This window comes from Sprattus sprattus (assembly GCF_963457725.1).
Source record: "Sprattus sprattus genome assembly, chromosome: 5".
NCBI classification, from domain to species: domain Eukaryota; kingdom Metazoa; phylum Chordata; class Actinopteri; order Clupeiformes; family Clupeidae; genus Sprattus; species Sprattus sprattus.
In genome coordinates this window covers 9,853,447-9,904,135 of record NC_137924.1, presented here as the reverse complement: position 1 = coordinate 9,904,135, position 50,689 = coordinate 9,853,447, and the positions used below count along the sequence as shown (strand labels likewise).

Here is a 50,689-nt window from a genome sequence, read left to right as displayed (position 1 = left end):
CAGCTGGTTTAGCAGAGAGGCCTGTTCTTTGCCAACTGGTCTGTTCCCTCCCGCCTAGAGAATCTGCCAAGTGCTCTTCCACTATCATCCCCTGCAATGGCTTCCCTGACCCATACGAGGGCCCTCATGAATGCATCTCACCTGAACTCAAAGGTAAAGCGCTGCTTAATATTTGAGTGCAAAATTCTATGGTAGTTTTGAGTGATTATCACCACTATCACACTCTGCTCCTCCTCACCCCACCATACTTATTTAAGCAACAACCATCTAAATAATCTAATAATTTTTAAATACATTTTTTTTATCAGAATGATTAATGCTTTATTTGATGAAAATTATTTTTTACCAAAATGATTTATATAGCAATTGTGAAGTAATGATTTTGCAGTCAATAAAGTGTAAGATGTATGACATTATTGTGTGAGATTTTGTTATTATTAAACTATCAATTACAGAAGCAAGGAACTGATGTCATGACAAAATGTCACATTTCAAATAGAAATATAAAGCAAAAGATCAAAAGACCAACAATAATGTACATTTATAATTAACTTTGAGTAAACAAATCACCTAATTGAATGCGAAAAAGACAACTGTAACTTCTCTCCCTTTAAAATTACCCTTCTTCTAAAGGGATTCATTTATTGCCATCTTGTGGATACACATGGAACTCATCTGCCACATCTTTTAATGTGTATCACATACATATACAGTGGATGACAAATATTTCAAATAGTCCAACAACCAAATACATGTTCTCCACAAATGCCTATGTGTAAAATCTTTCAATCCTAAGTCATCATTTTGAACAACTTTTACTACAATGCAACATTTTCAGTAACATATTTACTGTCATGTATTATTTAAATATTCAGAATTCAAAGGATAAAAAATGTTTTTGTTAGCAATAAAAGCTATAACATTGTCATTATTAAACAGCAGTTAGTTCTTTCCACAGCTTTGCCATTAAAAACGAAATCAATTGAAAATTGATAACATGCAAACTTGTCCTTGTCTGATAAAACAAACAATATGAAACTACTCTGTACAAATAATGAAAATTAAATTAAATTAAATACTATAGAAGTATCGTAAATACACTTGTATAGCATATCGACTCAGAATCTGTTCTTCAGGCTGATGTTTACACCTGAAGGCTGTTTTGATCTCCTGGTAGCCTTGAGGCAGCCGTAGGTAATCAGAGCAGCCGCTGCAGTAGCGATGATGGAGAGGCTGAAGAGGATGTTCAGAGCCACCTCTGCATCAGGTAGAGACACCGCCATGCCCAGGAACGACACCACTGAAGGAGGGGGGGTGGTAGGTGCACTCGTTCCTATGGGGGCAGGAAAACAAATCAATGGAAGATGATCACACAATGGATCTAAACTGGAAGGGGAGGCATCATGGTTCCTGAGTTGGCAAGGAAGTTTTAGACAAAGAGTAACCTACTTTGTATCCAACTATTTGGCATTGTGTGTTTCTTGTGTTCATGATATTTTACCTTCTGGGTCAGGGCCTAGGCAAGGATGAGGACCCTGAGATGGGTCAGGGAAGCCATTGCAGGTGATGATGGTTCCATAGTGCTTCACAGACTCCTTGGGCAGCCGGGGCAGTGAGGCATCGGAGCGGTTCACATAGAACAGGCCAAACTTCTCTTCAAAGCCAGCGAACCACTCCAGGTTGTCCATAAGAGACCAGGCAGTGTAGCCACTGATGTTAACCCCGTCAATCAAGTAAGCTGTAAAAGAACAGTAACTTTTTCAAGTATTCTCCTTAGGACCCCTTTATCACCCCTGTCTTACTTTTATTTACACTTATTAACACACTAACTTACATTTAAGTATCATTTCTTAATTTATCATACATAGATATTATATTTGAAGTGACATCATTGTATGCAGGTGTAGAGAATATGATATATCCTAAATCTTTATATTTCTCATTGTCAACAGAAAGTCACAGACATTTGAAATGGTTATTATGAACGTGTTCTAACCTTTCAGTGCTTGATTGATATAATTCTCATAGTAGTGACTTCTGTGGGCATCGTTAAGGTTCACTGGGCCGCGTTCAGAGATGCCATTCTCTGTGATGATAATGGGAGGGTCCCCATACTCCTCCTTGATAAAGTTCAAAATTTTTCTGAATCCAGGTGGATTAACCTTCAGCCAGCCAGAGCCAGAGTCCAACCATGACCGGTCTGCGATAGTCCCAACCCCTCTAGGGAAGCATACAGATAGTGTGAATGACTTTTCCGTGAACAATGCCTTTCAGTTAACTGTACAACTCAATACTGAACTGAAACGAACTATGCTGGAACTGATGAACACAGTGCAAGGTGAAGGCTCACCTGTCTGCATCATAGTGCTGAAGACCCTTGAAGTCCACTTTGAAAGCCAGGACAGTTGTATAGTGGTTGAATCCGAAATAATCATAGGTACCTTTAATTCTTTTGACTTCGTCAGGAGTGAACTCTGGGAGTCTATAACATTATACATTTAGGTAACATAACAATAAGCATTAATGTTTTTAGCTTTTCACAATGGAAGTCAAAATTTCACCTAAAATGTAGTACTAATAATGGTCAAACCTTGATTTGGGCAGGCCAGCAGCTAAACTCCTCTCTCGAATGATCGATTTCATGACATCATTGTAGTCTCCATTGAACACAGGATGAGCAAACCAGCCAATATAAAACTAAAAGGGTGAAACAAAATTAGACATCTTATTTTCTTTTCTTTTTTTTAATCGTCGAGATTGTGTCTCCTGTGTGTTTTCAGTCTTGGAGTGACACATGGCACCCAAACTCACCTGGACCACACGTCTGGCTGCATCAATGTCCTCCTGCTTGTAAGGGTTGCGGGGCTCGGCCCAGTCTGAATTGATGGTAATGGAGATGACCCCACCCTGTTTAGCACGATACTTATCATTGTAGAGATGCCAGGCTTCAGCATGGGCCTTCAGGAGGTTATGGCCCACAATATATGGTGCGGTGCCTGGTCTGAAGCTTATGCCTAAGATAAGAAGAAAAGACACCTTATTAATTACCCCACATACACAACAGACTTCATCAGCAGAGACTATTCTCACTAAACTTTTGCTCTTTATAATCATATTGATATACTGTAGTATTTGTGCATCATTCAAAAGTATCATACCCGGAGCAGCAATCCCATATCCATGACCAACAAGGGCCACATAGTAAGGCTCATTAAGGGTGATCCAAAATTTCACTTTATCTCCTAAGCTGTCAAAAATGACATCAGCATACTCTTTGAACCGCTGCACTATAGTGTCATTCTCCCAGCCACGCTTCTTCTGCAGTGCCTGCGGCAGATCCCAGTGGTACAGCGTCACCTGTAGCATTAATACATTTATTCAATAGTGTTGTCTTATTTATATCGAAAAGCTATGCAGCAACAGCAAAACTACTACCCCCCCCCCCCCCCCCCCCATGTACATTTTGGAAAGAATTGTGGTTGAAATCAAAGACTTCCATTCTTATTTATGATACCACCCTCCATCTATTTATCAACTATTTTTTTTTTTCAAATCATTCGTCTTAATAAAATGTAGGTGTTCTGATTATCATTAAATGTCAAAGTTGCTTGACCTGGGGCTTAATGTTAGCAGCCAGCAGTGCGTCCACCAGACGGTGATAGTAGTCAAGTCCGGGCTTGTTGATGAAACTGGTGGTCCCATCAGGCAGAACCCTGGGCCACGAGATGGAGAACCTGTAATGGTTCACTTTCAGTCTTTTAAGCATGTCTACGTCTTCTGCAATCTTGTTGTAGCTATCACAGGCAATATCTCCAGTGTCATCATTCCCAACCCTCAACGGTGTATGAGCAAACTGGTCCCAGATACTTAGACCCTTCCCATCTGACCTCCAGCCACCTTCAATCTAACAAGGAAAAAGGCAATATTATCTCTGGAAAGTATTCCAATCATACAAATATGCACAACAAGACATTAAACAACAAGAGAAGAACCCTCAGTCACCTGATATGATGCTGTTGCCGTGCTCCAGGCAAAGCCTTCACGGAAATGACCATAGATCATTTTCTCCTCATCGGGTAGTGGGAAGCCATTATCTTTGATGATCTGGTAATAGTAGTGAGCCGATCGCTTTGGCGTCCTTGGAAGGAAGGGTTGTTCGAAGTCAACGTGATGAAGTCCGAATCCCACTTGATAGCCATTCAGCCACTCAAAGGAATCCATGAGTGAATAGGCTGCGTATCCTTTCACTTTCACTCCATCCAGGTTGTGTGCTGAAACCCCCCACATCAAAAGCATACATTCACACTAGTGCAACTAACTCAATTTAAGACAAAATGTGTATTTCATGACAAATTTAAGTTAATAGTTGTACCTTTTAGGGCTTCATCTATATATGTCTTGTAGAAGAATATTCTGTCTGTGTCATCATCTGTGGTGCTAGAGTCTGTAGCCACTCCATTTTCTGTGATGTAAATATCAGGGTTGCCGTACTCCTCCTTTATCCAGTTAAGAAGTCTTCTTAGTCCAAACGCTACAGCCTTCTGCTCTTTCAGAACAGTTGGCTTAGAATCCTCCTCTTCCTCCTTGCCCAGGTCCTGGTCAGTTTCATATGATGGAGGAGACAGTCTGGTTGTCACATGACGAACCACTTTTGTAGTGTAAGCATTGATGCTGAAATAATCAGCCGTGCCTTGTATATATGCCTTCTCCTGATCAGTGAAAGTTGGTAGTCTGGACATTGGTAGACCCTGTAGGTCACTCTTGTTGCCAACTTGCCACTTCATGGCATCAGGATAGTCACCATTTCTAAAGATGGGATGGGCGAACCAGCCCAGTTGGAACTGGAGAGCGCGGTCAGCAGCAGCTATCTCTCGAGGTACGTTAGGGTCTTTTGGCTCAACCCAATCAGCATTCAAGCTAATAGACACCAGTCCTCCTTGGGTTTCCCTGTATTTGTCACTATAGGTGTGATATACTTTTGCGTGGGCTTTAAGAAGAGTGTGAGCAATTCTGTAAGGGGCCTCTCCTGGATCTCTTACATTGGGAGGAACCTGACCCAGTCCATAACCAGACCATGCAATAGTATAGGGTTGGTTGAATGTGATCCAGAACTTGACTCTATCCCCAAAGGTGGAAAAGCAGAAGTCACTAAATTCATTGAAGATGTCAATCATGTTGACATTGTCCCATCCACCAATATCCTGTAGAGCCTGAGGAAGGTCCCAGTAGTAGAGAGTCACCATTGGAGTGATGTTATGGGTGAGGAGACCATTGATGAGCCTGTTATAATAGTCTACTCCCATCTGATTCACAGAGGTATTCCTACCATTTGGAAATATTCTTGACCAAGACAAAGAAAATCTATAGGCCTTCACTCTCAGAGCCCTTAGCATGTTGAGATCCTCTTCCACCTTATTGTAACTGTCACATGCAATATCACCGGTATCGTTGTTTGGGATGCTTCCAGGCTTCTGAGTGAATGTATCCCACACACTTGGTCCTTTTCCATCCACGTTCCACGCACCTTCGATCTGATAGGCTGAAGATGAGACGCCCCACTGGAATCCCTCGGGGAAGGTTCCGTAGTGGTAAAGGTTTCTTTGGAAATTTGTTTGATGTGAAAAGTTTTCCCAAACCACTTTGGATCTGGAGGGGACCTCTGATGGAGACAAGGCTTGGCGCTTTGTTGTCATTGACTTTGGAAAATATGAGACTGATCTTGGCTGAAGGTTTTCAAAGCCGTTCATTTGAACTACATGGGAGTAGAAGTATGCGGATGCTTTGGGGGTTCGGGGTCTGTTCATGTCTTCAAAGTTTACATAATGCAAGCCAAACCTTTGGCTATAGCCTTGCGGACCCTCAAAACCATCCATTAGTGACTGAACAGTGTACCTCTGCACATCGACTCCATCAACAATGATAGCTGAATAGAAAAATAGATTTAGTGCTCAGTACAAAAAACTAATTTTTATTTTTTTTATCTAGAAGTTTATGAAATGGAGCAAACAAATATATCATAATTACCTTTCATTGCCTCATTTATATAACTCTTCAGGAAGTTTACGCGTTCGGTGTCATTGAAGCGTTCACCATTGTAATATGTTGGCATCCCATTTCCAGTAATGTATATGGGCACTTTGGTGACAGATGTGTACTGTGATGAGACGTAGTTGAGCAGACGGCGAAGCCCCCACGGCACTGGGCGAATCCAGTCGGAGTCTATGGTTGGCCAGTTGGGGTCAACATGAGACTGGAAGTCTCCAACACCATGAGGTCCTGGAACACAGCTTCCCTTACTCTCATTGATAAGGCGGGAGGTGTAGTGGTTGAGCCCAAAGAAATCAGCAGTTCCTTTGATCCGCTGTTTCTCAGCTTCTGTGAACACAGGGAGTCTTGCTACCTCAGCAGGCTGACATTCTTGCCTTTTCTGCTCAATCTGACTCTTGAGCTTAGCTGGATAGTCTCCATCCACAAATATGGGGTGTGCAAACCAGCCCAGCATGAAGTTCATGTAGCGCTCAGCTGCCTCAAGGTCCTGAGGACTGGAGGTGTTCAGAGGTTCTGCCCAGTCTGAGTTCAGAGCAATGCCTACTCTTCCACCCTGCTGCTTCCTGTAGTTATCACTGTAGACGTGCCAGGCCTCAGCATGGGACTTAAGGATGTTGTGGGTCACCTAGGTGAAAGGGATAATGTCATTATAATGTTGGGGATTACACCATACTACACAACCTCATTATGTGTAGTGTTTTAGTTGTTTACCTGATAAGACGCAACAACTGGGTCCTTGACTCCTGGTGCATGCTCACCAGAGCCATACCCAGAGTGGCTCACCACCCAAGGACTGCTGAAGGTGTTCCAGGTCTTTACTCTGTCTCCAAATCTGGAGAAGCAGAAGTCAGCAAAGACTTTGAATGCCTCCACAATGGTGGGATTCGTCCAGCCTCCAGTGTCCTGTAAGGCCTGAGGAAGGTCCCAGTGATAAAGGGTGACAACAGGCTCTATGCCTGACTGGAGGAGAGTGTTGATCAGATGGTCATAATAAAGGGCTCCTTTCTCTGACAGGCTCCCCCTGTGGCCAGTAGGGAAGATTCGGGCCCAAGAGATAGAAAACTGATAGTTGTTGGTGAGAAGACCTCTGAGCAGGTGCACATCATAGTCCACCTTGTTGTAGCTGTCACAAGCCAGATCAGCAGTCTGGTTATCAAACACATGGCCCTGGTGTCCAAAACGGTCCCATATTGTCTCCCCTTTGCCATGTTCAGACCAGCCCCCCTCCACTTTAAAAGACTCACTGGAGACGGACCACTGAAAGCCCTCAGGAAATGATCCAATCAGGAAGTCATCACGCTCAGACGGGGACTGAGAGCTAAAACTCCTCCAGACGTTCTCATAAGAAGACATCGATACCTTGTTGTATACCAGCGATTCTGCATTCTTAGACTGTGTAGAACTAAGGACAGGCACATGGAACATCATTAGCATTTTGTATTTTGGTAAAGAAGATAATAGAACATATGTAAAATATACTACAATAGACATTACCGAGAGTCGATATCTCCTATTCGCCCCAAAATATCTTTAATATCACATCCCAATATTTGAAGGTCTTCGTTTTTCAGTGCTGTAAAAAGTGGTAATGTTTGTGAATTAAAAATGTTAAAAACTACAACATGCTATTTTACGTCAGCTACTTTTTTTCCCCTTTCATAGTTTTTTTTGTGTGATAATTTTGGATACCTTTCAGCACTGTTGAAATTGGCAGGTAATAGTTGTTGCCCTTGTAGGCACAGTTCTTCACTTTCATGTCGTACATGAGAATTGGTAGTTTATTTCCTGGTTTCTGAAACATTGAATGGTTGTGAAAAAGCATTTAAAATATTACCCTTACGTTGCAAATATATGGTTTATAACTAAATTACATGCATATGCTCTATTGTTCTTATGGTTCATAAAAAATTAAATGGAATTGCTGAATGTATATGGTTACAGGTTATGCAAACCAGGTTATTTCAGGTTATGCATACAAGGCGCCAATAAATATCTGAAATTTTACCACCATTCCCTTTGAAGTAGTCACCTAGTGCAGTAATAAACCGCGCGCAGCACTCTGGCAATGCTTGGAACGCTTTTTGTTAACGCACTGTGAACAGGCATGTTGTCATGATGGAGCACTTAAATACCTGCACGCCACAGTTCAGGTCGTTTGCGCATCGGCAAGTTGACACTGTAACATTGTGAGGCGTCTGAGGGAGAACAGTTGGCTCAAATAAACGCAAAGGTTTTCGCAAATGGTGCTGTATATGCCTAAAGAACAAAACTTCCAAGCAGCGTTGCAAGCATGGCAGGAGTGCTGGGGGCAGTGCATCACTGGGGATGGAGACTAAATGTTTTTCACTTTTTATAAGTTCAGTCTCAGAACGTTTTGATCACACCTCGTATCTACAAAACATAGCTTAAGTCTTTTACTTTGCCATTCTCATCATTTGATATAATTATTTAATTAATAATGACTTTAATACAAGTAGTGTGAATGTTTTCTAACTTTTGAATAGATATATTAATTGTCTAAGAATCATAATAATGACAGTGTTCAAATAACTGCTTACTATTTACTTGATTCTGTGTGTAATGCAATGAATTGAATGGGTTACAATGGATTTGTTTTTCACATCACAAAAAATATATGTACAATACATTCACCACTGGTGTCTTTCAGTAGGTAGGAAATACCTCCATGCTTTGGACCTGCCTCAGTTCTTCTTCAAGTGTTGTTTGTAAAGAGCAATCATATTCAATCAGCACGGTCAGAAAGTCCACATTTCTCTGTCACACAAATAAATACAGAGGGTTTCCATTTTACAGTCACAAGCTTTTAAATATGGGAAAATGTAACTTATATTACCTCCAGTTAGTGGTTATGACACTATGCATGTGTGAATGTTTGACCACTAAAGGACGGTGATCTTACTGTGTTTATGCTTCGGCTGTGATGAAATTCTGCCCTCACTCCAAATGACACCTGGCCACCTGAGAAGATGATAAATCTGTTAACACAAGTCACTGTGAGGAAAGCGAAGACGTATTAGTGTTTATGGTTCTTTTGTTATGGTGCAAATATGGCTAAACTGTGAAACATTTACACTTATGAAAAAAATAAATATGTGGTTTGTTTAACACATTCACGTTTGAGATGACGAATAGCTGCAATGACAAACATGTGACACAATAAATATTAGGTCCCCCGTATAAACCTTTATCACCACTGCAGGTACAGTGTGCATTGCATAATGCATGCCTTTGTAATTTACCCTGAAATGAAGAAAGTATGACTGATCAGGTCTTACCTTTTACAGAGATCGTACGACGATAGAGTTGATACACCCTGTCATGAGCGTGGAGGGCACCTTGAAGGCCAGAGACCTTTTGTCCATCATCTCTCAGCTCATCTAGATGACTGAATGTGATCCAGGACCGGACCAGATCTCCAAACTCTGAGAACACAAATTCTGCATAACGCTCAAAGACCTCTGGCAGCTCAGGACTCTCCCAGTCCCCAAGTGTGGTTCTGAGGCCCTCTGGAACAGTCGAGCGGTGCAGGACCACCAGAGGCTGCAGGCCTGATTCAGTCAGCTGCTCCAGAAGGGTTCTGTAGCACCTCACGGTATCCTGATGGGGCTGGCTGTGGTCTCCTGTGGGGAGGATGTGAGACCAGGAGAGCGGCACCTTAAAGTGTGTCACCCCCCGGCTATGAAGGTACTGGAAGTGGTCTCTGATCTGTGGGGGAAGTGCGTCTCTGCAGTCAAAGACATCATGAGCCACCTCTGATGGGAATGTCTGGCTTGCAGTGGGATTGAGGTTCAAGTTATTCACTAAGGTATGGGTCAAGGGGCCCCCAAGAAGCATGAACTCCTGCGGGATATCCTCATTCCCATGGCAACCGTGAAGGCTAAGCAGACACAAAGAGAGAAGAAAAGTTGTCTCCAGCATCTCTGCAGGTACTCAACTAAATGATCTCTCTGAATGTATAGCAATGCAGGAAGCCTCTCTGTTTTACAACCTTGACCTTACACCAGTAAAGCCCACCATTTATTGTCATTGTGCTGATAATGCTCAACAAGATATCTGTACAGAGGTCACAACAGCTTATTAGAACGGTTAGTACAAACAAGCATCCATCAGGTGATTTTGTATCTGTACTTAATTTAAAAAATACCTCAGTGCTGATTCATCTCGGAATTTATGTAATTTCTTCTTCAGCAGGTGCATTTTTCCATTGCCTCTCATCAAAATCTCACATCTTTGAGTACTTGCACATTATTTGCAACTTCTTTTAAAAATACATCAACATTATTGTTCTTTTATGTGTTGTTATGCTTATTATTGATCCCTCCGTGTGTTGTTATGAAAGGTTATGAGAGGCCGACCTTGAGTAAAGGTGGATTATATATACAACATAGATGAGTTATCCAACATCGTACGATGATAAAGTTGAAAGGTGAAAGTTAATTCTTAGGTAAGTTGTTAGTTAAACAGGTGTCCATGTTGGCTCCGTCCACTCTTATCTCCAGTTCAACGATCACACTCAAAGGTGGTCATAGGACACCAATTACAGAAGTAAAACCAAACCCAATTCAAAAATTTTCCTTCCTGTGCTCTTACCACTGGCTCCGCTAATGAGCAGTTTGTGACACACTGATATGAAAGATTGACCTGGAAGGCAACCACTTATCCGTGTCTGTTTAAACTCAATATATGTGTATATCTGATTACAAACTGTTATTTTTCATTTCTTGGCAACATTTTGTCCATGCCCACGTGTATAAGTTAAAAAATATGATGATTACACTTTGGTCAATGATTATATCCTGGACTTGACTTGTTAAATCCCCAAATGTTATTCCATTTGACTAAACACAAGGGTGGTCCCAACGTAGGGCTCTAGTATGATTGACTTGCATAGTAGGCTAGTCAGTGCAAAATATATTTGTCTGTGCGCTGCATGTGAAGTAAGGGTCTCTTAGTAACTTCACTTTTTTCCAACAAAAGCCTTGAGGGTAATGTTGATTGTGAATTGATTCATTATTGATTCATCTGCTTTAAAAATAATGCAAAACCTGCAAATAATGTGATATAGTCACATGAACTTGAAATTGGCTTTTTTGCATTTGATGTGGAGTGTATTACTTATTTGCAACTACAGTACATTATTCATAATTATTGCAGTAATAATCGTACAGCTAAAATGTGGTCTAACATCTAGGCCAGTTTGTGCAGACATCCCTACAAGGAAGGCTGCAATCAAATCAGTACCTCTGCTAAACCACCACCACTATTACCACACTACTGCCGATGTTAATACGGTTCAAATATCTGAAATTAGTAAGAAATGTGCCAGCATAATGCATACTCTTAAGAAATTACATAAACCTAAGAGATGACAGTCTGCATGATACATCCACAGATCAAAATATACTTCCAATGTAAGCAGGAATAGTTCAATCAGATTACATACAAATATGATAACAGTTCTAGCCACAGTAATACTGTCAGACAACTTTAATGATAGAATGAAGCTGCTTAGAAAACAACATATTTTTATATGACAATCATCTGCCGCTATTATAATAACTGAAATATTAATATAAAAAAAAAATAGCTAACACTGCATTTAGATAGTCCACCTTTATAGACGCTTTGTTGAAATTTAAGTTCAGTCCCAAGCCCCTAACAATAACCATAAATTGTAGTTAACAGAGTTTCAACAGATCTGTAGATAGTGACTATCTAACTACTTCTAAAAGATAAAATTCAGAATTCATTGGAACACATTTAGTCACAAACTATGATTTCACTATAGTCGTCTTTGAAAATCAGATGCGCAAACAACCCGACTAAGAACTGCCAAATTGAATACACAAAGATGAAATATGTGAAATGTCTCCAACAAGTTAATTTTCATAAATAGGATAAGCTGTTCAGAAGCATTATTTTACTTGCTTGACAACACCCAAATCATCCTGCTTTGATGGATCGCAGGAGTATGCCCTGTCATGTGGAATTGGACCGGACATAATTCCCCCTTGCTTGGGACTGTATCCATCATTGTACAGGTGCCAGGCCTCAACACAGGTTATCAGCAACAGTCTAAGGACCTTTGCCTGGTTTTATCACTGATGGCTATAAAAAGAGGCACTTGATTACATTGATAATCGATTCATTACCCAATGCTTACAAAATATTACTACATGACAAGATCTGGAGTTACAACATTTGCTTTTAATGCAATAATGTTGAGGTATTTTTAAAATAATTAACAAAAAATGTGTAAATACTCAAAGATGTGAGATTTTGATGAGAGGCAGTAGAATAATGAACCAAGAAGAAATTATATCAATTCAGAGATGAATCGAGATGAGGTATTTTTGAAATTAAATACATACAAAATCTCCTGATGTGGTCCAGAGGTCCTGTTGTGACCTCTGTACAGACATTTGTCTTTTATGGGGAGACTGCCACTGCTAAATAAAAAAATACCCATATCAGCATTTATATGGACAGAGCATTATCAGCACAATGACAATAAACAGTGGGCCATACTGGTGTAAGGTCAAGGTTATAAAACAGAGAGGCTTCCTGCATTGCTATAAATTCAGTGAGATCATTTAGTTGAGTACCTGCAGAGATGCTGGAGACAACTTTTCTTCTCTCTTTGTGTCTGCTTAGCCTTCACGGTTGCCATGGGAATGAGGATATCCCACAGGAGTTCATGCTTCTTGCTGGCCCGCTGACCCATAGCTTAGTGAAGAACTTGAACCTCAATCCCTCTGCAAGCCAGACATTCCCATCAGACGTGGCTCATGATGTCTTTGACTGCAGAGACGCACTTCCCCCACAGATCAGAGACCACTTCCAGTACCTTCATAGCCGGGGGGTGACACACTTTAAGGTGCCTCTCTCCTGGTCTCACCTCCTCCCCACAGGAGACCCCAGGCAGCCCAATGAAGACACCGTGAGGTGCTACAGGACCCTTCTGGAGCAGCTGACTGAATCAGGCCTGCAGCCTCTGGTGGTCCTGCACCGCTCGACTGTTCCAGAGGGCCTCAGAACCACACTTGGGGACTGGGAGAGTCCTGAGCTGCCAGAGGTCTTTGAGCGTTATGCAGAATTTGTGTTCTCAGAGTTTGGAGGTCTGGTCCAGTCCTGGATCACATTCAGTCATCTAGATGAGCTGAGGGGTGATGGACAAGAGGCCTCTGGCCTTCAAGGTGCCCTCCACGCTCACGACAGGGTGTATCAACTTTATCATCGTACATTCTCTGTAAAAGGTAAGACCTGATCAGTCATACTTTCTTCATTTCACGGTAAATTACAAAGGCATGCATTATGCATGGCATACCTGCAGTGGTGTTAAAGGTTTATACAGGGGACCTAATATTTATTGTGTCACATGTTTGTCATTGCAGCTATTCGTCATATATAAACGTGAATGTGTTTAACAAAACATATATTTATGTAAACAATACTTGTCATAAGTGTATATGCTTTAGTGTTTAGCCACATTTGCACCATAACATTAAAAAAGAACCATAAACATTAATACGTCTTCACCTTACTCTGCACTATGTGACAGTGAATTGATAAAAGAGTGAAATCCCGACTATATCCTTGAACTTGTGTTATCATCTTCTCAGGTGGCCAGGTGTCATTTGGAGTGAGGGCAGAATTTCATCACAGCCGAAGCATAAACATAGTAAGTTCACCGTCCTTTAGTGGTCAAACATTCACACATGCATAGTGTCATAACCACTAACTGGATGTAATATAAGTTAAATATTCCCATATTTAAAAGCTTATGACTGTAAAATGGCAATCCTCTGTATTTATTTGTGTGACAGAGAAATGTGGACTTTCTGACCGTGCTGATTGAATATGATTGCTCTTTACAAACAACACTTGAAGAAGAACTGAGGCAGGTCCAAAGCATGGAGGTATTTCTTACCTACTGAAAGACACCAGTGGTGAATGTATTGTACATATATTTTTTGTGTAACCCATTCAATTAATTACATTATACACAGAATCAAGTAAATAGTAAGCAGTTATTTGAACACTGTCGTTATTATGATTCTTAAACAATTCATCTATTCAAAAGTTTGAAAACATTCACACTACCTGTGTTCAAGTAATTATTAATGAAATAATTGTATCAAATGATGAGAATGGCAAAGTAATAGACTTAAGTTATGTTCTATAGATAGGAGGTGTGATCAAAACGTTCTGAGACTGAACTTATAAAAAGTGAAAAACATTTAGTCTCCATCACCAGTGATACACTGCCCCCAGATCTCCTGCCATGCTTGCAACGCTGCCTGGCAGTTTTGTTTTTTAGGCATATACAGCACCATTGGCGAAAACCTTTGCGTTCATTTGAGCCAAATGTTCCCCCTCAGACGCCTCAGAATGTTACAGTGTCAACTTGCCGTTGCGCAAACGACCTGAACTGTGACGTGCAGGTATTTAAGTGCTCCATCATGGCAACATGCCTGCTCACAGTGCATTTAAAAAAAGCGTTCCAAGCATGACCAGAGTGCTGCAAGCGGTTTATTACAGCATTAGGTGACTAAGGGAAAAGGGAATGGCGGTGAAATTTCAGATATGGTGCTTTTTACTGGCGCAGTCTTGCAGCTTTTTAATCGCACCTTGTATGCATAACCTGAAATAACCTGGTTTGCATAACCATTCAGCAATTCCATTTAATTTTTTATGAACCATAAGAACAATAGAGCATATTCATTTCACTTAGTTATAAACCATATATTTGCAATGTAAGGGTAATATTTGAAATGCTTTTTCAAACCATTCAATGTTTCAGAAACCATGGGATAAACTACCAATTCTCATGTACGACATGAAAGTGAAGAACTGTGCCTACAAGGGCAACAACAATTACCTGCCAATTTCAAGAGTGCTGAAAGGTATCCAAAATTATCAAAACGTAAAATAGCATGTTGTAGTTTAAAACAAATGTAATTCACAAACTTTACCATTTTTACAGCACTGAAAAACGAAGACCTTCAAATATTGGGATGTGATATTAAAGATATTTTGGGACGAATAGGAGATATCGACTCTCGGTAATGTCTATTGTAGTATATTTTACAAATGATCTATTATCTTCTTTACCAAACTACCAAACGCTAATGATGTTCCATGTGCCTGTCCTTAGTTCTACACAGTCTAAGAATGCAGAATCGCTGGTAAACAACAACCTTCAGTCAAGATCAGTCTCATATTTTCCAAAGTCAATGACAACAAAGCGCATAGTCCTGTCTGGATCAGAGGTCCCCTCCAGATCCAAAGTGGTTTGGGAAAACTTTTCACATCAAACTAATTTCCAAAGAAAACTTTACTACTACGGAACCTTCCCCGAAGGATTCCAGTGGGGCGTCTCATCCTCAGCCTATCAGATCGAAGGTGCGTGGAACGTGGATGGAAAAGGACCAAGTGTGTGGGATACATTCACTCAGAAGCCTGGAAGCATCCCAAACAACGATAACGGTAATATTGCATGTGACAGTTACAATAAGGTGGAAGAGGATCTCAACATGCTAAGGGATCTGAGAGTGAAGTCCTATAGTTTTTCTTTGTCTTGGTCAAGAATATTTTCAAATGGTAGGAATACCTCTGTAAATCAGATGGGAGTTAACTATTACAACAGGCTCATCAATGGTCTCCTCACCCATAACATCACTCCAATGGTGACTCTCTACTACTGGGACCTTCCTCAGGCTCTACAGGATATTGGTGGATGGGACAATGTCAACATGATTGACATCTTCAATGACTTTTGTGACTTCTGCTTTTCCACCTTTGGGGATAGAGTCAAGTTCTGGATCACATTCAACCAACCCTATACTATTGCATGGTCTGGTTATGGACTGGGTCAGGTTCCTCCCAATGTTAAAGATCCAGGAGTCGCCCCTTACAGAATTGCACACAATCTCCTTAAAGCCCACGCGAAAGTATATCACACCTATAGTGACAAATACAGGGAAACCCAAGGAGGACTGGTGTCTATTAGCTTGAATGCTGATTGGGTTGAGCCAAAAGACCCTAACGTACCTCGAGAGATAGCAGCTGCTGACCGTGCTCTCCAGTTCCAACTGGGCTGGTTTGCTCATCCCATCTTTAGAAATGGTGACTATCCAGATGCCATGAAGTGGCAAGTTGGCAACAAGAGTGACCTACAGGGTCTACCAATGTCCAGACTACCAACTTTCACTGATCAGGAGAAGGCATATATACAAGGCACGGCTGATGTCTTTTGTATTAACTCCTACACCACAAAAATTGTACGATATATGACTACTTGGCCCACTCCTCCATCCTACGAAACTGATCAAGAACTTGGTAAAGAGGAAGAGACAAGTTCTCCAGGCACACCCATCGGGGGTCAAAGGGCTGTGTCATGGGGCATGAGAAGACTTCTCAACTGGATCAAAGAGGAATACGGAGATCCAGATATCTACATCACAGAAAACGGAATAGCTTCGGATCCTGCAATAACAGTAGATGATACTGATAGAACGTTCTTTTTCAAAATGTACATTGATGAGGCTCTGAAAGGTACAGCAAAATTCTATCACTGATTTAAGCACCCGTTATTGCCAACGGCTTCACCATTCATATGTAAGTGTTCACTATTCTGGTTATATTTATCTGGTTATATTTGTTATATTTTCCCTTAAGCACACAATCTGGATGGGGTACGTTTGAAGGGCTACTCAGTCAATTCTCTCATGGACTCGTTTGATTGGCTCACTGGTTACCAACGTTTTTTTATGGGGCTTTATCATGTTGACTTCAAGAGCCCCTCACGTCCAAGAACACCCAAACGATCCGCTAACTACTATAACCAAATCATTATGGATAATGGATTCCCTGAAACCGAAGTGGAGAAAATGTTATATGGGTATTTCCCAGATGGTTTTGCCTGGAGCTCAGCCACAGCTTCCTACCAGGTAAATGACCTACCAGATAAACCTGTGTGTACTATGATTGATTGCATTTGTTCCCTGTGTTTTTAGATTGGTATTGTATTGCTTCATTCATCCAGAGAATCATACATAATGTATTTGGTGAATGCTGACAGCAGTTATAAGGAGAGCAATCAAAGTCCACAAGCTTCACACGATTTCAAACTATAACCTAAATATTGTTCTACAGGCGTGAATGCAAACCATAGGCTTCACTAATATACAGTGTTGTGCATATGAGCAAACTGCAGTGAGTACAACCTGACAACCTGCCACTGCACTTAAAATCAGTTCAAATGTAATTTTTACCGTTTCAAATTCTCTTCAGGTAGAAGGGGGCTGGAGAGCAGATGGAAAAGGTCTCAGCATATGGGACCAGTTTTCTCATCTTCCTGGAAAGATAGCAAATGATGACAATGGAGACATCGCTTGCAACAGCTATAACAAGTTCATGGAGGATGTCTCAATGCTCAAGAGTTTAGAAGTTGGACATTATCGCCTTTCCATATCCTGGTCCAGAGTACTCCCCGACGGTACCACCAATTCCATCAATGAGGCTGGACTCAACTTCTATCACCGTCTGATTGATGCCCTGCTGGCTGCTAATATACAACCCCAGGTTAGGAGAAGGATTTATCATTTCTTTGATCATATTGAAGATTTCATTTTTGTAACATCTTAATCTTAGTTATGAAGCAGGTTGATCACTTGACATTACACAGCAATCAGCTGGAACGCAGTTTATTACAAATATTTTCTTTTGATGTATTATGTAATTGAAGCTCTTGAGTTTTCCTTTGTGACAAACGATATGTGTGGTTAATTTGTGGGGATTCTCTTAACGTATGTGTTTAAAAAATGTTCATTCGTTTATTGTCTATATTTTCAGGTGACCCTTTACCACTGGGACCTTCCCCAGGCTCTGCAGGACAAGGGGGGTTGGGAGAGCGACCTCAGTGTTCAGTGGTTCAAGGAGTACGCAGACCTCATGTTCAGTCGCCTTGGAGACAAAGTGAAATTCTGGATCACCTTTAATGAGCCATACATCGTGGCTAATTTAGGATATGGCTACGGCAACTTTGCGCCTGGTACATAAGCATATCTTATTTAGACTAATTACAATAAATGTAAACGTTAAAATTTTATCTATCTGTAAGGGTGGTAATGTTGGATTTTTATAATGCGTGGACTTTGAAATTGGCAGCTTTCCACATACCCTTTCCACATCCCCTGTTCTGTAGGTATTGGTGACAGACCAGGCACGGGGCCTTACATCGTTGCTCATAACCTAATCAAGGCCCACGCTGAGGCCTGGCACCTGTACAATGATGAATACCGGTCCAAGCAAGGGGGAATTATCTCCATAACACTCAATTCTGACTGGGCATACCCTCGCAACCCCACTAAGCAAGAGGATAACGATGCTGCCAATCGTTACATACAGGTAAGAAAGCCAGCTCTCCATTTAGGGGGGTGAGAGGGCACAGCACAGCCTTCTCACCACAAGGTGTCATTTAAATGCTTGTTCGACTCATCTTATAGAATAGATAAGTATGGAATAAGTATGGAATCTCTCTCACAGTCATAATGGGGGAAAAAATGTTTCTTTTTTTCTTTTTAGTTCTTCCTTGGATGGTTTGCTCACCCTATTTTCAAAGGTGACTACAGTGAGGTGATGAAGAAAGGGGTTAGGGATCAAAGCCTTTTAGGGAACTTTACCAAATCCAGGTGAGTTCGATAAATGAGCTGTTGTGACAAGTGGCTGTGAGTGATGTCTATATGTTGAGATTGATACATAAATTAATTGGTTTGATGTGGAGTTGAGTGTAAGTGTGGAGAACACCCGTCACATTGTGATGCCATGAAAAACATGAAAAAATATGATATACAAGTCATGAAACACCATAATCTAATTCTCTCCCAGACTTCCAGAGTTTACACCTTCAGAAATACAAAGGATCAATGGAACCCATGACTACTTTGGACTAAACCACTATACATCTGTCCTGGCCTTCATGGCAGATTACGGGAATCAACAGAACTACGATGCAGACAGGTAGGCCATGGATCACACATGACAAACTCATCCATTCACATACAAAGCAGTTTATTCAAATCCACATGCCCTTGACTTTGCATTTGTCTAGAGGGACAGCTGTGATCTCTGACTGGTCCTGGCTCGAATCTGGTTCTGCCTGGTTGAGGATTACTCCAGACGGCTTCAGAAGGCTCCTGAAATTCATCAAGGATGAGTATGGGAACCCCCCCATATATGTCACAGAGAACGGCATCTCCGAAAAAGGCCCTGTAGATCTCAATGATATACACAGAATCTACTATTACGAGAATTACATCAACCAGGCATTGAAAGGTACTTGTTGTTTGATAAGCCATAGAAGCCATTTTCAAATAGATGGGGGGCCATAATTTTACTGATTACTGAATTACTGAATCTCAAAATTGCGCGACATACAACCCCATACAGGATCTATTAGTAATGAAACCTTGACATCTGTAACATCCAGTCACAATAATGGGCTCAAATGCATTTTCAGCACACCTGATCGATGGTGTAGACATCCGTGGCTACACAGCTTGGTCTCTGATGGATAACTACGAGTGGGCTATGGGCTATGAGGAACGGTTTGGCCTCTTCTTTGTAAACCGCTCTGATCCCTCCCTTCCCCGCGTGCCAAAGGCGTCTACCAAGCGCTTCACCACCATCATCCGCTGCAACGGATTCCCTGACCCCTCTCAGGGTCCTCATCACTGCCTCTCGGAAGGTAAGACCCCGCAAACAGGGAACGTCCCCAGGACGTTAACAGGACATTCGCAAGGTCCCCAATCGTCCCCAATTGGTCCCCGCCACAACGTTCGCTAGAGGACGTTACCAGAACGTTTTTGACGTTCGTAGCAAGTCTACCTTTGGTCCTTCTGTGGCGTTCGCATGAGTCTTAAATCGGACTTTTAGGGAACATTATAATTTGGTCTCTCAGCACACGTCCCCAGGACGTCCTTCAAAAACGTCCCCGTTACCTTTACCTGTGGTCCTCATGCGTGACGTTCGCATGAGCCTTAAAACGGACTTTTAGGGAACCTAATAATTTGGTCTGTCAGCACACGTCCCCATTACGTCCTTTAAAAACGTCCCCTTAACCTTTACCTGCAAGTCCTCTGCGTGACGTTCGCATGAGCCTTAAAACGGACTATTAGGGACTGTATAATTTGGTCACTCAGCACACGTCCCCAGGACATCCTTTTAAAACGTCCCCGTAACCTTTACCTGCAGGTCCTCTGCGTGACGTTCGCATGAGCCTTAAATCGGACTTTTAGGGAATCTTATAATTTGGTCTGTCAGCACACGTCCCCAGGACGTCCTTTAAAACGTCCCCGTAACCTTTACCTGCAGGTCCTCTGCGTGACGTTCGCATGAGCCTTAAATCGGACTTTTAGGGAATCTTATAATTTGGTCTGTCAGCACACGTCCCCAGGACGTCCTTTAAAAACGTCCCCATAACCTTTACCTGCAGGCAGTGGTGTAGTCCAGGGTATACGCAGGTATACGGAGTATACCCACTATTTTTCAGTCAGCATTGAGTATACCCACTTCTCAAAACAGGGCGTTTATCCTGTGCTGTATGGGCTGCTTAAGAAATTAAGAGTAGGCCTATACCCACTTCTCTAGGGACCACTACACCACTGCCTGCAGGTCCTCTGCGTGACGTTCGCATGAGCCTTAAAACAGACTTTTAGGGAACGTTCTTATTTGGTCTCTCAGCATACATCCCCAGGACGTCCTTTAAAAACGTCCCCATAACCTTTACCTGTGGTCCTCTGCGGGACGTTCGCATTCGGTCCTTCTAAAACGTCCCCTTGACGTCCTCTGATGGTCCTCTCTGAACCAGAGGTTCCGCTAGAGGAAAATGTTTTTCATTTGCCCGACATTTTAATGATAAGCCAGCCAAATATCTATTTCTGCTTCTAAATTAGCCTATTGAAGAAAACTGACGGCCTGCGTAGCTTAAATAATAACATAATCAGGTAGTTTAGAATGCAACATGTTTATTTTCCTAAGTTTACAATGGGAAACAAAAACATTAATGATGCGCGTCCAAGTGGCCTTTAATCGCAACCTGCTGTGGCGTTAAAATGAGCACCGCAACATGGTCATTGCTCTGCTCAAGTTCGACCCTCTTGTGAATCCTTTGCGTCACCTTTTCGCAGTGCTAACAGAACATTTTACTGTCACTATCAATTACCTCGCACCTTAGCCAAGAGAACTTGTCACTCCATAACTACATAAACGCCCGACATTTCGGCTTTTCTCTGGTGATGTTGTTCGAACATCTAGGGCTTCAGGTATTCAGTGTTTGGAAAGAATTCAAAATTTTGACGCACTGGCATAGACATTGTGTTTGCGAGACGGGATTTTTAAGAAATTCCAATCAGACAATTTGACCGGTGAGCGTTCTGTTGCAGCATCTTTGAAGGCCTGTGGAAAGCTCAATGTTAAAGCTAGAGACTTGATAGACCTTCCTATGTATGCATAGTATTGTAATCATGCAGACATTACATTTATAGCACAGATCAGTAGAGAAGCATTCATATTTTTTTTATTTCATCATTCTTAGTTTGGCTAGTTATTCTGCCTCCCTCGTCCGTGACGTGCCATGGATGTTAATTAAAAAAGGAATCAATACTGAAAGTGAAAACTCTCAATGCGTAGTGACCGAGATCGCTACAATATGCTTTTCCTCAAACCCTCGGAAAAAATGACTACGTTTGTTGGCTGTCTCACACTGTGATAAACATGTTAAAATGACAAAATACTAATCAGACAGTGTTAGTACAGTGGGTAGCGAAGTGGTATAGTATTAGAAAGGCTAACGGTTCAAATCCCATGCCTCGCAATCAAGTTTGTAAGCGCGTCTGTGTGTGTGTGTCTATGTATATCATATGAAATGTGTAATATAAATTAACTTGAACTTGTGTGTGTGTGCGCCCTGTAAGCAAAATGACGGCTCCGCGATCTATTATTATTTTATTTTATTAATTTAGCTCAGCAAAAGTGGTCGTGCCTGCTACGTCCGCGGTGCGTCCTTGAATAATGTCCCCAGGACGTCTAAAACACGTTTTCCAGACGTCACCGCAATGCCCTCGGGACGTGCTTGCAACTTCCTGCATAACGTCCCCAGGACCTATAGAAAACGTTTCCCAGTTGTCACCGCAACGTCCTCGGGACGGTCTTGGAACATTGTGCAAAACGTCCTTGAGTTGTCAAGGGAACCATACACATTTACGTTTTTAGAACGTTCAGAGAGACCATTACAGGACGTCGAGGGGACGTCATTTTGCTTACAGGGGAGTTCATTGATCAGTGAAACCAATAAAACACAATTAGTGATCTACTGTAAGTAAGGGTTAACGAATGAGGGATAAGGGATAACGTTCTGAGAAAAGTATTGGACGAGGTGGAGACAAAGAACTCCACAATGTGAAGCGGACCGCCAAGTTCCATATTTTGGTATAACCGAAAACCTCGAAGGCATCTAAGCCACTTATACCCCGGTTGCCACACATGTTTTTAGGCAAGCATGTATAACCGACAAATGAAACATTGGTTCAGTTAAGAAAGAAGCCAGCCTGTTTAGTTTGTACTATTTTCTTTAGTCATGGACAAGAACCAAGATAGCAAGCATTTATCAGTCCACCAGTGGTTGGAACTTTTAGAGTTTGTGCCACTTCTAGTCATCATCTTTAGTATAACCGGGCATGGATATTAAGAAAATGTTTATTTATTTATTTTATTAAAGCAAGTGGCAAAATGGTGGGCCGTTTGTCTGTAACTCACTAGCAGACCACCCGAAATCCAATGAGCAAAAGCGTACCGTCACCTCTGCTTCTAGTGGTCCGAGAGTGGTCTACTGGCCGTTTACTATCTGGGAATAACATTGGATAGTTTGCTTGGTCACAACTGATTCTATTGTTGCTTAGCCTGAATCATTTAGCTTCCTAGCTATTTCTGATTCTGTCCCTCATTGTGTTCTGGTCAAAAATGACAGTTTTGAAACTTCAGTCTTTAATACAAATATTTTCTGTCATCTTAAACTTACAAGGGACATCCTTTTTTTGAAATAATTTATCATTTAATAATTTAACACTAAAAAATGACAAGGCCTTTAAATGAATATCCAAGACTGTAATACTTATGAGTGGTGAAAGTGTTTAGGTGTCACATTTAATGGCTGGTGATGTGAATAGCTGTGCATTTTTGCCATAAATCACACCGGTCATCTTGCATGCAAAGCACACAAAATAGTTATAATCCTGAGATTTAGATTTGTACTTGTTTTTTTCAATTTGTGAATTTCATTAGTATTCATTAGAAAGAGGCTTAACAACTAGAACTGATATAAAATTGTTTTAAAAAAAACGGTCAATAAAGACAAGTACTTCCATCTTTAGAAAGGTTTAAATCAAAATGGATCAAATTCAAATGTTTACAAAAAGCTTATATTATCATTGATGTCAGGCCAGTCATTTCTGACCAGAACCACAATTTGAACCATGTTGTAAAGACAACATGAGGGCTATTCTTGCAAGCTTTCTAGTTCTCCAGATAACATGGTATTTAATCACGGTATACATCTCATTTACACAACTGAGAAAATATGTTTATTTTTTTTATTATTTAGCTTGCCTGACTACACCCGCTCTATGGCCTCTATCAATGGACAGATTTTGAAGCATTATTTACTATCGTTATTTTTAGTTACCAGTAAAGGTTTCTGGAGCATTGATGGAGAGAACGGTGATTAAACTGTGTTACCTGATCTACTTCAATATTGAGTCACCTGCCAGCCAGTTAGAAAATAATAGGCCAAGCCCCTGGGGTATAACATAGCTTTAAAGATATTGTTTGTTTGGCATAGACCTTTATCTGCCTGTTTTCACAGGAACTACAACTACCACCACCACCACCACTACCACTACCACCTCAGCTCCGTCTCATGGGGTGAGGTTTCTGGGCATGGAGGGGACACTGATGCTGATGCTGATGCTGCAGTGGCTCTTAACATTCTTTTCATAGATGATAAAGTCACAACCCTCTAAGTGTTCCACAAATGAACAGGCCAAGAAAACATGTTAGCTCTTTTAATCTTTTCCATCTAATAATGAAGACACTGTTCTTAAATCTACAAAATTGTCAAGGAATCATTGTAGCTGTGGCATAGTTATTGCTGTCTTCTATGAACTGTCCTTTAGGTGGCAGTGTAAGACAATTGTACAATTTCACAGCATTGGAAGTTGTGTAAATGAGATGAGATTGAGACCAGTTTATGAAAGGGCTGTATTTGGATTTTCCTGAGAAAAACTGTAACCAGAAATGTACGAACCTAGATTAGTTAATGCACAAAGGAAGGAAATGAGCGATGGATTAATCCCTATACAGAGAGCCTTCCATTCGATTCCATTGATACGACTTTATGCCAAATGATTACAACCAAACTTTTCCAAACAATTTAACTGCATTTGTTGGAATTTTCACAAAAGAGAAGACATTTTTGTTTAAACTTCATCAGTCTTGTGTGGCCCTCTATGGGGATCCTAACTGGTAACACTGATCATGCTTGCAGAGCTGCTTCACAGAGAAAGAAAGACAACCAAGGATGAATGTTATTGCATTAGCTTACACTGTTAAATTGTACCTATCATCAGAAGCCTTTTTTATGCACAGATTTGTGAAATCTTCATACCCATCAATTTGAACAACTAATAATAGGCAGACTCAAATGTGCCAGCAAGAGATTTAGCGAAGCAGACCGTGCAGCCATGTGGAACTCCTGCTCGCCTTTGAACAGACTCGGCCCTCTCTGGAGTATAATTGAATGCTTTGGATTAAACTGTAGTCTGTATTAATTACATGAGTTATGTAGTCTGTATTAATTACATGACATTAAATACTTCTTATACATTTTCATTTTCAAATATTTCTAATATATCGTCTCAGAGACAGTTTTGAACTTAGTGAAAGTTTTAAAATTTAAAATCCTTAGCATCTTAAAGAGCTGTTTTGTCATGAAGAGCTGGATGTTAATATCCCAAATGGAGGAATAATGCTTCACTGTAGTTAATAGGACAGCTACTGTATATTTATTCAGTCATGGAGAGCCTTCTGGAGGGTTCCATTTGGGTGACCCTTCATGAGAAAAGAAAGTGATTCATGAAGAAATGTGCTTTTGTGTAATATTATGTGTTTGATGTTATATGGCATGTGGTAATAAAGGTCTGAATGTGAACTTCTGCTTTTCTTGTTTGAGTGCATACTATAAGCCACACATACTGTAAAGAAGAGAAGCATGTGTCCTGTTGCATGTTGTTGCCAGCCACTATGATGTGCTAAGACAGGGATATTTCTTGAAACTTGATTGCATGTTATACACCCCACACAACAGAAACTGTTGTGACAATGATTATACACTTAAATAAATCATGTCCTGGGTTTGAAAACAAGGACCGGGTTTATGGCTGCTTAAGAGTGGGAGTTTGTCTTTCTGCAAAGGTGTACATGCCATGACCTCTGTGCAGAATTTAGATTTTTATCAGGACTGACCAGGCTGACCAAACATCTCCTAATGTCTCTTTACTAACTAATGACTTTTTACTCTGTGTGTGTGTGCAGTTGTAGATATTTATGGATATTTTAAATTGGTGGAACATTTCTTGCAGAACAACTGAGATACAGATAGATAAAGATATTATTAACTGACTATTTTGATGTCATTGGCTGATGCACAATCCCTAAATATTGATCATATAAAATATTCCCTAAATATTGATCATGTCTTTTAAATATATTACATTATAATCTTAAACACAACCTCGATAAATCCTTGCATACAAAAGCTGTAAACGTTTAAACTTCTACCTTTAACAAAAATCTGAAAGTCAACAGTTCAGCAGTTGTCTGAAATTCAACTCCTTTGCCACAGACAAAACCAAACATATCCATTCCTTTACCAGATCACTGGAGGGTAATGACACCTTGTATGACCTCTGGTCTGAATGACAAAGGGGAGACAATATGAGGACATGCATTTGATAACCAGACAGCTGATCTGGCTTGTGAATGGCTATAACAAGGTGGACTATCCCACACAGTGAGTCATTTCACATGAGGTTTCAGCTCTGTAATACTTTAAATTCTGCCTGTTGTAGTTCTATATTGTCTTCAAAGGTGTCTACAATGAGGTGATGAAAACTATCATACGTGAAAGAAGCTATGCTGCGGGGCATCCCAAGTCTCTGTGTGACACCTCCCTGTTGCTAGTTGATGATGTTCTGATGTCCATTGTGTTGCAAGAGATAAGAGACAGCTTCTGTTATTACTATTTGTTGTATGACCAAGCACAGAGCACTATCTGTCGACATGACGTACGGTGTATCTTTGCAGTCTTCCTGAATTCACTCCTGAAGAGATAAACCGAATAAATAGCACTTGGATTTCTTTGAACTGGACTAGTACACTTCAGTCTTGGCTTTCCACAAGAACTTCGATAAAAGCCTTCAGATCTAAGAAGCAGATAGGTGAGTATCATGCTAGTACTTCATATACTCAATTCATATCTAAGAGATTCCATTCATTATTTAGGTGTCACTTCTGTAATGTGGTTTAACAAATCATTTCCATGACACAATTACAAGATTCTCTTGTTACCAAGTTGCATGGTTAAGGGAAAAAGCTGCCAGAAGCCCGATCCTGATCTAATAGTCTGAGAGCTTGCATTACAAATGTATTATTAGTATCTATCAGGATGAGGACCAGTATGCTTCTGCAATGCGGCTACATTTTCAGCATACTTGGCTACTCAGCTTAGACCTTACTGGGCAACCTTGAGAGGGCAGCTGGTTTAGCAGAGAGGCCTGTTCTTTGCCAACTGGTCTGTTCCCTCCCGCCTAGGGAATCAGACAGGCGCTCTTCCACCATCATCCCCTGCAATGGCTTCCCTGACCCATAAGAGGGCCCTCATGAATGCATCTCACCTGAACTCAAAGGTAAAGCGCTGCTTAATATTTGAGTGCAAAATTCTATGGTAGTTTTGAGTGATTATCACCACTATCACACTCTGCTCCTCCTCACCCCACCATACTTATTTAAGCAACAACCATCTAAATAATCTAATAATTAAAAAAAAATAATAATAATTTTAACAGAATGATTAATGATTCCTTTATTTGATGAAAATTATGTTAGATTATTACCAAAATTATTTATATAGCAATTGTGAAGTAATGATTTTGCAGTCAATAAAGTGTAAGATGTATAACATTATTGTGTGAGATTTTGTTATTATTAAACTATCAATAACAGAAGCAAGGACCTGATGTCATGACAAAATATCACATTTCAAATAGAAATATAAAGCAAAATATCAAAAGATCAACAATAATGTACATTTCTAATTAACTTTGAGTAAACAAATCACCTAATTGAATGCGGAAAAAGACAACTGTAACTACTCTCCCTTTAAAGTAGCATTCCGGAGCAATTGTTAATCGCTTACGATATGCTAGCCGCTAAAACTAACGAAATTTCTTGAAATGTGCTGACTTTGACATTATAACAAACTAGTTAGTCAACAACTGTCCTAACACAGTCAAACATCAAGCAAGGGGGGCTTCAGGCAATCTTACATTCAGCAGTTATGGACCCTGGTATGGCAATGGCACGGTGGCGATTCTCCATATTAAAAGTCATTGTAGCGCCCCAATTTTTTTCAAGCTCTTATTTTAAGGTAAAACTGCTTATCCTAACCCTAATCCTGATGTACAATTGTTGCATAATGCTTCTTTAAAATTACCCCTTTCTTCTAAAGGGATTCATTTATTGCCATCTTGTGGATACTCATGGAACTCATCTGCCACTTTTAATGTTTATCACATACAGTCGTGGCCAAATTACACAAATTTACATTTTCACAAAGTTTGCTGCTTCAGTGTCGTTAGATATTTTTGTCAGATGTTACTATGGAAGACTGAAGTATAATTACAAGCATTTAATAATTGTCAAAGGCTTTTATTGGCAATTACATGAAGTTGCAAGAAGTCAATATGTGCAGTTTTGAAGACCTCAGCAATCCGCCCTGGCATGCTGTCAATTAATTTCTGGGCCACATCCTGACTGATTGTGGCCCATTGTTGCATAATCAATGCTTGGAGTTTGTCAGAAATAGTTTTTTTTTGTTTGTCCTCCCACCTCTTGAGGATAGACCACAAGTTCTCAATGGGATTAAGGTCTGGGGAGTTTCCTGGCCAATGGACCCAAAATATCAATGTTTTGTTCCCCGAGCCACTTAGTTATCACTTTTGCCTTATGGCAAGGTCCTCCATCGTGCTGGAAAAGGCATTGTTCATCACCAAACTGTTCCTGGATGGTTGGGAGAAGTGGCTCTCGGAGGATGTTTTGGTCCAGCAAGCGCCAGGACCGTCTCCTAAAGATGATTCAGCTGCGGGATCGGGTCACCTCCAGCACAGAGCTTGCTAAGGAATGGCAGCAGGCAGGTGTGAGTGCATCTGCGCGCCCAGTGAGGCGAAGACTTTTGGAGGATGGCCTGGTCAAGAAGGGCAGCAAAGAAGCCATTCTCTCCAGGAAAAACATCAGGGACAGACTAATATTCTGCAAAAGGTTGGACTGCTGAGGACTTGAGTAAAGTCATTTTCCTATGTCAAGCCAACAGTAAAGCATCCTTAGACCATTCATGTGGGGGGTTGCTCCTCAGCCAAGGGAGTGGGCTCGCTCACAATTTTGCCTAAGAACACAGCCATGAATAAAGAATGGTACCAAACTGAAGCAGCAAACTTTGTGAAGCGCATATTTCTGTCATTCTCAACTTTAGGCCACGACTGTACATACAGTGAATAACAAATATTACAAATAGTCCAACAACCAAATACATTTTCTCCACAAATGCCTATGTGTAAAATCTTTCAATCCTAAATCATTATTTTGAACAACTTTTACATTTTATAACTTAACTGTCTCCAGTAGTTTTTGAAACCCTTTTTGAGCCCATTCCTCGTGTGTAAATTATTCCATCTCAGTAAGATTCTTCCATGGGGTAAAACAATTACATTTTATCTCCCAGAACGTCAAAGACCAATTCAAATTCCATATTTCCTTGCAAGAAAGTGACATGATCCCTTCTCACCGCCTCCCACTCCCGAGTGTGCCTCGCGCTGCCTCGCGCTGCCCCGCAAGAGCAAGAGAGAAACCTGTACTCACGGGCTCGCGCTCGCGCACACACACGTATATCCGCTAGCCACCCTTTCTATATGACTATAGAATCAATACTTTCTATATGACTATGTACATTTTTAACCGAGTGAAAGTTAGCGCAGTGCTGGTGCTGACTCCATTACGTGACTGCAACGTAGTTATCCCGCGGTAAAAAGAAAACACAATTGGTAGGTACACAATTGGTAGGTACAGGTTTAGGTACAGTTTTAAGATTACTGTAGATTGTATGTACCATTCATGTCATGTAGTGCGGTAGGCTACCCACTATGTCATGTCCCATTTACTCCCGGTTTCCACATACAACCCTGAATAAGTCGTACGGTTACTCACACTTTCTAACACAGCACTACCATCCTGTTTAAGATGGAACATGTTGTATTAGCCATTTAGCCTTCACTAACAGCCTACTAAGTATTTCATGGTTATTTAAACAGACAGCAACAAGTGATTTGTGAAACTAGCAATGGACTCCACCACACAGAACGAGCAGTGCTTTCTGGGAGCCCAGATGATACAACTAACATCATCTGCACACTCTGCTAGGCAGGGATGTGAATCACCTCTCAACAGACTTGTTAGTTAAAAATAAAGAGAGAGAGAGAGACAAAGGGTACAATATGAGGCTGTTGAAATATATTTGATAATTAATGAAATGCCAATATGAAATCAATTTAATTGGATTTTGTTGTTTAAACAGATTGTAGATGACCCTGTTTATCCAGTTTGAAATCTTATATTATGTATGTCAAATGTGGTACAAACGACCTTTAATATTAGATACTAAGAAGTGTGTTTTGTTAAACTAAAGACTTTTATTTTGTATAGGTGACCTGTGACCTGGATGTTGAGAGGTGAAAGGGTTGCCTGCTGAAAGGTTACTGGAAGTTAGTTAATTATTGAAAGCTCAAGGTTGCTACTCTACTTAAAGAGATGTCAAACTCTTACAGTGTTATAAGTAACGTGTGTCATACAGTTTAATAAAAGCAAAGGTTTTTATATCATCAGTCATCGAGCCATCATTTGGTAGAGATAGCTACACAGACAATGACTCTGTACACCTCTAATCAGGACCCTGATTCTCTGTTATCAAAGAGTGCTGTCATGAGGCTTAGACTTCTTATCTGGATCAAAGATGGATATGATCCAGATATCACAGAAAATGGAATGACTTCTTACCCACTGTGAAAAGCACTGATAGAATATTTTTCTCGAAAATATTAATTGATGAGGTTCTGAAAGGTAGAGATGTTCATACTTTTAAAGTTTGGCAGTTTTGGCAGTTTGTTCCTGTTGCATGCATCATAACAGCTAAATGCTTGTTCGCCATGTTTAGTTTGGACTCTGGGAACCACTAGCTGACCTGAGTTCATAGATCTTAAAGCCCTACTCTGTTTATATTCTTTACCAGTCAGATTCCGGCTATATTTTTAAGATGATGGAAGGCCTTTTTGGTGATCCTTTGATATGGCTGGTGAAGGTGAGATCGGAAAATGGTCTTTGATTTTTAGAGCCCGAGAATCAAGGTGTTTACTAATGCCAATTCTCTCCTCTTTCTTGCCAGTAATCTCTGTTTTATCCTTACTTAATTGAAGAAAAAACTGGCTCATCCAATAATGTATTTTGCTCTAAACATTGACCCAGTGAGTATATTGACCTCAATTCATCTGGTGAGAGAGCCAGATACATATTTGCATAACTATGGTAGTCAATGTTGTTGCTCTATGTTATTTGACCCAAGTTCACACAAGTTGGAGCATTTCAATTGGAAATGTGTCTAAATCTAATGGCTGAGAAATCGGAGCCAAAACAGTATTCTACAGGTCTTTTAAAAATAGAACTAGACTAAAACTAACTTCAAGGACTGATCCTTCTATTTCATCCTGGTTTGTCAGTATTAAAAGCAAATGTTGTAACTCCAGATCTAGTCATATTGTAGTAATATTTTGTAAGCATTGGGTAATGAATCGATTATCAATGTAATCAAGTGCCTCTTTTTATAGCCATCAGTGATAAAACCAGGCAAAGGTCCTTATATTGTTGCTGATAACCTGAGTTGAGGCCTGGCACCTGTACAATGATGGATACAGTCCCAAGCGAGGGGGAATTATGTCAGGCACAATTCCACATGACAGGGCATACTCCTGCGATCCATCAAAACAGGATGATTTGGGTGTTGTCAAGCAAGTAAAATAATGCTTCTGAACAGCTTATCCTATTTATGAAAATTAACTTGTTGGAGACATTTCACATATTTCATCTTTGTGTATTCAATTTGGCAGTACTTCGTAGGGTTGTTTCATCTGATTTTCAAAGACGACTATAGTGAAATCATAGTTTGTGACTAAATGTGTTCCAATGAATTCTGAATTTTATTTGGTAGACCCTGTAGTCCTACAGATGACTGATGAACTGATTGTTTTAAAGCTGTTTTGTGATGTCCTTTGTATTGTCTACACCCTAATATTGAATCTTGGTGGATGGAACTTAGTGGATGGAATCTAGCTTGAGCTAAATATGACTTAGAAGGATCCAAGGCTAGAACTGAATTGTCATTTTATCTGTTAGAAGTAGTTAGATAGTCACTATCTACAGATGCTTAGATCATAAACAAACAATCTGTTGAAACTCTGTTAACTACAATTTATGGTTATTGTTAGGGGTTTGGCACTGAACTTAAATTTCAACAAACTGTCTATGAAGGCGGACTATCCAAATGCAGTGTTAGCTATATTTTTTTTATATTAGTATTGCAGTTATTATAATAGCTACAGATGATTGTCATATAAAAGATGTTGTTTTTCTAAGCAGCTTCATACTATCAATAAAGTTGTCTGACAGTATTACTGTGGCTAGAACTGTTATCATATTTGTACGGAATCTGATTGAACTATTCCTGCTTACATTGGAAGTATATTTTGATCTGTGGATGTATCACGCAGACTGTCATCTCTTAAGTTTATGTCATCTCTTAAGAGTATGCATTATGCTGGCACATTTCTTACTAATTTCAGATATTTGAACCGTATTAACATCGGCAGTAGTGTGGTAATAGTGGTGGTGGTTTAGCAGAGGTATTGATTTGTTTGCAGCCTTCCTTGTAGTGATGTCTGCACAAACTGGCCTAGATGTTAGACCACATTTTAGCTGTACAATTATTACTGTAATAATTATGAACACTGTACTGTAGTTGCAAACAAGAAATACACTCAACATCAAATGTAAAAAAGCCAACTTCAATTTCAAGTTCATTTGACTGAGTATATCACATTATTTGCAGGTTTTGCATTATTTTTTAAAGCAGATGAATCAATAATGAATCAATTCACACTCAACATTACCCTCAAGGGTCTTGTTGGGAAAAATTATGAAAATTTAATTTCACTGCAAAGTTACTAAGAGACCCTTACTTCACATGCAGCGCACAGACAAATATAGTCTACTATGCAATCAGTAAGACTAAAGCCCTGCGTTGGGCCCACCCTTGTGTTTAGTCAAATGGAATAACATTTGGGGATTTAACAAGTCAGGTCCTGGATATAATCATTGACCAAAGTGTAATCATCATATTTTTTAACTTATACACATGGGCATGGACAAAAATAAAAGAAATAAAAAGTAGCAGTTTGTAATCAGATATACACATATATTGAGTTTAAACAGACACGGATTAGTGGTTGCCTTCCAGGTCAATCTTTCATATCAGTAAGTCACAAGCTGCTCAGTAGCGGAGTCAGTGGTAAGAGCACAGAGTCATCAAGGAATATTTTGAATCTGGTTTTGTTTAATTCTGTAATTGGTGTCCTATGACCACCCTTGAGTGTGATCGTTGAACTAGAGATAACGGGGCGGAGCCAACATGGACACGTGTTGACCTAACAACTTACCTAACAATTAACTTTCACCTTTCAACTCTATCATCGTACGATGTTGGATAACTCTATGTTGTATATAAAATCCACCTTTACTCAAGGTCGGCCTCTCATAATCTCTCATAACCTTTCATAACAACACACGGAGGGATCAATAATAAGCATAACAACACATAAAAGAACAATAATGTTGAGGTATTTTTAAAAGAAGTTGCAAATAATGTGCAAGTACTCAAAGATGTGAGATTTTGATGAGAGGCAATGGAAAAATGCACCTGCTGAAGAAGAAATTACATAAATTCAGAGATGAATCAGCACTGAGGTATTTTTTAAATTAAGTACAGATACAAAATCACCTGATGGATGCTTGTTTGTACTAACCGTTCTAATAAGCTGCTGTGACCTCTGTACAGACATTTGTCTTTTATGGGGAGACTGCCACTGCTAAATAAAAAAAATCAGCATTCATATGGAAAGAGCATTATCAGCACAATGACAATAAACGGTGGGCTTTACTGGTGTAAGGTCAAGGTTATAAAACAGAGAGGCTTCCTGCATTGCTATAAATTCAGTGAGATCATTTAGTTGAGTACCTGCAGAGATGCTGGAGACAACTTTTCTTCTCTCTTTGTGTCTGCTTAGCTTTCACGGTTGCCATGGGAATGAGGATATCCCACAGAAGTTCATGCTTCTTGCTGGCCCCTTGACCCATACCTTAGTGAAAAACTTGAACCTCAATCCCTCTGCAAGCCAGACATTCCCATCAGAGGTGACTCATGATGTCTTTGACTGCAGAGACGCACTTCCCCCACAGATCAGAGACCACTTCCAGTACCTTCATAGCCGGGGGGTGACACACTTTAAGGTGCCTCTCTCCTGGTCTCACATCCTCCCCACAGGAGACCCCAGCCAGCCCCACCAGGACACCTTGAGGTGCTACAGGACCCTTCTGGAGCAGCTGACTGAATCAGGCCTGCAGCCTCTGGTGGTCCTGCACCGCTCAACTGTTCCAGAGGGCCTCAGAACCAAGCTTGTGGACTGGGAGAGTCCTGAGCTGCCAGAGGTCTTTGAGCGTTATGCAGAATTTGTGTTCTCAGAGTTTGGAGATCTGGTCCAGTCCTGGATCACATTCAGTCATCTAGATGAGCTGAGGGATGATGGACAAAAGGCCTCTGGCCTTCAAGGTGCCCTCCACGCTCACGACAGGGTGTATCAACTTTATCATCGTACATTCTCTGTAAAAGGTAAGACCTGATCAGTCATTCTTTCTTCATTTCACGGTAAATTACAAAGGCTTGCATTATGCATGGCATACCTGCAGTGGTGATTAAGGTTTATACGGGGGACCTAATATTTATTGTGTCACATTGCAGCTATTCGTCATCTCAGACGTGAATGTGTTAAACAAAACACATATTTATGTAAACAATACTTGTCATAAGTGTATATGCTTCACAGTTTAGCCATTTTTGCACCATAACATTAAAAATAACCATAAACACTAACAGGTCTTCACTTTACTCTGTGACAGTGAATTGATAAAAGAGTGAAATCTCGGCTATATCCTTGAACTTGTGTTAACAGATTTACCATCTTTTCTAAGGTGGCCAGGTGTCATTTGGAGTGAGGGCAGAATTTCTTCACAGCCGAAGCATAAACATAGTAAGATCACTGTCCTTTAGTGGTCAAACATTCACACATGCATGGTGTCATAACCACTAACTGGAGGTAATATAAGTTAAATATTCCCTTATTGAAAAGCGTATGACTGTAAAATGGCAACCCCCTGTATTTATTTGTGTGACAGAGAAATGTGGACTTTCTGACCGTGCTGATTGAATATGATTGCTCTTTACAAACAAGTCTTGAAGAAGAACTGAGGCATGTCCAAAGCATGGAGGTATTTCTTACCTACTGAAAGACACTAGTGGTGAATGTATTGTACATATATTTTTGGAGATGTGAAAAAAAAAAAACGTTGTTACCCATTCAATTCATTGCATTACACCCAGAATCAAGTAAATAGTAAGCAGTTATTAGAACACTGTTATTATGATTCCTAAACAATTAATATATCTATTCAAAAGTTAGAAAACATTCACACTACCTGTATTAAAGTCATTTTTAATGAAATAATTGTATAAAATGATGAGAATGGCAAAGTAATAGACTTCAGCTATGTTCTGTAGATACGAGATGTGATCAAAACGTTCTGAGACTGAACTTATAAAAAGTGAAAAACATTTTGTCTCCATCCCCAGTGATACACTGCCCCCAGCACTCCTGCCATGCTTGCAACGCTGCTTGGAAGTTTTGTTCTTTAGGCATATACAGCACCATTTGCGAAAACCTTTGCGTTCATTTGAGCCTACTGTTCTCCCTCAGACGCCTCACAATGTTACAATGTCAACTTGCCGATGCGCAAACGACCTGAACTGTGGCGTGCAGGTATTGAAGTGCTCCATCATGACAACATGCCTGTTCACAGTGAATTTAGCCTTCCAAGAAAAATGCCTTCCAAGCATGGCCAAAGTGCTGCGAGCGGTTTATTACACTGCTAGTCCACTACTTCAAAGGGAATGGCGGTGAAATTTCAGATATGGTGCTTTTTATTGGCGCAGTCTTGCAGCTTTTTAATCGCACCTTGTATGCATAACCTGAAATAACCTGGTTTGCATAACCTGTAACCATATATACAGTACATTCAGCAATTCCATTTAATTTGTTATGAACCATAAGAACAATAGAGCATATGCATGTCATTTAGTTATAAACCATATATTTGCAATGTAAGGGTAATATTTGAAATGCTTTTTCACAACCAATGTTTCAGAAACCAGGAGATAAACTACCAATTCTCATGTACGACATGAAAGTGAAGAACTGTGTCTACAAGGGCAACAACCATTACCTTCCAATTTCAACAGTGCTGAAAGGTATCCAAAATTATCAACAAAAAAAATTAAAAATGAAAGGGGAAAGAAGTAGCTGACGTAAAATAGCATGTTGTAGTTTTTAAAAACTTTAATTCACAAACTTTATCATTTTTACAGCACTGAAAAACGAAGACCTTCAAATATTGGGATGTGATATTAAAGATATTTTGGGGCGAATAGGAGATATCGACTCTCGGTAATGTCTATTGCAGTATATTTTACATATGTTCTATTATCTTCTTTACCAAACTACCAAACGGTAATGATGTTCCATGTGCCTGTCCTTAGTTCTACAGAGTCTAAGAATGCAGAATCGCTGGTAAACAACAAGGTATCGATGTCTTCTTATGAGAATGTCTGGAGGAGTTTTAGCTCTCAGTCCCCGTCTGAGCGTCATGACTTCCTGATTGGATCCTTTCCTGAGGGCTTTCAGTGGTCCGTCTCCAGTGAGTCCTTTAAAGTGGAGGGGGGCTGGTCTGAAGACGGCAAAGGGGAGACAATATGGGACCGTTTTGGACACCAGGGCCATGGGTTTGATAACCAGACCGCTGATCTGGCTTGTGACAGCTACAACAAGGTGGACTATGATGTGCACCTGCTCAGAGGTCTTCTCACCAACAACTATCAGTTTTCTATCTCTTGGGCCCGAATCTTCCCTACTGGCCACAGGGGGAGCCTGTCAGAGAAAGGAGCCCTTTATTATGACCATCTGATCAACACTCTCCTCCAGTCAGGCATAGAGCCTGTTGTCACCCTTTATCACTGGGACCTTCCTCAGGCCTTACAGGACAATGGAGGCTGGACGAATCCCACCATTGTGGAGGCATTCAAAGACTTTGCTGACTTCTGCTTCTCCAGATTTGGAGACAGAGTAAAGACCTGGAACACCTTCAGCAGTCCTTGGGTGGTGAGCCACTCTGGGTATGGCTCTGGTGAGCATGCACCAGGCGTCAAGGACCCAGTTGTTGCATCTTATGAGGTAAACACCTAAAACACTACACATAATGAGGTTGTGTAGTATGGTGTAATCCCCAACATTATAATGACATTTTCCCTTTCTCCTAGGTGACCCACAACATCCTTAAGTCCCATGCTGAGGCGTGGCATGTCTACAGTGATAGGTACAGGAAGCAGCAGGGTGGAAGAGTAGGCATTGCTCTGAACTCAGACTGGGCAGAACCTCTGAACACCTCCAGTCCTCAGGACCTTGAGGCAGCTGAGCGCTACATGAACTTCATGCTGGGCTGGTTTGCACACCCCATATTTGTGGATGGAGACTATCCAGCTATACTCAAGAGTCAGATTGAGCAGAAAAGGCAAGAATGTCAGCCTGCTGAGGTAGCAAGACTCCCTGTGTTCACAGAAGCTGAGAAACAGCGGATCAAAGGGACTGCTGATTTCTTTGGGCTCAACCACTACACCTCCCGCCTTATCAATGAGAGTAGGGGAAGCTGTGTTCAAGGACCTCATGGTGTTGGAGACTTCCAGTCTCATGTTGACCCCAACTGGCCAACCATAGACTCCGACTGGATTCACCCAGTGCCGTGGGGGCTTCGCCGTCTGCTCAACTACGTCTCATCACAGTACACATCTGTCACCAAAGTGCCCATATACATTACCGGAAATGGGATGCCAACATATTACGATGGCGAACGCTTCAATGACACCGAACGCGTAAACTTCCTGAAGAGTTATATAAATGAGGCAATGAAAGGTAAGCATGATAGATTTGTTTGCTCCATTTCATAAACTTCTAGATAAAAAATAACGTATTTGTTTTTTGTTCTGAGCACTAAAACAATTTTTCTATTCAGCTATCATTGTTGATGGAGTCGATGTGCAGAGGTACACTGTTCAGTCACTAATGGATGGTTTTGAGGGTCCGCAAGGCTATAGCCAACGGTTTGGTTTGCATTATGTAAACTTTGAAGGCATGAACAGACCCCGAACCCCCAAAGCATCTGCATACTTCTACTCCCATGTTGTTGAAATGAACGGCTTTGAAAACCTTCGGCCAAGATCAGTCTCATATTTTCCAAAGTCAATGACAACAAAGCGCCAAGTTCTGTCTCCATCAGAGGTCCCCTCCAGATCCAAAGTGGTTTGGGAAAACTTTTCACATCAAACTAATTTCCAAAGAAAACTTTACTACTACGGAACTTTCCCCGAAGGATTCCAGTGGGGCGTCTCATCCTCAGCATATCAGATCGAAGGTGGGTGGAACGCGGATGGAAAAGGACCAAGTGTGTGGGATACATTCACTCAGAAGCCTGGGAGCATCCCAAACAACGATACCGGTGATATTGCATGTAACAGTTACAATAAGGTGGAAGAGGATCTCAACATGCTAAGGGCTCTGAGAGTGAAGTCCTATAGATTTTCTTTGTCTTGGTCAAGAATATTTCCAAATGGTAGGAATACCTCTGTGAATCAGATGGGAGTAGACTATTATAACAGACTCATCAATGGTCTCCTCACCCATAACATCACTCCAATGGTGACTCTATACTACTGGGACCTTCCTCAGGCTCTACATGATAATGGTGGATGGGACAATGTCAACATGATTGACATCTTCAACGAATTTTCTGACTTTTGCTTCTCCACCTTTGGCGATAGAGTCAAGTTCTGGATCACATTCAACCAACCCTATTCTATTGCATTGTCTCAGGTTCCTCCCAATGAGCCCGCTGATCCAGGAGTCGCCCCTTACAGAATTGCACACAATCTCCTTAAAGCCCACGCAAAAGTATATCACACCTATAGTGACAAATACAGGGAAACCCAAGGAGGACTGGTGTCTATTAGCTTGAATGCTGATTGGGTTGAGCCAAAAGACCCCAACGTACCTCGAGAGATAGCAGCTGCTGACCGTGCTCTCCAGTTCCAACTGGGCTGGTTTGCCCATCCCATCTTTAGAAATGGTGACTATCCTGATGCCATGAAGTGGCAAGTTGGAAACAAGAGTGACCTACAGGGTCTGCCAATGTCCAGACTACCAACTTTCACTGATCAGGAGAAGGCATATATACAAGGAACGGCTGATGTATTTTGTATTAACTCCTACACGACAAAAATTGTACGATATATGACTACTTGGCCCACTCCTCCATCCTACGAAACTGATCAAGAACTTGGTAAAGAGGAAGAGACCAGTTCTCCAGGCACTGTTATCGGGGGCCAAAGGGCTGTGTCATGGGGCATGAGAAGACTTCTCAACTGGATCAAAGAGGAATACGGAGATCCAGATATCTACATCACAGAAAACGGAATAGCTTCGGATCCCGGAACAACAGTAGATGATACTGATAGAACGTTCTTTTTCAAAATGTACATTGATGAGGCTCTGAAAGGTACAGCTAAATTCTATCACTGATTTAAGCACCCGTTATTGCATATGGCTTCACCATTCATATGTAAGTGTTAACTATTCTTGATTTGACATCTGGTTATATTTGTTATATTTTCCCTGAAGCACACAATCTGGATGGGGTACGTTTGAAGGGCTACTCAGTCAATTCTCTCATGGACTCCTTTGAGTGGCTCAGTGGTTACACACGGGGATTTGGGCTTTATCATGTTGACTTCAAGGACCCCTCACGTCCAAGAACACCCAAACGATCCGCTAACTACTATAACCAAATCATTATGGATAATGGATTCCCTGAAACCGAAGTGGAGAAAATGTTTTATGGGTATTTCCCAGATGGTTTTGCCTGGAGCACATCCACAGCTTCCTACCAGGTAAACAACCTACCAGATAAACCTGTGTGTACTGTGATTGATTGCATTTGTTCCCTGTCTTTCATTGTATTGCTTCTCTCATCCAGAGAATCATACATAATTTATCTGGTGAATGCTGACAGCAGTTATTAGGATAGCAAGAGTCCACAGGCTTCGCACGATTTCAAACCATAACCTAAATATTGTTCTACAGGCATGAATGCAAACCATAGGCTTCACTAATATACAGTGTTGTGCATAGGTGCAAACTGCAGTGAGTACAACCTGACAACGAATTGCGACTGACAATCAAAAAATATCGATTCTCGTTCTCCTCGATTTAAGCGCTGCATTTGATACAATTGATCATGCTATTCTTCTTCAACGTCTTCAGCACTCAGTTGGCCTCCAGGGTACAGCTCTTGATTGGATCTCATCCTATTTAAACAGGAGATCCTTTTCTGTTTCTATAAATAGCCTGTCTTCTGATGTAAGGCCCATCTTATATGGGGTTCCTCAGGGGTCAATTCTTGGTCCTTTGCTTTTTAATTTGTACATGTTACCACTTGGATCTATCATTCGGCAACACAACATCTCCTACCATTCATATGCTGATGATACCCAACTTTACTTATCCATCTCCTCTGATGACCCCAGGCCGGTAAATGACCTCACTCGTTGTATCTCCGACATTAAAAATTGGATGGCCCAAAATGTTCTACGGCTAAATGATGCCAAGATAGAGATTCTGGTTGTAGGCCCTAAGGCCCTGAGAAATCACTTTCAACCAATTTTAACCTCCCTCTGGGCAAATCCATGTGAGAATGTAAAAAATTTAGGAGTGACTCTTGATGCAGATCTTAATTTTCAAAAGCATACATCTAACATTACTAAGACAGCCTTTTACCACCTTAGAAATATTTCTAAAGTCCGTGCATCCTGTCTTTACAGGATTCTGAAAAATTATTTCATGCATTCATCTCAAGTTGGTTAGATTACTGCAACGCACTCTATGCTGGTCTTACAAAACAGATGTTAAATAAACTTCAACTTATCCAAAATGCAGCTGCTAGAATAGTCACTAGAACTTCAAAATTCAATCATATCACCCCTGTTCTTAAATCACTTCACTGGCTCCCTGTTCAACAAAGAATTGAGTTTAAAATACTCCTTCTTGTGTATAAATCACTTTACGGGCTTGCCCCACCCTATATTTCCGATCTGATAACTCTTTATGATCCATCGCGTTGCCTAAGATCCTCCAATAAATGTCTTCTCACGACCCCAAGAATTAATACAATGCTGCACACGGTGCCTTTAGCTACTGTGCCCCAACCCTCTGGAATAGCCTACCTTTGGAGTTAAGGTCATCTCACTCAGTGCTCTCTTTCAAAAAGGGAATTAAAACTTTTTTTATTTTCTACAGCCTATTCATGACTATAGGTTTTTATTTTTATTTTTTAACACTTCTTTTATTGTTTTTTTTATTTTCTTTTATTTCATGTATATACATACATATATATATATATATATATATATATATATATATATATATATATATATATATATATATATATATATATTTTGCTAAGTGTATTTGTTTGTGTGTTTATTTTAGATCATTGAATGTTTTCTCTGCACAAAGCACATTGTGTTTATGTATACCATATGAAATGTGCTATATAAATAAACTTGAACTTGAACTTGAACCTGTCACTGCACTTAAAATCAGTTCAAATGTAATTTTTACCGTTTCAAATTCTCTTCAGGTAGAAGGGGGCTGGAGAGCAGATGGAAAAGGTCTCAGCATATGGGACCAGTTTTCTCATCTTCCTGGAAAGATAGCAAATGATGACAATGGAGACATCGCTTGCAACAGCTATAACAAGTTCATGGAGGATGTCTCAATGCTCAAGAGTTTAGAAGTTGGATATTATCGCCTTTCCATATCCTGGTCCAGAGTACTCCCTGACGGTACCATCAATTCCATCAATGAGGCTGGACTCAACTTGTATCACCGTCTGATTGATGCCCTGCTGGCTGCTAATATACAACCTCATGTAAGGATAAGGTTTATTAATTCTTTGATCATATTGAAGATTTAATTTTTGTAACATCTTAATCTTGAGTTATGGTTGATCACTTGACATTACACAGCAATCAGCTGGAACACAGTCTATTACAAATGTTTTCTTTTGATTTATTATGTCATTGAAGCTCTTGAGATTTTCTTTGTGACTAAGATATGTGTGGTTCATCTGTGGGAACTCTCTTAACGTATTTGGTCAAAAAATGTTCATTTGTTTATTGTCTATATTTTCAGGTGACCCTTTACCACTGGGATCTTCCCCAGGCTCTGCAGGACAAGGGGGGTTGGGAGAGCGACCTCAGTGTTCAGTGGTTCAAGGAGTACGCAGACCTCATATTCAGTCGCCTTGGGGACAAAGTGAAACTCTGGATCACCTTTAATGAACCATACATCACGGCTAATTTAGGATATGGCTACGGCGTCTTTGCGCCCGGTACATATGCATATCTTATTTAGACCAATTACAATAAATGTAAATGTTAAAATTTGAGATGTTGTTGAAACAAGTTTGACAAAATGCTCTCTAAGAACTATCTGTACCTTAGGGTGGTAATGTTGGATTTTAAGAATGCATGGCCTTTGAGTTTGCCAGCTTTCCACATACTCTTTTCACATACTCTTTTCACATCCCCTGTTCTGTAGGTATTGGTGACAGACCAGGCACGGGGCCTTACATCGTTGCTCATAACCTAATCAAGGCCCACGCTGAGGCCTGGCACGTGTACAATGATGAATACCGGTCCAAGCAAGGGGGAATTATCTCCATAACACTCAATTATGACTACGCATACCCTCGCAACCCCACCAAGCAAGAGGATAACGATGCTGTCGCTCGTTACCTTCAAGTAAGAAAGCCAGCTCTCCATTTAGGGGGGTGAGAGGGCACAGCACAGCCTTCTCACCACAAGGCGTCATTTAAAGGCTTGTTCGACTCATCTTATAGAATAGATGAGTATGGAATTGGATGAAAAAAATATATGTTTTTTTTTTTTCTTTTTAGTTCTTCCTTGGATGGTATGCTCACCCTATTTTCAAAGGTGACTACAGTGAGGTGATGAAAAAAGTTGTTAGGGAGAGGAGCCTTGAAGGGGGCCTTCCCAAATCCAGGTGAGTTCAATAAAAGAGCTGTCGTGACAAGTGGCTGTGAGTGATGTCTATATGTTGAGATTGATACATGAATGAATTGGTTTGATGTGGAGTTGAGTGAAGGTGTGGAGAACATTGGGATGCCTTGAGAACACACATTGTGATGCCATGAAAAAAATGAAAAAATATCATATACAAGTCATGAAACACCATGATCTAATTCTCTCCAAGACTTCCAGAGTTTACACCTTCAGAAATATAAAGGATCAATGGAACCCATGACTACTTTGGACTAAACCACTATACATCTGTCCTGGCCTTCAAGGCAGATTACGGGAATCAACAGACCTACGATGCAGACAGGTAGGCCATGGATCACACATGACAAACTCACCCATTCACATACAAAGCAGTTTGTATTCAAATCCACATGCCCTTGGCTTTGCATTTGTCCAGAGGATCAGCTTCGATCCCTGACTGGTCCTGGCTCGAATCTGGTTCTGTCTGGTTGAGAGTTACTCCAGACGGCTTCAGAAGGCTCCTGAAATTCATCAAGGATGAGTATGGGAACCCCCCCATATATGTCACAGAGAACGGCATCTCCGAACGTGGCCCTGTAGATCTCAATGATATACACAGAATCCACTTTTACGAGAATTACATCAACCAGGCATTGAAAGGTACTTGTTGTTCTATTTGATAAGCCATATTTTCAAATAGATGGGGAGCCATCATTGTACTGATTACTGAATTACTGAATTTCAAAATTGCGCAACATACAACCCCATATAGGATCTATTAGTAATGAAACCTTGACATCTGTAACATCCTAGTCACAATAGTGGGCTCAAATGCATTTTCAGCGTACCTGATCGATGGTGTAGACATCCGTGGCTACACAGCTTGGTCTCTGATGGATAACTACGAGTGGGCTTCGGGCTATGAGGAAACGTTTGGCCTCTTCTTTGTAAACCGCTCTGATCCCTCCCTTCCACGCGTGCCAAAGGCGTCTGCCAAGCGCTACACCACCATCATCCGCTGCAATGGATTCCCTGACCCCTCTCAGGGTCCTCATCACTGCCTTGCTCCCGAGCCGGAAGGTCAGAGTTCATTGATCAGTAAAAACCAATCAAGCACAATAAGTGATCTTAGTAAGGGATAACGAATGAGGGGTAAGGGATAACGTTCTGAGAAAAGTATTGGACGAGGTGGAGACAAAGAACTCCACGATGTGAAGCGGACCACGTCCCATATTTTTGTATAACCGAAAACCTCGAAGGCATCTAAGCCACTTATACCCAGGTTGCCACATGTGTTTTAGGCACGCATGTATAACCGAACAATTGAAACATTGGTTCAGTTAAGAAAGAAGCCAGCCTGTTTAGTTTGTAGAACTACTTTCTTTAGTCATTGACAAGAACCAGGGCTCTCAAGTGTCACGCATTGAGCGTGACAATCACTCATTTAGGTCTTATGTCACGCACTCCCGCCACACATCGTATTTCTCACGCTGAAAAAAAACCTCTAGTATATTTAATGTGCCGGCCGCATCGCGTAAACATGACCTGGCTGCGCTGCGTTGCCCTCACCATGGAGGAATCCCGCACGTCTCCCCGAATCCCGTGGAGTTCTGCCGTGAGGTGCCACTTATCAGCCAATCAAAAAAAAAGGGCTACACAATAGCCAATCAGAAAAAACGTATCTTCTGTATCTGGGTAAGATTTAATCCAACAACCAATGAAAATAAAGCATCCTGGAATTGCGCGCGTCTGATCTCCGATTCACGTTTCGTTCACCTGAGAGGAAATCACTGGAGCTCCGAGCATCAATCTCTACAAAGAGTACGTTGTCTCCTGTTTTAATGTAACAACAAATTCACAATAGTTTGACACAAGCAATGACAACTTGACTGCAGTTAGAGAATATTTCCAAGATAACGAGCATCAACTTTTAATGAGTGTTTCAAACCAACAGAGTTTTGAGCTACAGCCTGCCTTTTCACCATAGCTTTGACTCCGAACTTGGTTAATAGCCTATACAAAATATATATAGCCTGTTATTCGAACAAATATTAGGCAGCCCTTAATATTAAATTATGTTATGGGCATTCTTTTTTGTAAATGTGTTTGCTCGAACATTCTATTCAGATTCCGAGGCTTCTTCACGCCTTGTGAAGTTGTGAATCGCGAGCTCATTAGGCATATTAGCATGTTATAAATATCCTGGCCATGGATGCATTAATCAGTGCCATGTGTCCAATCTTTTCTGCTAGTCAGAGCAATTATTATTGACAACTACAAAACACTAATAATAATATGGGGGGGGGTCTGTGGAAATTGAATGGGGGCGCGCGGGGGAGCTCGGCAATATGTCACTCTTGCCTGTCTTCATAACTTGAGAGCCCTGAAGAACTAAGATAGCAAGTCCACCAGTGGAGTTTGGTTGGAACTCCACTGGTGGTGTCTCCACTTCTAGTCATCATCTTCAGCATAACCGGGCATGGATATTAACACATTTTTTTGTATTATTATTTTTCTTTTTTAAAGCAAGTGGCAAAATGGTGGGCCGTTTGTCTCTAACTCACAAGCAGACCACCCGAAATCCAATGAGCAAAAGCCCAGCGTACCGTCACCTCTGCCCCTAGTGGTCCGAGAGTGGTCTACTGGCCTTTTGCTATCTGGGAATAACATTGGATAGTTTGCTTGGTTACAACTGTTTCTATTGTTGCTTAGCCTGAATCCTTTGGCTTGCTAGCTATTTCTGATTCTGTCCCTCATGTTGTGTTCTGGTCAAAAATTACAGTTTTGAAACTGCAGTCTTTAATACAAATTTTTATCTTTCATCTTAAACTCATAACATTCTCTTTTAAATGAATATCCAAGACTGTAAAACTTATGAGTGGTGAAAGTGGTCAGGTGTCACATTTAATGCGGCCATTTTTGACCAGAACACACCAAATAGTAATAATCCTACAATTTAGATTTGTACTAGTTGTATTTTAAAATGATTTGTGAATTTCTGAGTAGTATTCATTAGAAGGAGGCTTAAAAACTAGAACTGATATAAAATTGTTAAAAACCTATAATTACTTCCATCTTTAGAAAGGTTTAAATCAAAAATAGATCAAATTCAAAAGCTTAACACTGATGTCAGGCCAGTCATTTCTGACCAGAACCACAATTTGAACCATGTTGTGAAGACAACATGAGGGCTATGCTCGTGAGCTTTCTAGTTCTCCAGATAACATGTTATTTAATTACGGTATACATCTCATTTACACCACTTGGCAAAATGAGAAAATATGTTTATTTTGTTATTATTTAGCTTGCCTGAGTACACACTGTCTGTGGCCTCTATCAATGGACGGATTTCCGTTAAAGGTTTCTGGAGCATTGATGGAGAACGGTGATTAAACTGTGTTACCTGATCTACTTCAATATTGAGTCACCTGCCAGCCAGTTAGAAAAGAATAAGCCAAGCCCCTGGGGTATAACATAGCTTAAAAGATATTGTTTGTTTGGCATAGTCCTTTATCTGTCTGTTTTCACAGGAACAACCACCCCTTCTACCACCACCACCACCACCACCGTCACCACCACCACTCCAATACAGTCTCCAGGGGTGCGGTTTCTGGGCATGGAGGTGTCACTTCCTGATGCTGCAGTGGCTCTTAACATTCTTTTCAGCTTCTCCATTATTGGTGCTGTAGCAGCAGCCTTCATGACCTTTCAGTGTCTCCGGGCGACTAAGAGGTCAAAACAGCCTGCTGCTGAAAATATTAACCTTAGAACAGATGAAAAAGTCACAACCCTCTAAGTGTTCCACAAATGAACAGGCCAAGAAAACATGTTAGCTCTTTTAATCTTTTCCATCTAATAATGTCGACACTGTTCTTAAATCTACAAAATTGCCAATCATTGTAGTTGTGACATAGTTATTGCTGTCTTCTATGAACTGTCCTTTAGGTGGCAGTGTAAGACAATTGTACAATTACTCCACAGCATTGGAAGTTGTGTAAATGAGATGAGATTGAGACCAGTTTATGTAAGTGCTGTATTTGGATTTTCCTGAGAAAAACTGAAACCAGAAATGTACAAACCTAGATTAGTTAATGCACAAAGGAAGGAAGGGAGCGATTGATTAATTCCTATACAGAGAGCCTTCCATTCGATTCCATTGATGAGACTCAATGCCAAATGATGCTGTGTTGTTTGTAAAAAAGTACTTTTCCAAACAATTCAACTGTATTTGTTGGAATTGTTACAAATGAGATCACATTTAGCTTAAACTTGATAAGTCTTGTATGGCCCTCTATGGGATCCTAACTGGTAACACTGATCACGCTCGCAGAGCTGCTTCACAGAGAAAGAAAGACAACCAAGGATGAATGTAATTGCATTAGCTTACACTGTAAAATTGTACCTATCATCAGAAGCCTTTTTTATGCACAGATTTGTGAAATCTTCATACCCATCAATTTGAACAACTAATAATAGGCAGACTCAAATGTGCCAGCAAGAGATTTAGCGAAGCAGACCGTGCAGCCATGTGGAACTCCTGCTCGCCTTTGAACAGACTCGCCCCTCTCTGAGCCCCGCCCTGAGGCACGAACGCCCGTCTCCATAGCAACCGTACTTTAAAGAGGATGTTCACTTCAATTATCCACAGGTGGTTCTTCAACATGAATTCATATCCGCCCTCCTGAGCGGTCCCTGTCAATAACACACCGTTCATTAGTTAATGCTTTGTTAATATAGTGTATGATGCCTTGTATGATACAGTTGGCTCAAGCTTATTTAGATTTGAGACAGGAATCCCCAGAATGTTCATTGGATTAATGCTTCTTTTATATATCAGTTGTAATCAATGTAAATAACGTCCACAGGATTGTGATTTATTAAGTTATATAAATTCCATATCTGTGTAATCTTGATGCTGGGGAAGAGATAACAGAAAGTTTCAAATATGGTGTGGAACAATGTTTTTAAATAAACTTTGCTTTTCGTGTGTCGTGTAAATATTGCTCTTCTTAAATGTCCCTGAACCTTGCCTTCGTGCTGGGTAACAGATTTACAACCTGGTGTTTGAAAAGAACATAAAAGCCATTTGACAACATTTGAGCTCAGTTTACATCCGGTGCCTCTTGCTTGTAGAAAGCTCACTGATGGCTTGCATATAAACCACTGGCTCAGTTATTGCAAAAGGCTGTAATATTATACCACTTAACACAAGTATATTCCAGTCATAAATATCACCAAAGATTGGTGTGTAGTGAATATTAGTTGCAATCAATTCAATGGGTAATCTAAAACACATGAACTTGTGTGTTGGTCAGAGAAAAACATTTTGGCAATCTGACACAAGACACAAGTTTCACTGATAACTAGCTCTGCGTTTTTGTACATGTATTACAAATCATTATGATTTAGCCCTGTTTCCCCTACTTTGCGCTAATAAACCCTTCAAAACATGACATAATAGCTTTAAAAACGACAGTCATTCAAGCCTCAGCTCTACCAGCACCCCGTCAGGGCCTGGTGTATTTTATAGATCAATGGAAACAGTCTTGTATGGAGTAGAGCTCCGCTCCCCCATGTGCTCACATCCAGGCATTCTGATACCTCTCCCCCTGTCATTTTAATCAGACCCTTGCTGTGTGTAAGTGCCCTGCAATGGAGCTCATTCAGAGGGATGCTGATTGCCAAACGGTGAAGCAGTAACATATCAGGATACTCCCCCCCCCCCCTCTCCTTTATGTGCTGTTGCTTTGCCCTCTGTTCCAGCACACTAATGAGACTGTATTAGTGAACATTAAGGACTATTACAAAGAGATGCAATTGAGACATGTTCTAGAGGTCTAGCTCAACATGTGGTGAAATCCAACCACTTGTTTCAGGAGTGAAAATTGAAAGGTGGGGCACGCTCGTTTTGAAAACCAGAGAAAAAGTGTATCTATTCTCCCATCATTTCTCCAATCGAAATACACATTAACCAGGGTTCTATGAGCAACAAATACATATTTTAAACAGAATACTTTTGAGATTAGTCACACATTGTTGATACCACACACACACCACATTTGCAATTTACAATCAGATCAAATGTTCAATTTCTCTCCCACCTTTTTTTACTGGAAACTGTGTCAGTGGTTTGCTCATAACAACTAAACAAACAAATTAATCAATTAAGTCATGCAATCATAACGAGAAATATATACCCAAAAGTGTCAGGCTTTCTTTCCCACCTTTGAGGAGTTGGGTGTGTACCCCACTCCTTTTCCAGGAAAGTGTCTGAAGCTTTCCCACTTGAAACACAAGAGCATGAAAACATTATTGTAAAGGAATGATGTGGGGTGGGACAGGGAACCAGACACCCAAACGGAGGGCTGAGTATTTTCACTTCTATAATCTGAATATGATACTGGAAGAATGCTTCCAGCTGGAGTCTGGCCTGGTGAAAAAGGCCGCTCTGCAAGATTTTTTGAAAACAAGGATTCTTTTTATGGCGTGTAGAAAGGATTCAGTATTAAAAATAAAGCTATCATTTTAAAACTTAATAATTCTTCTTCTGGGCTTTAATTTTGATGTATGATTGCATACGACTGTTGTGTGAAGCCTTTAGCATTTTAACATTTCTGTCCTTAGGATTAGAAGCAAAGTTTGCCACACATTTCAGAATATTTTTTTCCTTCACCATGTTTAAAAGAGGAAAATGCAGTCAATGCTATCTTGAGTTAGCTTATTGCAACTTGCTGGTTTCATTATGGGTCAAATGACTGGATCCGGGTATCTTATTCTTGGGAAGAACATATACAGTGAACCTAAATCATGGGGAATCTGTTAAACTGAGAGGGAAATCATGCTGTTTGTTCATCCAGAGGCAGCTGCGGAGTATGAGACTTGTAAATGTTAGTGGGTGCATTGTTGTGTCTGGTGTCCATGGTGACCACGGATGTGGGAACCCAGGTTGTTTTTCCATGGAGTTGTGTTAAGTTTTACAATCTCATTAGTGGGCTTGCCGCCATTTTTCAGAGAACTACAGAAGGGCACCCTCACACATCAGTAGATGCAATAATTGAAAAACTGTGGGGATCCAAATTTGTTGCTAACTCTTTATCCAGTGACAGTGCTGCATTGTCAGATTGTATTACAAGGAAATACAAAGTCATCGGTGATAAAGGTTGTTGTTCAGACATAGTTCATGTCGTGGGAATATCAAACATTTGTGTGACACAGAATCAACTATAACAACATAACTTTAGACAGAAATGACATCTTCGCCTCTTTGCCAATGTAAGCATTAGAAAATACACATTATAAACATTAATCATAGATGACATAATTGAGATTGATTGCAAAAAATGTAACTATTCTCAGTGATCCCAGCATACTTCACACGATCATCATACACCGTCATCATACATTATGGGGAATATATGCAGTTTAGTCTGAAATAGCCCATGCACTATTGTTTCATACAGGAACAGCAAAACACAAGCGCTCCCAATCTCCTTCAGCTACTGCAAGTAAATCCAGTGTTTATGTGTACCTGCATTTATAGTTTTGCATTTCCTACTTTGTATCGTGCCTGTCTATTTCGGGAGAATTTATTGCCACTTGCCAGTTGGCACTGGGCTTGTGCTTTGGCAGAGC

General features: G+C 40.6%; 3 protein-coding genes across 3 annotated transcripts; 2 read left to right on the top strand and 1 right to left on the bottom strand.

The window, feature by feature from the left end:
* Positions 1 to 1,118: 1,118 nt before the first annotated feature.
* Positions 1,119 to 9,903, bottom strand: LOC308366008 (lactase/phlorizin hydrolase-like; the record flags this gene model as incomplete). The annotated part of the gene is made up of 16 exons (XM_080839643.1): positions 1,119 to 1,333; positions 1,502 to 1,738; positions 1,997 to 2,220; positions 2,351 to 2,482; positions 2,591 to 2,697; positions 2,812 to 3,014; positions 3,159 to 3,357; positions 3,614 to 3,904; positions 4,003 to 4,271; positions 4,373 to 5,923; positions 6,025 to 6,673; positions 6,760 to 7,450; positions 7,543 to 7,621; positions 7,738 to 7,840; positions 8,969 to 9,027; positions 9,345 to 9,903. 16 exons carry the CDS (start codon positions 9,901 to 9,903, stop codon positions 1,119 to 1,121), a joined length of 5,568 nt encoding a protein of 1,855 aa, XP_080695769.1.
* A 2,863-nt stretch (positions 9,904 to 12,766) lies between these two features.
* LOC308366007 (lactase/phlorizin hydrolase-like) lies at positions 12,767 to 34,458 on the top strand (the record flags this gene model as incomplete). The annotated part of the gene is made up of 12 exons (XM_080839642.1): positions 12,767 to 13,325; positions 13,692 to 13,750; positions 15,237 to 16,626; positions 16,750 to 17,021; positions 17,365 to 17,655; positions 17,926 to 18,124; positions 18,278 to 18,480; positions 18,658 to 18,764; positions 18,961 to 19,092; positions 19,184 to 19,407; positions 19,592 to 19,819; positions 34,103 to 34,458. The coding sequence occupies 12 exons, from the start codon at positions 12,767 to 12,769 to the stop codon at positions 34,456 to 34,458; spliced, it is 4,020 nt and encodes a 1,339-aa protein (XP_080695768.1).
* Positions 34,459 to 36,476: 2,018 nt separating this feature from the next.
* LOC308366006 (lactase/phlorizin hydrolase-like) lies at positions 36,477 to 46,853 on the top strand (the record flags this gene model as incomplete). The annotated part of the gene is given in 13 exon segments (XM_080839641.1): positions 36,477 to 37,118; positions 37,205 to 37,853; positions 37,954 to 39,492; positions 39,615 to 39,883; positions 41,632 to 41,922; positions 42,186 to 42,384; positions 42,594 to 42,796; positions 42,952 to 43,058; positions 43,269 to 43,296; positions 43,300 to 43,400; positions 43,494 to 43,717; positions 43,901 to 44,137; positions 46,588 to 46,853. Coding segments are annotated over 13 exon segments (4,755 nt in total).
* Between the last annotated feature and the right edge of the window lie 3,836 nt (positions 46,854 to 50,689).